A 61,746-nucleotide genomic window follows, 5' to 3' on the forward strand; every position below is an offset into this window, starting at 1 on the left:
GCACGCACGCGGCCGTGTGCCGAAACGGAGTAAAAGGCGCGCGGCGCGGTGCCGGTGCCGGTGCCGTTGCCGTGCACACCGCAGCACCGGGCGCGTAAAAATATTTGTCCAGCGAGTGGGGGCAGTCGGCGCGGCACGGGCGAAAAAAAAAACGTTCACGCGAAGCACTGCACCGAGCAAAAGAGAAAAAAGGGCGCCGCGCCACCCACGCCCATCACCACACACGCACGAGCACGGCGAGTAACCGGGAGATCCCGCGAATCACGTCGCGTCTCACCACTGGCCTCTCGCGGTCGCTCTGGCTCGGTGGATTCTCTCATAATTCAAAGGCCGCAACGCCATTGGCAGCGGCGCGGTGCGTGTGCGTGTGCGTGGTGTTTTGCAATTGGGGGTGAAAAGCCCCGGGGCTTTAAGCCTCGCCTCGCCCACTTTTGTATGGGTTATGACAGGTTTAAGTGGGGAGCGCTCCTATGGACACTGAGATTAGTGGAGCGGAGAGGCCAAGCGGCGACACGGCCCTACACGGCCACCCGCGGCTGAGCCGCTTTGCCTTGTTGCTTCGTGGCCAATGGGCTCGGGAGATTCCTCTCTATCTTCTTCTCCTCCTCCTTGCAACGCCTGCCCAACTGCGCCATGTCCTTTTCTGCGCTTTGTTGTTGCTAATTGCTATCTATCTGTTGCTGCGTGCGTGCAGCCGTGCAGAGGGGCATGGCATCTCATGTGTGATCCACCACAAGCCTCATGTGTAACACACTGAAACTACTTGCTGCCTGTGTTGCTCTCTGTTAAACAAATGAGGAGATTTGTTAGTGGCCTGATTAGACCTGCCTTTCTTTTCCTGTAAAAAAAAAATCTAGCTGTTCTGAATGAGATGTCCTTCTTTCTCTCTTAAAAAAATGGAAAAATAAAAAAGAGATGTCTTTATGAGGTACAGGTGTGCACTTCAAGCACCGATGGCTACCTGCTTTTGTAGGTAGCTGAGCTGAACAAGATGAGTGCTGCTGAAATCTATCTATCTATCTGCAATCTGGTGGTGGTGGTGGCTGTTGTTGGTGAGCTCGGGATGAGGATCAATCTTGCTTTTCTGTATTATTTCCTGCTGTTACAGTAAAAATGCAGGTGCTTTATTTGCGCAGGGAAGCCTAATCTATCGCCAATGATATGGTTGCTTCTGTTACAATAATTGTGCTATCATAAACTAGTCGAAGAAAGCAGATTCTGCATTTACCAGTACAGTTGACCCTACGTGAAAGCTTAACCGAAAGGCAGTAACAATAGACTAGCAGCAACTGTCTGGTCTCAGGAGCAGCTCAACAGGGATAAAGTCTTGATCGTGTTTTGTTTAATTATCTGGGTAGAGTAGTGACTCAAAAGACGTTTGGAATACGACCACTTGAACTTGATGCTAATGTTAGATGGTTGGTACTAGATCGATGCAAAAGGAAGCAACGCCACAAGGGGAGACTAATGAAGAGCTTAATCATTGGAAATTTCTGTTCAGATATGCCAAATGAGGGTTCTAATGACAAGGAAACAGTATCTGAATTCTTTTCCTTAACGTGGGGGCTAAAAGAAGTGGAGAAATACCCCTCCATTTACAACGCTCTCAGGCCTTCGCATTCTGTAAAGTAATGCTAGAGCTAGGAAGGAAATATTTTGTGTTTGTGTGTCTTATCTAAAAGGCATACAGCCACACACACAACCAATAGCTGCATTTTTAGTAGCAAGAAAAGGCACAGGAATTGCTTGGTGCTCTCACTTTCACATGGGGCAGCATCCTCTCTCTTGCTTTTTGAAGTGGCGCTGAAATGATTGTTTAAATTATGCAACACTTTGAAGCCTTTTTGGGGAAGTCACACAAGGATAGGGCAACTGTGTGTCACAGTCTGGTGTAGTCTTAATTGAAGGAAGAAATTCTAAAGAAATATATCCTTCTCGAGAATTTGCCAGATTGGTTGTGCCATTTGAGTATTTGACTCCTTAGTGCTTGTAGGGCTTTACTTCCTTCTCTCTGATCTAAAGGTCATGTAATGGGGTAAGCTGTCAGGGCTAGCCATAAACAAGCGGTCAAATGCTGATGAGTCCTGTCTCACTTATGTTGTTTTGGAACCTCTTTTTGTTGCTCCTCTTCTTCTTCAAGCACTGGACTGCAGGATAATGTTTCAGATAGTTTTCCAATATTCAACCTTTTTTTTTTTTGCCTTTTGTAGTATATAAGTATATTGGTTCTTGAATTTTCTGATGCACGATTCCACTAAAAACCACGCAGCGACTAGTGACGGTCACTACCCAAATTGCAATAACATAGTATCAAAAAAAATTGGTGAGTGAATTAAATATATCATATGGAAGTGCTTCCATAAAAACACTAAAAGAAATACATAGATCCTGAAATTGCAGTAGTTACTACTAGTAGTAGTTAGGTACAAAGCAGCACCAGGAAATCACTTTTTGTGGTTTGAGCATTCTCTCGTAGAAAAGGGCATATGAGCACATTCTAAATTCCGTGTGTGGATTTCAAAAAAAAAAATTCCGTGTGTGTGTATGTATACGCGCACACATACCCACACAAAAAAAATTGTGGCAGTCTGAGAGCCTGAGATGGGATGACTAAGGCATACACCATATCTACTTATTTGCTCCGTTTAATATTATAAAATATTTTGATCCTTCCAATATACATATAAATACTAATAAATTTAGACACATATATAAAACCTATTAATTCATCCACGGATGAATTTAGATATCACCAAAAACATCTTATAATATAAAACAAAGGGAGTACCAACCAGTTTATTTAAGATTAGAACAATTTTACCACATTAAGAAAGTACTAGGAGATAACATATTTTCTAATATAAATTTAGTAAATTTAGTTAATGTGTAACTTGAGTTACCAAAATTTTGAGCGTAAAATTTGGTACTTAAAGATAAGTATGGTAAAATTACCCTGAAATTAAAAACTAATTAAGCTTAGGCTTCACTGTCATGGCATTGCTGTCTCCAAAGTTTATTAACAATATCGACAAATCGTAGAGGGGCTCTACGTGGAAAAGACCTGCCGTTGCAATGTTCATGTCCTTGATCAAAGCATAACTGATAATGCTCGAAGAAAGCTATCGAAATAAAGGCAGCGAAATGCTTTATCCTCCTTGACAAGCTATCTGAAGGAGATTAAAGCAGCAGCTATAGCTTCCTCTTCTCCTTAACGCAGACAACACATGCAGCTGTTGTTTTCTGTAACCTTGTAACTCTCCAGGGAGGCAAGGCAAAGATCTTTACAACGCCCTAACAAAGCCGTGTCTCGTGCCCTGCAACTCTTGAATCCACTTCTTATCAGCATCTCTAATAGCTCATCTAAATTTGGTCATCTATATCTTCATTTGGATGATCATCTAAAACACTTTCATCCTTCATATCTCTTTGTACTCCAGCAGATCATCTATATATGACATCCTCTGTATGTATTTGGAGGATTGGAGAGAGAACATTTAAATATAGAGATTCTTTCTCCTAATATGGATGATATCCAAAAATAGATGATGAGATAGATGTTTTGCTGGAACTCAACTTACTTTTTATCCTCTATTTCTAAGATAGAGGATAGGATGAATGAGCTATTGGGGATGCTCTAACTAGCATTACAATTATCATTGCTACTAAGCAGCAGCAGCAGCTAGAATGGCATGTCCATGAGCATGCTAATTCGTCTTCCAATTTGGAGAAAACTTTCCTGCTACCTAACAAAGTTCATCATATGCTGAGACCCCACACACACACACTCTCTCTCTCTCTCTCAGCTGAATGCAAAGGCTACCGAGGATATCCATCCACAAGCACAAAGGGGAGAGGAGTAGGGGACAGCACAGTCGCACATCGATCGTTTGCTCCATGTGGTAGTCGCTACCATCGATCAGTGCCTAGTAGGCCAACTCTATAGCACGGAGAAATTAGATAAGTTCTAAACCCTAGAGGCTGAGAGGACATGCATGCCACACGTGCTCTGCATGAATCCTCTCCTGTGTTCATCTGGACCCTACAATTCGTTGGTGATCGTGTTAGCGCACACTGCACGTACTCTTAATGCTAAGTTTCTGAAAAGTGAAATTTTATGTATACTAGATTTTAGTTTAAAATTCTAATACCTTAAGTTATCAAGTTTTTACCATAGAAAATGTGATATGTCAAGATAACACTTAGAAAATGACAAAAAAGCTCTTCTTCCGATAAACTTGTTTAGTTGTTAGTTTTTCATCTAACAATTGAAAACTTGTCAACTAACAGTTGAACAAGTTTTTCATGTTTCTAAACAAAGGAAGCAACGGTAACATTTGCTGTAAGAATTAAGATGAGTATCTGTAACTGGAGCAGGGAAGGATCGTTTGTTCTCCTGGAGAACATGAACTGAATGAGGTCAGCGTGCAAGGACGGCCGGGTTTTCGTTTGACCCCAGTAAGTTAACTTACTCCCTCGTTTTCGGTGCACGTGTTTCTGAACTGCTAAACGGTGTATTTTTTTAAAAATTTTCTATAGGAAAGTTGTTTTAAAAATCATATTAATTTATTTTATATTTTTAATAATGAATAATTAATTAATCATGTACTAATCTATTACTACGTTTTCCGTGCTAGGTAAGTTAACTTACCCTCCCTCAAAACGAACATGGCCTTAGTGATCAACTGATCATAGCAAACAGGAGGAACTAAAGGTCCCCTGGCATCTGCCCTGAAGCCAGATGATAAATTGACAATGGTATCAAGCATATGTTGCCATCCTAGCTTAGTGCAAACATACTCTTTGACAGAACACGAAACTGCCTGCATGTTTCCAGCCATCGCTAGCAGCCTCTCGTGTCAATTGCAGATTCCGAGGCAAGAATTTCCTCCCGGAATCATTAGCAGGGGGGGAGAAGGAATCTGAATGTTTTATACAGTGCGTTACTGCTGCTAGATGCCTTATAGTTGTGTTGAAAAATGCCTTTGAAAAATACCATTTCTTTTGCTGATTGGATGCACCAAAACGGGTAGCGCGAGTCTCTCAAACCATCATAGTACAATTATCTTTAGTTAAGTGCAGATGAACCGATATGACAAAGCCCTCTAGCTAGCCCCCACAAACACAAAAGCCAACTAAACAATTTGTATTTAGCCATTTAAAATAAGCAGTTAGCTGCAAAAACATATGATGAACAACTGGGCTTCTGAATAATGGACAGTGACGAACAGGAAAAGCAGACGTCTGGTTGTGCAACTGGATTAGTAGTGCTCAGAAAACGAAGGGTGATACGTATAGTGGTATATGTTCTCTCTCAAACTAATTAACAATAAATAAGGTGGTGTCCAAGTTAGGACTGTCCTTTTCTTCAACAGGTTTCAGACCTGAACAGGGTCGATCGTCTTCAGATTACAGTGTTCTTCCTCGATCCTGAAATAGTGAAATATATATTAAGTCCATGAGAGAAAGGGCGCCGAACCACTCCCGAGTCCACATGCAGAATCAAAAGGTTAGCTATTCAATTCCGCCATTGCAACAGCTTTACAAGAATTCGAAGCAGGCAGGGGCATCAAATGGGCATAAAATCTCTCTTTTCCTGCAGCACTCTAAGGGAATGAGATCTCACTTGAGATCGCTCGTGTTCTTTCCTCAGGTCTCATAGTGCCAACGCCTCCCCCTTTGAACATCTTTATGCAGTTATATGCTTGTAATGGCCGACGAGCTAGCTACCTGTCAGCCTCCACTTTCTTCGTAGATAATGTTAACTAGTGCAATGATATCTCTCGGTAATTATGATGCAGTCCAGTGTTCAGATACCATGCAAAACCATCCTAGAGAAGTAACTCAACATTAGAAATGACAAGGCATCCCCTCAAGGAATCAAATAAGTTTTACTGTCTAATTACACGGTCTGAGTAATGCCCAGAACGTGAGATTAATATCCAACTTCAGAGAAGTTCTGGTAACAATAACTCCACTAGTTTAAATTGGGCCCTATCTTATTGGGCCGTAAGGCAGTGAGGGAATGGAGGTGGTGTGGCCCAGTAAAGTTTGGCAACTAGAACAGGATTATAATAAGTTAGGTCCTTTAACTTACTAACGAATTTGATTTTCGTCCTCCAATCGAAAATCAGATACAACGGGTTCCTTAACTGTTAAAACCGGTGCAAAATAAGTTACAGGACGGTTTGAACGGTGATTTTAATTGACCTGGCGCCTACGTGACTAATTTGACTCGGTCTTCGTTTGGCGTGGCACATAAAACAAAATTTAACAATTTAAAAAATAAAATAAAAATATATGGTGCAAGGATGGTTAGGAGGGTGAGAGGAGGCAGCGCCGACTCACCGTGGAGATAGAGGAGAGCGTGGGACCACTGTTTTTATCTAACTGCTACATGGAGCCCACATTTTTTAAATTTTTTATTTTTTTATATTTTGCTTTTAGTGCCACATCACTGTCACGTAGGACGAGGATTAAATCAAATCAGCCACATACATGTCACAACAGCCAAAACCACCATCTAAACCATCGAGGGATATCGTCTATATTAGTTTTGACAGTTGAGGGACTTGTTATATCTGATATTATTGTACTCGTTGTCAACTTAAAAGATTTTAAATGAACTTATTCCAACGGGATTAACGGGCATGTGGCCTGTTACATTTGGCCCGAAATGTCTTGTTGCGCAGGCGCAACCCACTAGTCGGCGAGCTGAGAGAAAGACTTCTCCATGTTGGCCCGTCCGTGGGCGGTGGTGGCTGTCGGATGACATATGAAGTGAAGACATGGGATTTATGTATCAGCCGTTTAAAATAAGAGAACATTAAGTTATAAGAGATGTCTACGATTGCTATAAACCCCCAAAGAGGCACTGTGAGCAAACCTGCCGGCACCGTGTCGCCAGCGAATGATCACCCAGATATTTTCTTTTATACTTATGTTTATAAATTAAATTTTAAATTTTTAACTTTAAATTTGAAGTTGATTTTGTGGTTTTTTCACTGAAGTTTATTTTTCAGTCTTGCCTCTGAATCGTTAAGAGCACGTATATAAAAAAATATTTATATATTTTTTTCAAATACGTCGTTTTGCTTGTTCATGGAATAAGCGAAAAGACGGGCACCAATGTGTTCGATCGGATCTTGGGGTGTGTTTGGATGGAGTTTTTGGGTGGATAGGATATGACGGTCTATTTTTTGTAGGTGTTTGGTTGGTGGGCGGGAGTGGGATAGGGCGGCCCGGGAAGGAATACTCCCCCAGATGCCGGATGGAGGAATCCGGCCGATTTGGCCGGATTTGGCTGCCCGAGCGAGCAGGCGAGTGGGCGAGGGGGCGAGTTGGCCGACGGTGACGAGCGCGGTGACGAGTTGGCCGGCGACGACGAGCTCAACAAGCTGGTCGCCGCCGATGACGATGGCGACGAGCACACCAGCGACGACGAGTGTGCTAGTGGCTAGGGGGAGGCGGCGACGGCGACGAGCGCCCCAGCGGCCGGGGGAGGAGGCGCGACGCGGCGAACGGCGGGAGGAGGCGACGGCGGGCGAGGGGAGGAGGAGGCGGCGGCGGCCCAAATCTAGCCATTTTTTCCATTTTTTTCTTTTTTCTTCTTTTTTATGTATATTTATAATGGAGAAAGTGAATTGTTGGAAATTTTATGTTTTTGTATTGTGCATTAATTTGATAGGGGTTATACTCACCTACAAATTCATCGTACTCACTCCAACCAAACAAAAGACTGGATCACCAAATTCATCTTTATCCCTATAATCAAACAAAAGACTGTATCGCCATATTTGCTCAACCAAATAAAAAAATGGATCGACATATCTAACAAAATATAGATCACCATATCCGATTCAGTCTTGATCATGAACCAAACGCACCTTGGGTAATCCTGTGAAACGCAAATTGATCCTCGTCTGCACTCTGCATGTGACATATTGGCAGTTTGGCACGTGAGCACGACGTGTGCACACTCCACAGGATCGAACTACCTTTACCCCTTTGCTGTATGCTGTGGCTAGCAGCCATATGGTCGCGCCACCGGACGGAGGAGGAACCTAGTAGAGTATGGAGTACATTTCTACACCGAAGCCAAACCGGAGCAAGAAATTGCAGCCGCGCGCGCCGCAGCAGCGACCAGTGCACGAGCTCGCGCGATGCTCTTCCCGTCGTTGCCGAACTGGGAGGAAAACGGAGAGGCGGAGAGCTTGCTTTCCGATTCGTGGCTAACGCGTCTTGCGCTTGTAATCGTAAGCCTTTCCAATAAGCGTAGGACTTCTGTCATATACTCGTATGAAATTTCCCGCCTTCACATGCATGCAGGTTGACAAAAGAAAGCGGAGTCAACGTGGTGGTTGTTTGGCTAGGGAAAACAAAACAACATAGGTATATTAAAAAATAACTAGCAAGGTAGCCCACGCAGATTGCGCGGCTAGCTTTATTTTGTAGCATTAGGTAAACATGTTTAGGTTTTACTTTCATGTATTTTTGGGATTTGGGAAATTATTTATTTATGTTTATTAAAATGAAAATAACAAAGCAATTATGAAAATAACAAATGGGTGACACAAAAGTAAAAGAGTGGTAGAGTACATGACGCTGCACCTTGCGTAAGCAACAAAGCAATTATGAAATTCCTATGATAAGTATATAGCAGAGTATGAGTGCTCTGTAAAGCTTTAGAATGAGAAAAAAATTAGAATATCTCTTTGTATACAATGTTTTTGGCCAAATCTTCGGCTAGATGGTCCGAATCATCATCGGTCAATACCTTCAGTCCATCCTTACTTGTCACTCTAGAAAATGCCACATATAGTTGGCCATGGCAGAACACTTGCTTAGGCAAGTAGAGACCAGCCTTGTGGAGGGACTGGCCTTGGCTCTTATTTATCGTCATCGCAAAGCAAACTGACACGTGATACTGCCTTCTTTTCATGACAAATGGCCATTTGGAGTCATTGGGTGACATGACTATTCGAGATATGTAAACCTTATCTCCCACATTTGTCCCTGTGATGATCTGTGCCTCTATGTATTTGTTTCCTAGCTGTGTAACTGTCATTCTCGTGCCATTGCACAACCCTGCAGCTTGGTTGATGTTACGAAGAAGCATCACCGGAAGACCTACTTTGAGCTTGAGCTCATGGTTTGGGATACCAGGGAACCTCAAGCTATTTAGAAACTCAGTTGGATACATATCCTCCATGTCACTGTTGTTTGTCATTGTTCTACACACAGTGTCACAACTTAGGTACGTGATCTCGTCGCCCTGTATTTGGCTCATTATGTACTCGTTTATCTCATCAACCGTTTCATTCCTTGGACACAGGATTGCTCTTTTTTCTAGAAATTCTCTCTCACGATAGTTGTCCAGCAAGTTTGGATAGGCACTTCTGACTATTGTTTCTTTTGAATTTTCTCCTTTCTGTAGCAGGAGGCTAGCTGGGATTTTTACCCACTCATCTCCTTCATCTGATGTATTTGCTTCGTCACCTACCTGTAGTATCCACTTTGCAAATTCAGCGACTTCACGCTTCTCTACTGGATCGTTGGACATGCAGCTTAGCCTCATATTTTGTGTTAGCTCGAATACTTGAAAGTGTCTCCAGAGGTATGAGCGCTTGATTTTGAGGCATTCTCTATTTGCTCTCTTCTCCCCTTTGGCACTACCGGTAGGATTTGTCTAAAGTCACCTCCTAGTACCACTGTCATTCCGCCAAATGGTCTGTTGTCGCTGTCGTCATTGTTGAACCATAGTATGTCCCGTAGGCTTTTGTCTAGTGCCTCGAAGCAGTGTTTGTTTGCCATTGGGGCCTCATCCATAGTATCAGCGATGTCTTCTTAATTAGTTCCGCCAAATGGGATCCTTGCTTTATCTCATACGTTGACTCTTCCGTGATGTTTAGTGGAATGTGGAACCTTGAGTGCGTTGTTCTCCCACCTTGTATCAAAAGCGCTGCAATGCCACATGACGCCACCGCAAGCAATATTTTCCCGTCTGATCATAGTTTTGTTGTGAGTGCTTTCCATAAATATGTTTTCCTGGTGCCTCCGTAGCCTTGAACAAATATTTGTTTTCCTAATCCATTGTCGATAGATTCCAGTATCGCGTCGAAAGCATTTCTTTGCTCAGGATTAAGGTTGTTTAGAATTGTATGGTGCTAATCCCTTAGTTGGTCCTTATCATAGTTAAGTTCTTCATTGATGAGTCTGTTTCCAAGTTCATCTAGCTCTGCACCGTTTGGTAGTTCTATGTCAGGGTAGTCCCTTAGTGACTTTCCTGATTGCCTCATCAGTTTCTCTATCTCAATCAAAGCATATGCCTTTTTCTGTGCGGAGCTTAACTGTAGAGTTGGGAAGTTTAGGATGATTCTTCTCTTATGCTGCAGGTCTTTAGAAAGTGCCTCCTAGGTTGACTCCCATAGATTTTTAGGGTTAGTTACTTCACAATGGGACATTATAGTAGTGAATAGTTGGCGCAACTGTGTTCCAGAAGCCCAATTGGTTGCTTCATTTATACACTCGATCCATTCATTGTCGTCATCAAGAAATCCTAATGCCTGGCATGCCGATTTATATGTTTCATGAATGACTCCATCTACTATTCTGATTTCCTCGAATGATTTGCATCCTTTGACAGTGTTGAGAAGCATTCTGAGGTAATATCTCTCTCCACTTGCAGGGTGCGTGTAGTATATTCTTCCGATCGCGTACCCTCTTTTTCTCTTTTCCCAGCTTTTCGTTTTTTGTTTCCATACAAATTTTGAAGGGAACTCTGCGTACGTAAGTTCTCTTGCTTCTTCGTAGTTTTTGTTTGCTTTCATCCATTCGGTAAATTTAGTTTTTTGCACTGAGTTCCTTCTTACTATTTCCGTTAGATCGGTTGAGTCCGGGAATATAACTTGTTGCTCGTTCTTTAAGTGGAACGGCAGCCTCTCTACCGGTGGATCTCGATAGTGCAGTTCGAATTGGAGCAATCGGCAGGATGCTTCTAATGTTGATATGTATCTCATCAAAAGGTATTTCTTGATCTCATCTATGTCGTCTGATGTGCCATTTGACTTTAGTAAGCCTGTTACGTGGTCATTATCTTTATGGATGTACTTGAATAGGTATTTGATTGACCTTGACCTGTTGCACCATTCAACATTTATATGTGCTTGGTACTTGACCAACAGACCTCTGTTGTACGGCACTACATATCTGTTGTCAAGCTTGGTTCCTCCCCTTATTATCGATTTGTTGTTGTTTCGCCTCCTATATATCGGGAAACCATCTTCATCAACTGTTGTCTCTTCATTGAATTTTTTAGGGAAGTGCTTGGTGCATTTTCTATCCATCATACACGGGGATTTTAGATTTGCTTCTCCGCATGGTCCATGCATCATGAAATTTTCAACAGCAGCATGTCCCTCTGGATCTTCCTCCTTGTCTGGTATCTCAGCTGATATAATCTTGTCAATTTGTGATAGCTCTGGGCACTTGCCTTTGTTTTTCAGAAATATTAGTATGTGGGCATGGGGGAGGCCCCTTTTTTGGAACTCCCTTGTGTAGATTACTGCATTTTTGTTATTCACGTTTGTCAGTTCAATTTCATATAGAAATAAAATGCCCGTATTTAGTAAGTAGTAGTTATGTAAATAAGTGAAAAAAAGTTTCTTGTGTTTTATTATGAACATCTGATAGAACATACATGATTTAGTTTCTCCAAAGTATTTTCTTTCTTTTATGTCTGCGAGTAGTTCCTTCAGTTTTATGTTGTACACTCGGTTTGTAATATCAGGTCGATCTTCTGGCTTCTGCCCATGTTCTGCTTCATCTAGCATGTACTGGATTTCTGGCCACTTTGCATTACACGTAAATGTTACAAAGATATCTGGGTATCCAGCCCAACGACATATTGCCATTGCGTCCTGAAAGTTTTGTACCTTGTTTCTTCTACTTCCTGTAAAACTTGAAGGCAATATTATCCTCTTTCCAACTTGCTCTGTTCTAGTGTCGCCCCGCTCAATTGCATCTTGCAGTCCACTGTATAGATCCGTTCTTAGTTTCCCTTGGTTTTTCCTGATCCAATTCAGTCTGTTTTGCTCGATGCATGTGTAGACGTCAACCCAAAATTGTAGCGATAGATGTCCAGATGTTAACAACATCATCGATTGGTCCGGACGTTGTTGGAGGTAGTATGCATAGTATTCCAGCATAGTTATGTATTCTCTGCTATACTCGGCTTCTTCACTTTTGTTATACGGAATTTGAAGCGTAAAACCATCTTCCCCGTATGGAAATAGTATTGGGTATTGCATGGCCATGAATTTTGGATGGATTTCTGATATCCTTTTGGGCCCCATGTCCTTGTATTCAACAATGATGTCGCGTCCTTCGCTCTGTTGAGTTGGATCTTTCACAACTAATGCTGCAACTTCGGACGCTGATGGCTTTTCTCTATCACTTATTAGTTTTAGCGTTACATCATGGTAGTCGTCTTCTTTGAATCTATCCCTTGCAATTCTAAATGATTTTGCCAGGATGTTGTTCTCATCAAGCATAACTTGTAGGTTGGCGACAATGGTAGGGTCAACTGATGTCTTCCTGTCATTGCATCCTGACACACTTATTCTATTAGCCACCTCATTTTCAGTGTCATAGATGTACAATTGTGCAAATCGAGGTTTGTTGCCCTCTTCAGGTAGTAGTGTTCCAATATGATGATAATTTTGACCATGCAATCGGAAAACATAGGGTCCTTTTCCGTTGTTGATGTCTTTGTCCACAATTCCTCCCATAGATGTGAATGCAAACATTGAGTTATAAGACTTGATATTTTCTTGGAAGTTTGTTGATTCACTCCCTTCCCCTGTTAATAGTCTCTTCAGGTACTGGGGAGGTTATTTCAATGGTGGCAGTTTGATTTTCCCTTGTTTACAGCATATTCCAAAAGAAGGCCTTGTGGTTGATTTACTGGAGCTCAGCCTTTCTTCGTACCAAAGCAGTGCATTGCAATGCTCACATATATAATTTGGCTTTCTGAAGTCCCATATCTTGGTGTTGCCGATTGTCGAAGATGCATTGCTATTGGAGGCTTGGACGTTGGTTTGTTGACTTGCCTCGCCATTGTTTAGTCTTTGTCGCTTTGCTTCCATGAGCTGTTGGAGTATTTTCTTTCTATTGAATCTTGCAATTCTTGCATTTATTACCTTGACTGTTTCCTCATCAATTCTATGCCGCTTGATGTCTCTTTTGACTTCAAGTTGTTCCTTCCTTCTCTTTCTAGCCAACCTTGTGATTTCCTTTTGCATGTCTGACATTTTGTTGAGTTATTCTTCAACCTTTAAATACAATAGAGAAAGTAAAAATGATATAATTATTCTAATTGTTTACCTTTTCGATGTTGTTGCGCAACTAAAGGATTATTTGTGAGAAAGTACACATAAAAGATGTTTCCGAAGGAGATATGGAGTAATTTGTAATATACAGTTCTAATTGAAAGCAAACGCAGTTTGTGCGGCTAGCATTGATATAAAATTCTTCACATAATACAATATTTCTTTTAAATTTTATTGTGAAAAAATATGTTACATAGTAGTATAATTTAAATGCTAACCCGATTGAAATTACATGTACGATATTATAATTAATATAGTAATTCATATTTGCATAATACCTTAAACGTCTGTAATTGCGTAGAGTTGTTTATGTCTCTGTTACTCCTGGTTTACACCTGCACAAATATAGTTGATTATGTCACCTGTTTGTTGTGGAAAGCTGATGAGGGGAAATATTAGCTGTTGTTCTTCTATAGTATTTTGTATTTACTTTTTTCAAGTATATCTACGTGTACGATATTCTAATTACTATATAATTCATATTTGCATAATACCTTAAACGCCTGCAGTTGCGTCGAGTTCTTTATGTCTCTGTTACTCCTGGTTTACACCTGCACAAATATATATAGTTGATTATGTCACTTGTCTGTTGTTGATTAATCGTATCATGATTTATGTTAGAAACGGATGCATTAAAATCCTAAGCCACTTATCTAGCCGCAGCCTACCGATGCTGTGTATGTCCAATACCACCTGGTTATGCCCAAGCCTACCGAAGAGGCTTCACGTGATGCTACTATTGTAGTAAACAGTGATTTTGGAAAATAAATACAGTGTCTAGGACTTTTGGTACATTGACACAAATAAGTTAAAGTGTCTAGACTTTTGGTGTGGAGTTCTTTGTCCAAAGTAAAAAGTAGATGCGGGGCCCACAACAGACAAAATATCTACTCTAGTAGTCTAGTTTAGCAAGTCACTGTCTCAACTCTAGTTGAGAGAGTATCCATTCCTCAGATTTTCTTTTCCTTCTCAGATTCTCTAACACTTTCTATAACAACACACAAACTATCTATAAACTCGGTAATTTATAGTCACTGTCGATCTATATGGAAGTCAAGAATAACGTCTATTGTTACCGTCATAGCGGGATAGCTTGGATTTTATAAGGAAAAAAAAGGCTAAACGATGTATCTGCAAATGAAAAAATTAAAAATAAAATTTATATATGTATTTTTACAATGTAAAAGCTAAGACGTCAAATAAACTTTAGTGAAACCCTCAAAATCATCTCAAAATCTAAAGTTAAAAGAATCACATTAACAACCCTCTATTTAATATTTTTCTACCGTACCCTAACCTCTATCATCGTTTTAATAAACATAAGCGAATAGAATATAATACAATCGACTGAGTGATAATACCTGAATATTTTGTTTGGTCGATTGCACTTTTTCGCTGTGATTGTACACGGTTTATTCATCGGTGGGAAGAAATCTATGTAATATATAAGTGTATGTGCATGGAAGTTATACGTGTTACAATCGAATATGATTTCAAGTTGTAATCAGATTAAGTTCATAGGATATGTGAGAGTTGTTTTTATGGAATTAGATCGGAATGCAAGTCGGAATCGATCAAGGTTACGATGGTACAGTACATTACCATATATTACGAAAGAATGTGAGTCCGCAAAAATTGGATAATCCCTCTCTCCCAAACAAACCAATCTTTTGGTTTCCATGCGTAGCGTCTGACCATCCATCTTATTTAAAAAAATTATAAGAATTTGAAAAAAATAGTCATAAGTAAAGTATTATTCATGATTTATTATCTAATAAAAATAAAAATATTAATCATAATTTTTTTAAATAAGATGAATAGTCAAACATTATAGTTAATAAGTGAAAGATTGATTTGTTTTGAGATGGAGGGAGTAGGCGATGTTTACTTCCCAAAATCATTTCCTAGAAACATCTTTTGGACACCTAAATAGAGCATTATAAAAATTAAAACTAATTACCAGTTGTGGGGAAATCATGAGACGAATTTTGAGTCTAATTAGTACATGATTAGCCATAAGTGCTACAATAACCAATATATTCTTATGATGAATTAATTAGACTCAAAAGATTCATTTTGCGGTTTCTAGAAAAAATCTAAAATTTATTTTGTAATTAGATTATATTTAATAATTCAGATGTAACCGTCCAAAAATTTTTTGAACTAAGCGGGACCTAGGTTTCAAGAGACGTGAATTAAAAATTTTCTATAGCCTGTCTGCGGCAGTATTAATAACTGGAGAGGGGATATGACATACCATTGTAATGATGACAGTGATAAAAGTAGAAAATTATTACTCCTTTATCAAACCAAACCAAATCAGTTTTAATATAATGTTTGATTATTTATCTTATTAAAAAATTATGATTTATTTTTATTAGATAATAAAATATGAATAATGTTTAAAATTTTATAAAAATAATTAAACGCTCGACAAAAAAAACACAAAAGTTGGTTTTTTTTTTCTAGGAGTGAGGAAGTCAGTAAAAATTGGTCAAAGTTACAGTGGTAATGTATCTTCAAGGGGCCAACACCTATCCACTCTTCACGTCTCCCACCCAGCCTGGCACGCACCACTCTTCACGTCTGCCGCCTGCCGCCTCTGCCAGGCTCTTTCTTCTTTTTCTTCCAGTGGTGTTCACTCCACAATGGATTGTACGATTTTCGCTAGACATTTCTTGTTGGGGGTTTTCCGGTGTCGATTGGCTCTCGGAGCTTGGATTGTTAGTTAGATGAGATGAGATGAAACTGAGGAGTTCGTCTGGTTGGATTGTTGCAAGATTTCATCTTTCGTGCTTCTGATGGGTTCATCCGTGTCAGTTTCTACCAAGAATCCACATGAAGGCGACTCCGGTTGTTGGGGGGCAGTTCTTTTCTTGGACAGTGTTTCTGAAACTATATTCCCTTACAGCAAGCATTCTGAGTTTGAATTTTGAGGGTTTTCATCTATTTCTTTTCCCCCTACTAAAAAAATATTTCTTTTCCCTGGGAAGTTGTAAATATAGCTTGTATGGTAAAATTGGTGTTTTGTTGCATCGGTGGTTTATTCGTTCTCATTTCTGTTGCCTCGCCATGGTGATAGTAATCGCTGTAGGATTATTTCTCGGTCTTCGGAGAGGGGGGGTCTGGATATTTGGCCCCAATCGATTTCTTTCGGCCATGGGTAAATGTTTTCTGGTTACGCTACTCTTTCATGGTTTATTTGATTTAGTGCTAATGACTTTGATGTGATTCTTGGCACATTTCAGGCGTTGATCTTAGGTCGTCAAAAGTTCTTGAGCTTGGACTGTTGGACTATGGAGTTAAGCATGTATTTTACCCCTCAAGTAATAGAAAATTTCAGTGTCATGATGACTACTAATGGGCTTCAGCTTTCTAGGTGAGATTTTCATATCATAGGTAATTTTTATGTGTGGTCAACTCCAACTATTGATGAGCGGTTATAGCCATTGTCTTTGCTCTATCTCTTCTTCTATTGTCCACCTTTGCTAGATTTTATTGTTAGCCACCGAAAACAATCTTAGGATTATTCTTGTCTCATTCAATTTGTTTTCTCCCATTGATTATTCTATGTAGGAATTCTGATTTGCAACCTAAAGCGAAGTTGTAAATAAAGTGTTTTCGGGAGAAGTTCGGTATTTTCTCTAGCTTGGATGGTGAAATTGGTGTTCTGTTTTTTGTATTTATTTTTGGTCAAGCCATGATCTTATGCTTTGCACTTTGGTTCAACCAAAATCTATGGTTGATTTGGAGGAACTGATATGTATCTTGGATAGCTCACACTGTATATATTATATTCAGTTATATTGTTTATAACATTTATGAGATCTAAAAATAAGATAGGCACAATACATATACATTTATAATATATATTCAGGTAAATATATATAGATTATTCAAACCATATAAAAGTTATTACATGGGTGAGAGGTAAAAAGATACAATATATTTGCAGTAAAAAGATAATTAACCTAGTTATATTTTGGATTTAATTTTTTTGTTCTTTTGGGCGTTGTCTTTGAAGTCTGAACATCTAAATGACCATCTGGAATATGCTTCTTCATATCAGTATCATCTCTCTTCATGTCATCAACTTCTTTTATCAATCTTTTTCGGCCTCTTGTTTGACTGGCAGCAGATATTCGCTTGGTACAATTGTTGGTTACCTCTGGTTTTCCTGCTTCAAGCTCTATCTTTTTTATGTGCTTTGTCCTTTTGATCTGATTTTCTGAAGTGCACTCTTCATCTGAGTCATCTTCCATCACGAAAGATCTTCGTCTTCTATCATTTGCATAATTTAATCGGGCTCCTTGTTTTGATGTAGTTTCATCACTGTCTTCTAATTGAGCATCGATTAGTTGTTGTTTTCCTAAAACACTTGCTTTTCTCTCGCTATGTTTTCTAGCCAATCTTTTTCTGGTCTTATTTCCTGCAAAGGCAACTGGTTTTGGATCTTCTTCTAAGTCGTCTTCAATGGAGTTGTCTTCTATGGTAATATATTTCTTTATTGTCCGACTATCATGTTGAAGTATATTTGGTGAAATTCTCTCATCTTTACTATCATGTTGAAGTATATTTGGTGAAATTGTCTCATCTTTATCTTCATCGCTATCTTCTGCCTCTTGTTTGATATGGACATATAATTTAGATTCTCTTCTCTTAGGTGAATCATTCAGTTTCTCTTCTTGTAAAATTGGAGTGATGTACAAAAGTTTATTCATATGTTTGAAAGATAAGGAATTATATATGGATGAATGCCCCTTTACCTCTGTTTCATTGTCCATCAAATCCTATCAAGCATAACACAATCAGAATAAAGTGATTAAAACAGAACCAATATTTCACTTTAGTATGAGAAAATGTACACTTACCTTAGTTTTATCATTCAAGTATTGCATTTCGAGCTTATCATCAGGCACAAATGTTTTTCTAACCACATAGTTTGACTTGCCTTGAGTCAAATTTTGATTATTGACCTTCAATCTAAATATAAGGGACCTTCCACATAATTGTTGTATAATCTTAGGAACATCTTTACATTTCCCATCCAATGTATTTAGCAAACTTGAGACAGATGTATTCAACAAACTCCGTGCCACATCATCAAATAATGTGCAACTTGCAGTACTTGTGTGATCACTTATAAAAAGTCGAATAAAGTACCTAACGTAACAATGTTGTTAGTTCAGTATGATCAATGCAAAACTATGTTGTTCAAATGAATATGATATGTTTAGTTCTTACCGAGGTTTTGTGATTTCTGGATATATATTGCAATTTTCACAATAATACTTGTCAATCTTTTTTATAACTTTTTTCTGCAATCAAAGCATAACATGTACCACCATGTGATATCTTGTAATTGATCGATTCTAGCCTTTGTTGTACAAACAAAATCCTGCTATAAATCGGAAAAACACGATATTAATTTTTTATGTGATTCACACCATTAAATAAAATAAATATGTTACATTGGAGTAAATAATAAATTTATAAAATGTGCATTATTACCTGATTTTTTGTGTCGTCATGCATCATTTTTGTAATCTCTTGTAGTGTTTGTCTGTTATAGAATATTTGCTCTTCCAATGTACCTTGTGTACTTCTATCAATCTCCATGAGTGTTGGCAAATTTTCTTCAGCTGAGTGCCTATAAAGTAGATAGCAATAATATAGTTAACTTCTTATGTTAGAAAGTAATAAGTGGCTAAAGTTTTCACTTAATCAAGAAATAAGTAGGTAAAATGTTGCAAACCTTGAAATAATTTCCCAGGTTTCAGGTACATTTATATCTGTGTATAATCTTGTGGCACTGCTTGACTTCAAAGATAGGCCTATTTTATACAAAACTGTGTGTTAGTTTTGTACATGATAATAATATATAGAAAAATATCAAAATTACCATTAAATTCTTGAACTACTGTTGATGTAACAACCACAACAGTGTGATTGCCAATCACATCTTCATTCAAAGAATGAGCTAATTGCCCCCATAATGTTATTCTGATTTTAGTGCCACTGTAGATAACATCGTAAAATATTTAGACAAATTATGTTAGAAAGTCTAATGAAGATATATAAAATTAATTGAGAGAAAATACATTGATGTCTCTTACTCGCGAATATCTTTAGATCGTGGGTTTGCAGAGTTCTTCATAGTCATCCTTGATTCTATGGGCTTAATTTTGGTAAGCAGTCCAATGACATCTGAAATTTTAAAGCATTAAGTTTCTGATAATATATTTATAATAGTAAAAAATTATAGGCTTACCTGATAAAATTTTATCTTTATTTACACGGTCAACCAATATTTCCCTTGTAGCAAACTCAAAGTAGTATTCTGGAAATTTCTTCGATACACCTTTAACTTCTTTCACCTTTGTATTGTACATGAAAGTAATTTGAGCTCTTTGTTTGTTGGACAATATTTGATAGAGTCTTGAACCGTGAAATTGCTAAAGGCATAAATTGAATTCTCCTTGATCATTGGTCTAAAAGTGTCAATAGGATTTTTCCAAATAGTAGCATGAATTGCTTCGCCCTATCAAAAACAATACAGATACATTAGTAGTTATAAAATTAAAATGCAATTTACATATATCAAGTAAATACAAAACCAAACCTCTTCATCAACTAAAAGCATATCAAAACTCATAATCTGATTCTTTGCGAAATTTACTGACTCCCACACTCGCATTACTTTTGCTTTGATGTTCCATGTTTGACCTTTTGTTGTCAACTCAGTTATCTTCTTGTATTGCATTGTGATTCCAGATTCTAGAGAGAATCTCTTGCTGACAATTTATTGATGGAATTGCAGACTCCAGAGTCGATGGTGTTGATCCAGCCAAGAAATTCCCAACTCGCTAATTTGTTGATGAAGCAGATCTAGCGTAAATCTGAGATTTCTTTGGCTGTCTAAGATATATATATAGTAGTAATGTGATGCAAATACGAATATGATTGGGTTTCAAAAGATATCTTGTCCAATTGATATTTTATTTTGAGATAGACGTGTAATTGGTAAGTTTTCAGTTATATTTTTATCTCTTATAGAAACCCTAAGATGAGACGTACTTTTCCAAAAACGTGCTTCGATTGACACGTCCCTGATATGATTGATGTGTACCCAATTGTGACATGTACTTGATAAAAGATAAGACTTGATATTTTCCTTGCTGGTATGATTGATCTTTTATTTTTTTTAGGCGTGGTATTTTCCTTGCTTGTCCGATTGATTTTTTTCTTTTATTTTTCTCTGATTAATCTCAGAATTTCTAGGCCGCGAGGAGCAACGTGGAGCCTTCTTTTTCTGTTACTTTATATATATAATAGATTTATAAATAATATATATTCTTATTAATGTAAAAGCTAAGCTAAAAATAAGCAACAACAAACAAAATTCTAAAATTAAAATTTTAAATTTTGATTTATAAGTATAAATGAAGCGAAATTATAAGGTTGAACTTCCAAGGAAAATCGAGCGCACCGGCATCGAGAGTACGTGGAGCTCAAGTGCTCAACGATTTCCATTTCCGCGTGAACAGCCTAAAGTACGACAGAGACGTCTTTTATTTTCAGTGCCCGAGCGTCGTATCTTCGGGCCTTATACGGGGGACAATTAGACTTCTTTAACCAAGTTCCCCGACGTAAACACCGTTTCCATCGTATTAAAATATGTATTTATAAAATAGTTATATAAAAAATTGCTTAAAATCATATTAACCATTTTTTAAGATTTTATAGCTATTAATTAATTAATTAATTATTAATCCGTTTTAAGATTGGATTATAAACAAAAAGAGAACACGCCAACACGGTTTTTGTCTTCTCAGGTCGAACCTCTCCACCGCAACTTCGGCGAAGTCATGTACGAGTAGTCAAGTGCGCGGCGACCCACCAAAAAGAGCACAGCCGCATGAGCGGCGAGCTGACTACGCGCTGGCGACCCACGTAAATTTCTTCTTTTAATTAGTGTCTACTCTACTCCTCCTCTCTGATCACTCTGCTACATTTCTTGAAGACTACCGACACGCCTGCATGGGGGCGGCGCCCGGGAAGGCGGCTCCGGCGGCGGCGGCGGACTACAAGGCTCGGTTCGCCAATGCCGAGCACGTCATACTCCAGTGGAACCGCAGCCCCTTGTCCGACACCGGCATATGGGACGCGGCGGCCGCCTGCACCAACGAGCGCCTCCTCGACGCGGTCGACGAGATCCTCGACCTGGCGGAGGCCCAGCCTTTCCCCGCGTCGTCCGCCGACGCCGCCCGCCTCGACGGCGCCCTCGGCGTCGCCATGTCGCGCATGATGGACGAGTTCCTGCGCCTCAGGGTCTGGAACGCCTTATCCCATGAGCTGCGCTACGCCATCGACAAGCTCTCCGTCGCCGTCTCCGCCAACGCCCTGTGGATTGCCTTCCCCAGCACCGGCGCCAGGAGCAGCTCGGCGAGCACCGTGGGGCGCGCGTCGGGCGGAAGCCCGACGTCGAGTGCCCCTGGTGACGTGGCCGTGCTTTTGGACGGCGAGTTCTTGGATGAGCTCGAGCTGCTCTGCCCGGCGAGCCTACCCGTCCTCGATGAGATCGCGCTCCGGGTAATCCGTGCCGGCTACACGAAGGTGCTCGTCCAGAAATTCAAAAATTCCCCCTGCGATGTTCTGGACAGGTTCTGATTCTCCCAACGTGACTATTTTCCTGCAGTTCAATCTGTGGTTTTTTGGGGGTTTGGCCGATAACTTCTATGACAACTAATCTAAAAATACGATTTTTACTGTGATCATGGAACAGGTTCCTGTCGATCTTTCAGGTGGAGTGCTCGCGGCGGACGACAGAGGCTGTGATCAAGCGGTGGAGCCTGGCGACTAAGCTCGTCGGGAAAGCCCTCGTCGTGATGCAGCGGCAGCTGTACGCGCAGAGCTCTCCCGGCGCCTTCGACGCTCTCAAGGACGAATACTTCCTCGCCATCACGAAGAATCGCGTCTTGAACTTGCTCAAGTTCGCGGACGATTTCACCAGCATCACGTCGCACGAGAAGCTCGTCTACATTCTCGGCATGTACGAGGCTCTGAGCGACGCCGCTCCAGGCCTCCTGCTCATGTTCACCGGGGTGCACAAGGAGCTCGTCTCCGAGAGGACGCAAGAAATCCTCACCAGATTGGCTAGCTCGATCAGGGCCATGGTCGCCAGCCTCTTGGCCAAGGTACGAGACGATGTCTCGACCACGAAGAAGAATAACGCGGCACGCGGCGGCGGCGTCGGCGTCCATCCGCTGACGCGGTACGCCATGGACTGCATCGAGCCGCTGGCGCCGCACCGCGACGCGCTGGACCTGATCCTCGCGAGCGGTGGCGGGGGCGTGACGTCGCTGTCGGATCTCGCGTCGCGCGTGGTAGGGTGCCTGGACCGCGTCCTCCTCCTCGAGGAGAAACCCGTGCTGCCCTGCGGCGGAGGCGGCGACGACGACGGCGCGGCCGTTGTCTCGCGGCACCACCTCTTCGTCGCCAACAACGCCGGCTTCGTGCTGCAGCGCGGCAGGCCACTGCTCGGGAACGAGTGGGCGGCGCAGCGAGAGGACCTCGTGGCACGGCACGTGGCGAGCTACGCCGAGGCTCGCTGGGCGCCGGTTGTGGCTAGCCTGGAAACCGCGGGGAGGAAGCCGGCGAATGCCGCCGCCAAGTTCAGCGCCGCGTTTGACGAAGCGTACGAGAGCCAGGCGCGCTGCGAGGTCCCCGACCCCACGCTCCGCGACGCGTTGCGAAAGGCCGCGTCGGAGACGGTCGTGCCCGCCTACGGCGTGTACCTGAAGAAGCACCCCAAGCTCGAGAAAAAGGTCAGGTACACCGCCGGCGAGCTGGACCAGCGGCTTTCGGAGTTGTTCGAAGGAGAAGCTGCAGAGCGCAACAAATGACAAGTCACAACTCATAGTTGTATGCCACAGATTTTTTTTTGTTTGTTTGTAATAACACATATACTTTCTTCAGCAAAAGAAAAAGAAAAAGGAAATCAATGGCCCTTTATTATTTTCAGCCATTACATTCATACATTTCCATTTAGGATTGTTGCAGGTCCGGACGACCGCCGAGTAAGTTAAATTGATATGATTTGAATAACTAAGAAGTTTATATCTGATTTGGTGGTGGATGAATACTAAACATTAAACAACATAAATGAACCTTCTTCATTGGCATTTCATCGATTTATATTTGGACCAAGCTGCCCATGTGCCACGATCCCCACAGACAGAGGCGGGACCTGTAACCTGTTTTTATGGGCCGATCTAAGGCACGGTGGTCTGGCACATGTATGGTCCAATAGAAATTAGGTCTGGACCATGGGTTATGTTTGGGCCTAGAACACAAGCACATTGGGTGGCACGACACGACACGGTCATTAGGCCGTGCTTGGGCCGACATGGCTCAAAAGAGACACGGAATATTCACATAAGATTGATTTTCTTCCTAGGTCGTGCTTCTAGGATAGGTCGATTTTCTTTCTAGGTCGTTGGTCATGTTACTATGAGTCCATCGATCAATAAATATCATGTTCACGCCAGGTCCATCAACACTTGTCTTACAGACGTTGTCATACACTCACAATGAACGCGACCACTTTGTCGACTGGATTATTCATCTAGTTCAGTGCTTCAGTATGGCATGGCATTAGTGACTTGACGCCCTCGCCCATGGGCCACTACAATACAACATGACGACATGGCAGCAGATCAGACAACCAGTACTTAGCCGTGTTTGGGCCGGCACGACCCAAATAGACCTGACATACTTTTGGGCCGTGACATCACCCTCATGTGCCGACACGACACAACATGGTGAGTAGGTCGTGCTTGAAACTGCATCTAGCTTCTAATCGAGTTTTGAATGATTAATGACAATGCCATTCAAGCTTTTTTGTGCTAATGAGCTTGTGATGTAGCAAGGATAAGTCGGTTCGGTTCAACAAGGATTGCAAGATTAGCCAAATTATCTTTTGTTAACACAATTCCTTTAAAGAGATACCACATAAAAGTCTTAGTCTTAAGGGGCACCTTAAGCTTTCAAATGACCCATTATTAATTAAGGCTAAAACATTGATCTAACAGAAAAAAATGACCATTTTGACGAAAGTTCCATCTAAATGTTATCCTCCTCCGCGAAATTAATATGCACAACTAAAACACACAAATTATGTCAGTTAAACAAATTCCGACCAACCAAAGCTCTCATGGAAGAAACATTAAACATACCTAACACTTTCGATCAAAGAGCTTTTCCTTCTGCCTATAGAATACAGCGAAGAGTATTTGTTCTTTAAGGTAGAATTTCCTAACCACTATATAACCGGTAGTTTGTCTCTGGATGGACAAATGTTTTGTCAGTTTTTTCATTCAAACAAAATATATGTAAAAGTTTCTTAAAATATTTTTAAAAACCAAGTTTAAAGCTGCAATAACTAATACTTAATTAATTACATTACACTCTAATGCCTCACCTTGTTTTGTGTGCTACGAAAAATCCATTCAAACCTCCACTAAAGAGTATTTAGCTTTACCAGGAGTACAATCTTTTATGTTGATGATCTTGTCTGCAATATTATATTATAAATATATTTTTGAAAAATAGCCACCATATTTTCTCTGGTGTAGGTTGATCGATGCAATTATATACAAAATAATACAATTGTATCCATAAAATGAAGTTACAAGGTTGTAGACTACGTTTAATTCTATATTTAAAATGCATTGCATATACATTTAAGCAGTAAGCATAAAATAGAAAAGAAAGCAAGATTTATATATAAAATCTTATTCTATTTTTTCAAATAGTTATATACCAAGTATATTTTTAGTTTTATATAGAAACCATCATTATTTCCAGTTTTGTGCGGGGAATATAGCTTTAGAAATTTTCTGTTCCGGCATTACGCGTGCTTGCCGACGGTCGTTGAGACGTTGACGACAGTGTAATTTTCTATAGACTCCAGTACCATTTGGTAGAGGAGAAGGTGACAACTGACAAAGTGACAAGTGCCCCCATGTATTTTCTATCGCTTTTTTTTCTTTTTCTGTTTATGTTTTTAAATCAAAATTTAAATTGCTAACTTTAAATTTAGAGTTGATTTTGAATTTTTTTATCAAAGTTTATTTTTTAACCTTAGTTTTTAGATCGTTAAAAATATTTATATAAAAAATTTATTCACAAATTATTTTTATTTTTAAATATATCATTTGCAATCACCCCTTTATGCCTTCTTAGACTCGTTTTCCATGACCTGCTAAAAACATATCTTTTAAAAATATTTTATATTTAATTTTATAGTAGTTAATTATATGTTCTGTACCGTTAAATAACTACATAAAGATAATAATTCTTTGATATTTCAACCCGGCCATGTATTCTCCCCGTAGCTTCCATTAAGCGCTCGACGTACCACACAGCACAAAATGTGCCAGTGAGAGCCGGTCTACTTAACTTCTTCCCACTCTGCATCTGCAAACAAGTTTACTGCACGTCTGCACCGGTAGCTGGTCCACGTTTTCATGGGCGCCGCGGCAGGGGCAGGGAAGGCAGTGGGAGACATCGCGGCCGCGTCGTCCAAAACGCAAGCGGAGCGCAGGCTCGCCGTTGCCGAGCAAGCCATACTCGGGTGGCGCCGCGCGTGCTCGCCCGGCGTATGGGACTCGGACGCTACCTGCACCAACGAGAGCCTCCTCTCCGCGGTCGACGAGATCATCCTCCTCGCGGAGATCCACGCGTTCCCCATGGCCTCCGCCGCTCGGCGGAGCATGGAGGGTGCCCTCGGCGTCGCCGTGTCGTGCCTCGTGGGAGAATTCCTTCGCCTCAGGGTCTGGGACGCTTCCCAGATGGAAATCAGGCTGGGCCTTCGGTTCGCCGCCGGGAAGTTCCCGGTTCCTGCGGCGACCAGTGGAGTGTCGCTGTCGCTCGCCTTCCCTACCACCGGAAGCATCAGCACGGCGAGCACCATCGACGAGCTGTATGCGTCAGGCGGGAGCCAGTCCAGCGCGGCTGACGCGGTGACTGTTCTCTTGGACGGCGATTTCTTTGATGAGCTCGATCTGATGCCCCGCAAGCTTGTCTGTCCTCCATCAGATCGCACTCCGGATCATCCGCGGCGGCTTCACCAAAGAACTTCTCCACGCATTCACCAACGCCCCCTGCGATGTTTTAGACAGGTTCTACTTTATCCCAAATTAATCTTGTTTTCTCATCAGGAGCCAAATACAATATATCCATGGTTGATCTGATTCATCTGAACTGTGATTTTGTTTTTCTTGATCATGGAACAGGTTCATGTCGATCCTTCAACTGGAATGCCCATTCGAAATCGACCATGTCAGTTTCGAGGACGCGGAGTGGTGGACAGCAGAGGACATGATCAAGCGGTGGATTTTGACGATTAAGCTCGTCGCGAAGGTCCTCGCTGTTATGCAAAGTCAGCTCAACGCGCAGAGCTGCGGAGCATTCGACAGGTTCAAGAACGATTACTTCATGGCCATGGCGAAGAACAGCATCTTCGTCCTTCTCAGATTCGCGAACGGGTTCACTAGTACGGAAGCACCGGACAAGCTTGTGTACGTCCTGGAAATGTACGAGGCTCTAAGCAATGCTGCTCCCGGACTCCTGCTCCTGTTCACCGAGCAACGCGTGGAGCTCATCTCCAGACAGGTCGAGGTCGTTCTCGCCAAGCTGGCGCGCGCGCTGCGGATCATGGTCGGCGGCCTCATCACCAGGATTCGAACGGCTGATCGTTCCCAGACGACAGGGAGCGCCGCGTGCGGTGTCGGCGTCCATCCGCTGACGCGGTACGCCATGACATGCGTCGAGCTGTTGGCGCCGCACGGCCCCGCGCTGGACGTGATCCTGTCGAACGGCGGCGCCGCCGAGGGCGTGAACTCGCTCGGAGGCCTCGTGGCGGTGCTCGTCACGAGCCTGGAACGAAACCTCGAGGAGATCAGCCCCGAGATATCCAGCGACGACGGCGACGCGGTCGCGGCCTCGCGGCACCTCTTCCTGGCCACCAACGCGAGCTTCGTGGCGAGACGCGCCGTGGACGCCGGCGTGGAGTCTCTGCTCGGGGAAGGGTGGGCCGCGCGGCGTGGGAGCCTGATCTCGCGGTACGTGGCGAGCTACGTCGAGGCTTGCTGGGCCCCGGTGGTGGCTTGCTTGGAAACCTCGGGCTGGAAGCCGGCGAAAGCCGCCGTCGCCAAGTTCATCGCCGCGTTTGACAAAGCGTACGAGAGCCAGATGCGCCGCGAGGTTCCCGACCCCGCGCTCCGCGACGCGTTGCGGAAGGCCGCGTCCGAGGTGGTCGTTCCTGCTTACAGCGTGTACTTGCAGAAGCACCCCGAGCTTGTAAAAAACGTCAGGTACACCGCCGGCGAGCTGGGACAGTTGCTGTCGGAGCTGTTCGAAGGAGAAGCTGCAGAATCCTAACAAATTCTAGTTGTGTTTTTAGTACAGCTTGAAATTCTTTTGTACTACAAATTACCTACATGGCTACATTTGTGTTAGTAATTGTTAAAATTGCCCGATTAAAGCAATTTTACTGCCAGGTACTATATTTTCTAGCATAAAATTTGATACCTCTAACTACTTTATACCTCAAAGTATCAAAATTTTGAGCACACATTTTGGTAACTAGAGGTACTTGCTCGAGGATGATAACATTAATCAGGGCCTCATTATTTGACTTTCTATTAAAAAAAACTAAATAGCATATTTGCAAACGGAAACTTATTTGTGAATAAGAAAATTATATATATGTTTTAGCGATCTAAAATTAAATGTTAAAAAAATTAATAAAAAATATTAAATCAACTCTAAATTAAAGATTAAAATTTAAATTTTAACTTATAAGTATAAGCAGAAGAAAAAGACGAGGGTGCCAGTTGTTAATAGTTCGTGATATTTACAAATTGTTCCTTCTTCTGGCCCACACGCCTCAATGGGCCTTTGTCAGGCCCAGTGATGTTTGTATGCAGCCGGCTTACGTAAGTGGTGCGCACGTCCCGTTCCGGCCCAACAGAATGGGCCGCACGTCCTGCGACGGCAGCTCGCCTATTCCTCCGCGGCGGCGAGCCGGCGACTGCTCCCCGCTCATCCTTGCGAAACGCCGGGCCGGACATGGTTGTTCCGGCGTACAACGTGTACCACACGAAGCGCAGCCAAGCTCGAAGAAACCTTCAGGTACACGGCCGACGAGCTGGAATAGTTGTACATGCATATGAGCTGGAACTTCAGAATATTATGAATTCCTTGCTGGATATTCAGTTCACGCATTCAGGTCATAGCTCGGGATGTGGAATTAACTGGAATGCTGCAGGAGATTTACAACTCGGATACACTTTGATGCGGAAGAAGTCTACAGCTATACAACATTTTGATCTTACAAGGATAAGAAACGAAAGGGCAGGTGAAATGGTGGCTACTGCAAATCGGGCACAAGCACTTGGAATGACAGTTCAGAGTTGCTGCAAAGTTCAAACTCGCAGGTGTCGCCTTCATGCAGATTGTTTTCTCTACTTATGTCAGCCCAGCCAGCGATGAAACCGTTGAATTTTGGAGTGCATTGGTACAGCACAGGCCAGAGTCTCATGCATGGATCCTTGAGTATTAATATCTTCCTCGCTTGTTTCTTCGTTCTTGGAAGAACTGGCAGTCGTCTGGGAAGTTCCTGCAAGTGCATTTTTTTAAGTGTTGTGCATGCTCACATACTATGTTGTTTTTTTATATGACCATCTAATTTGTTGGGTTGTAACTGAACTTTGTAACTGAACTTTGCTGTACTGCCCCTAGAGAGGGCCAATCTAGCTGTTCCTAAATGGCCTTTTCTTTTACTTTGTCCGCAAGGACACTCCTGTACTCTGTGTATTCTGATCTTAATGAAATTTGGATGGTCCACTTGGCCATCCCGGCAAAAAAAAAACTTTGTATATTCAGCATTCAGATTACATTTAGATTAGCATGTCCCGCTTTGGCGATCAATTAATTAGTCATTATATTGCCATTTACCTAAGGTTTGGGCAATTTCAGCAATGTCTGTTAGAGAAATAGAGTTAGTATGCTATATGGGAGAATATTTGAAGACAGTAACAATTAATCCCATAAAGAGTTTTGATGTCCTTTCTATATTTTTAACACAAAAGACTAAGCTACGATAAAAGGGAGCAAGTTCAGTAAAGGCTACTCACAAGCCATGTTTGGTCTGTTGGAGGTACTGTTATGCAGAACTTCTTGTTATTTGCTGCAACTCCAAGAACTACACATGACTTGGTGCTTCCTCTTTCCCGTCCTTTGCTATTATTCCCTGCAGATTGCCTGCCACTCGTCAAATACCCTTTTATATAATCCATTTGTGAATTTAAACATTTGTTAAGAAAATACTCTTAAATCTAGTATAGTATGCGGAATCACCAAAATGGGCACCAGACAACAACTATTACCAAGTTGCAAACTATTTTCTCTGACGTCAGTTATTCCACAAGTCTTTGGAATGCTTGGCATAATTTCTGCAGCAATCTGCCGTGGACCATCTTGAATGATATCTTTCCTCGCAGAAGAATCGGCTGGAACAGGTCCTGAATATTTAATGATCTCTCATTGCTCAATAAGCCTAAGTTTGCTAACATGGAGTAAAACACAACGAAAAGCAATGCATCAGTCATTTGCACATGAAGTTTCGAAGGTACTAACCTTTTTGTGCAACTTGGTTGCCTTCAGATGGCATAATATCTTTATCCTTTTTGCAATCATCTGGAGCTGCATCAATATCAGGGCAAGTGCTATCCTGTCCAGCAGTTTCTGATAACTCGTTACGGGGCAATGCGTTGATGTCTATGCCATGCAATGCAACGCTGCCAGCATCTGCCCTTGTTCTCGGTACATCAGACATCTGTTTATTTTCTAGACATGTTGATGTCTCAGGCATCCCAAAACAGTCACCTGAACCTCGGCCATTGTTAGCTAGCACTTGTGTATTCAGCTCAACGGAAAATGCTTCTGGACTACAAAAATCACTGTCGAATTCGTATATATCAGCTGACAGAAATATATCATCTATACTCACTTCATTAAGATCCATCATAGCCAGAGGTGTTCTTAGTTCTGCATTCTCGAGGATACTTGAGTTTTCACAGTTCCTAGTTTCACCATTCCCATCTTGTAGCCCTAACTCGCAGTAAAGTTGCATTGGCATATCTTGGTGTGCACGTGCTGATTCTTGATCATCGCTCATCACAGTAGCATTGCATTCAATTGCACAGCTATCTGTTTCTCTTGCAGCGACCTTAACAGCTTCATGTGATTCATCAGCAGCCACACCCAGTTCTTTCACTGAAGATTCAGAACATTTCAGTTCAGAACCAGAGTCGATGGAGACATGAACAGGCATGTCAGGTTGGCTCTTCCCCAGATCACATCTCTGCTCGGTTCGTTGCTTCTTTCGACGTTTATCCACACATTTGTTGCTTGCTTTCACCATTTGATTGGCAGAATGGCCCGTTTTTCGCCTGGGCTTCCTCTTCCGGCTCTGCCTGTTGTTCCTTTCGCAGAGATGGATCCTCTCACAGGCCGAGAGAGCAAATATTTGCACGGTGAAGACTGACCTGGCGATCTGCCTGAACACCAGGAACTCGCCGACGCTGATGTCGTGATCGAGCACAAAGTTCTTCCACCCATGACCAAATGACAGAACACCATTTTGCAGACACAGCCGTACTCGCCAGCGAAGTCCATATGTGTCTTCGAGATAAACATTGGAGCCAGTCAGGTCAGAGATTGTCCTGGCAAATGGGAGTGGTATATCCTGCATGTATAGAACATAATATGCACACATTATGTTCTTGCATCAGTGAGTTATTACTACTGCATAAATACTCTACTCATCATGGTCAACCCATTTTCACAGATGACATTTTTTTTCACCAAAACTACTATATTTTTTACAGATATCATCATAGATTCAGTTCATTGCCAAATGCGGCATGTAGTGCTTGCACGGTTGCACCAACTGTCAGTCCTAGGACTTGCCTAAAAACGCACACAAAAGTCTGAATAAACAGCCTAACCTGAATCATGCAAGAAAGACAGAAATTCATACCATATTCTCGGAGAAGTAGCCGACCATGATCTTGAAGAAGGACGGCAGCGTCGGGGTCGGCCTAGACTTCTCGTCGGAGGAAGCCCTGCCATGAACTCGGATGCATCTCTTTGTGCAATCCACGCAAGCTTTCTTCCTCTGGGGGTCATAGACCCTCTTCCTCCTCCTCCTCACCTTCTCGGCTTTCTCCTCATGGCCGTCGCCCTTCTCGTCTTTCTCCTCTCCATGGCTATCAGCAATGCCCTCTTCTTGCTCTACCTTTATCACTCGTATCAGCTCCACCATGCTTGCTAGCTGACGTCTGAAAGTGATCTCAGATTCTCAGTAGAACACACGATGAAACCACCAAGAAGCAGAGAAAACGCAAGAGGCAATGCGGGCTAATTTTCTGAAGAATGGCACGAGAGTGCCCTCTTGGGACGATCAACCGACGCATCAGGAACCATTGCGTCTTGTGATCACTCCCTTATCTCCCAAAATTTCAGCTGCCTGTATATTCAGATATGCAGAAACGGCTCAACCGCTCAAGTCTCAAGCTGCAAGAGGTGGCACCGGGATAACAGAAAAAGAAGAACTGATCTTGGTGATCATTGGACTGAACACTAAAATGATCGACACAAAACGAGACATGCAAATGGAAGGATAAAATCTTTTACTGAACTGTGTTCTCCCACAATGGGGCACGGCAGAGACCAATAAAGGATACATATGCTTGGGTCATTCCATCAATGCTTTTATGTTCATCTCCCAAGACTAGAAAGATGCATTTCCGTAGCCACTTTCTACTGTAAACCGTAGTACCAACATTTCTTTTCTTTTTTTGCACGTACATACCACTACAGTCCATGGTCGCATGACTGCACTTTCTAACGCACATGTTTGGGGCAATGTTACGGTATATTCTACTATATCTAACTACTTTTTTATAATTGTATTAAATATTTTATTCCAAGCTTTCGTAAGGTGTATTTATTAATTTATCTATTTTTAAATGATATATGATACACAAATTTATCGTAAAGTTATATATTTTAGTTTCAATTTTATTCTTATAGAATTTTTTACTATACATACTACTGGTATAGTATAACAAAATCAAAGATATTGGATCTAAAACGATGGACAGTTCACAATCATTCAATAGCACCTTAAAAAATTCCTTAAAGAGATAAAAGACCAACAACGACAAGTAGTAGTCTTACTAAATTCCTATTAGGACATTTAGATTTCATTCCACGGTTTCTAATAGTGTCGCATCATTAAAGCATATTTAATAGTGAATAAAATAAGAGCTCTTAATGCAAAATGTTACTTCACAATTTATATGGTAGCATATCACTTAAATGTTGTATCTAAGTGATTAATATGAGTTGATTAAATATATAGAAATGAAATAAATTACTCTTAGTAAAAGTTTCAATTCAATTCCATTGTCTACGTAACAAATGTACACCAAATTTCATTCCTATAATACTTAATTCATCTTTCTCATCGTAAATGTTGCGGCACATCACCATTTTGGTATATGTTGTGTGTTATTTAATGAGTTTGGAACCCGCATAAAGCCCCAATAAAACTGGTCTTAGAAACCAACTTTTAAATACGTTATTAGTCATGACCATCATAATTTAAACCCCAATGAGTAGAATCATGCATACGCTTTCCATCTTCTCGTTTTTTTTTCTTTTCGAAAGATCGCAACACCGAACAATTCCCATGGCGGCATCCAGCCCTCTCCAGCCTCCACCCGGCGCATCGGGAAGTGATACCCTGGATGCTCTTCTTTGGCCTCCATACTGACGAGTGATTCCTACACGCGCCTACACTTGCATGCATGCAGCAACCTCGCCATCACACTGACAGGTGGGCCCGATGGAAGCGGTCCAACTGGCCAGTGACTCGGGTCCGAGGCCAGATGCCAGCCGGTCTGTCTCTGTCTTCTCCGGTGATCGGCGACGACAAGCGTGGGTCCCAGCGTCCCAGGTGACCGTGAACCTCAGCCTTCCTCGTTGTCATCACCGTCTGACAAACTGTCTGGCTGTTCTTGGCCTGTACTCTCTTGTAAAAAAATCAATTCTCTTATTTCCGTCTCTAATGTTTGACCATCCGTCTTATTTAAAAAACTTTTAAAAAATTAAAAAAAAAATAGTCACACGCAAAGTACTATTTATAATTTATCATCTAATAAAAATAAAAATATCAATTGTAAAAAAATTAAATAAGACGAAGAGTCAAAAATTATAGGTAAAAAGTGAAAAATTGGCTTATTTTAGGACGGAGGGAGTAGTTATCTGGAGCATCTAATTTATCTCTAGTTAATATAATTAATTTATATAATATTTGTTTAGAAAACATTAATATATGTTCTTACATATTATACATATATGATGTCTTTGGAGTTGCTATCCCCTCTCTATAAGCTGTATTACGAGTGCATTTTCTCCACTGAAGATTGTGCTGGAAAATTGGAAATCGAAGCAAACTTTCGGGTATATTTTTTATCCATGGGCTGGCCGGTCTCTTGTAACCGGGCTCTATCGTGATATGGGCCGAAGCCCGTGAACCCACTAGGGCTGCGTTCGTCCCAATGTTAGATAACTTATCTTTCTCGTTTTTCGCGCGCACGTTTCTTGAACTGCTAAACGGTGTATTTTGCAAAAAAATTTTATAGAAAATTTATTTTAAAAAATTATATTAATCTATTTTATATTTTTAATAATTAATTAATCATGTACTAATACTATGTTTTTCGCGCAGGCCAAAGTTATCTCACCAACGTTTCAAACGAACGCGGCCTACGTATCACTAGCAGTAGCAGAGCAGGAATTTCTCCTCGAAATATAAGAGGAGACGGATCGCGCGCTTTGTTAGCTGTAATGCAATTATGGATTTTATATTATTGTGGATATGGGTTTTAAACTCCTAACTAATGTGTTTTTGGTAAAAATTCTTATACGTAAAACTTTCTAACTTAACCTTCCTAAAATAAGACTTGTACTTTATATTAGTTAATTTTATTGTTTATATTCCTAAATCACATAAGATTATTGTTCGGTCTTTTTATGAAAAATGTCAGAAGATATTTACAAATAAAAAATAATTTATAAATTATATATATATATATTCTTAGCGATCTAAAAACAAAACTGAAAAAATAAACAATGGTGAAAAAATCTCAAAATCTACTCTAAATTTTTGGCTTATAAATATAATAAAAAGAAAAAGATAGGGCCGAAGAAAACAGAAATAAAATTATTTATCTTGTACACCCGACTATGAATTCGTAGCGTCGCGTACTCGTGTTGCCGCTGCACTGCTGCATCACATGATTCACATCAGCGAGCCCTACGGTGCCTCGTGTGGTGAAGAAGTTGCCGCCGCCGGCGGGAGCTGGTTGCGCGGACGACCGTGTCGCCCATGGCCGGTGGCCGGCGGCCGGCCGGCCGGCCGGCCGGCCATCCATCTCAACGCATGCACGTTTAGTCCAAAATCAAGAAGAAAATTCGTAGCGGTGTTGCTGGTAAGGGCTAAATGACACTACGGGAGAGAAGGAGGAAAAAAAAAAAGAAAGACAAGACTAGACACACGCACAGTGACACATATAGCTTGCTCTCCAACTTTTCGAACAACTTTTGGACCAGATGAGAACGCCGGTTAAACGATCAACACAGCAATTAGTCCAAAGCAATTTAGGTGCATGCACCACAATTCACAAGCTAATCAAATTAACAACCCATTAACTTTTTGACGGCTACAAAAAATAAAAATGACGTCGAATTTGGTCGCACGTTAAAAAAAAAAAAACTCTAGCAGCGGCGGCTGCTGATTCGCCAAACCGCCTCCCGTCTCCGGGGCGTCCGCATGCCGGCCGCTGAATCATCGATCATCATCAGAGACACACACACACTACTGCTGCTAGTGGCCGCGACTTTTGCCTAGTGCGATCGGGTGTTAGCTACAAAAGGGTCCTTCCCAAAGTACATGGACCCCTGTTTGTACAACTTGTTCAGGGTTTCATGGCCAATTTGTCAAATGCATTTTGGAGTTTAAAAAGATTGTTTAGACCTCTATTTTTTTTTAAAAAAAACAGCAGCTACTGTACTCCAGTTCTTACAAAATCATCTTCATCCATAATTCCTATACTCCAAATAAGATCGTTTTTAATTCAGGTACATGTATTCATTCGTTTTTACTAACATAAAATTAAACAGTTTTATGTGAAATGATCGTATTCCAAACAGAAAGTTCGCCCCAGGCAGGCAGGGCTTGTACTTATCAGTTTGGGTGCTTGCTGAAGAATGTCCTCCCGGCGCATCAATCAATTTTTTTGGGCTGGGGGGCCAGCAAGCAACCCAAGATATTATGCATAGATGTCGTACCGGAGGCTTGTGATTAACGTACGTCTCACCTAACGTAATCCATCATCGTCTCTATCTTAAAGAATCTAAAGCCAAAGCCACACGGTTTCTTCCTTCCTCCTGAAAGCTTGTTCGTTCGCGGATGTCGGAGCAGCGAGGCAGCAGCAGCAGCAAATGGTCCAACAATCCAATTTGGCCATCAGCGCATGATAGTCCAAGGGAAAAAAAGGACGTATAATAGGGGGCGAAACCAGGCATGGGGCGGCTTAGATTTAAGCCCCATACCTAGCTAAAAATTACACTAGAAGTGTATTAAATTTTAATTAAGATTTATCTAAACAATTTATACTTATTTAAGCTCAAGTTCTAGGTTTAGGAAACCTCCGGTTCCGCCCTGCATATAATCATCGCCACGGCGCCCGTGCTGTCTGCGCCGATTGCTGCACCGCGAATTTGTCAAACGGCAAGATTGCTGTTTACTAATCAGGGCGATTGATCGGGCGTGCTTTGTTTATTAACGGAGCAAACTACCTAATGCGTGCATTAGGTGAAGCTAATCTTTTTAGTTGGTACGTCTATTTCGGCCATTGACTGAATCCTGAACAACTGCAAAAACTGTTCTGATTAAGCAGATATATATCTCTAAGTTGATCTACTTGTGAAATCATAGTTAAACGGCAACGGTTGTAGATTAAATATGCTATGCAAGGGACTTTGCTTCACTGAAGATCGTAAGCATCAGTATTTAATACTATCAGAGAGGGGACATATATGCATCAGGGTGAAATCAGATCAAAGATTGCAAATGGTTTGAATACCAACTAGAGCAAATCTTTGCTTTGTTCATAGCAAAAAATAAAATAAAATAAAATAAAATAAACTTTGGTTGTTATGGAGGTTAACTCAGATTGCTCACCTAATAGTAACAACTAACAACTTCAGGAGGTGTAATAACCCATACTTTTACTTTCAATAACCACTAATAAAGCTAGTTTTACAAATAATACGCTATAACCACGATTTTGTCACATATGAGCATTTCGAAAGCAAGGGAAAAAAGGTATACACTTCTTTACTTGCTTTCATGTTGTAACAAACTAACAACCCCCATTAACCACGCATCAGTGTTCCACCACGATGGAAAAAGAGGAGGCATACGTGTCACGTTTTAACACCACGGCTAAATGGCTTATCGGCTCGCCGACGTCAACACTTGCCACGGCCATCAACATCCAACGGAAAACCATCACTACCAGGTTCATTCATCACACGAAAAACCACACAAAATAAAAGACCAAAACGAGAGGCCGTGTACCACTCCAACGCACCGTCCACTCCAAGCATGGCAGCCACAGCCATGCCACAAATTCTTCTTTGCTTGGCCCAGGCCACAACCACAACCACAACCACCAACGCCCGCGCTAATCAACGTAGATTATTCTAGAGGAAGCGTGCACTGAGGTCGTGTTCGTTTGCTCTTTTTTTTTAAAAAAAAAAATTTTGTGTGCGCGCGCTTCTTAACCGGTAAACGTTGTAATATATAAGTTTACACTCATATTTTAAAATAGATTTTTTTAATATCGCAACCATTAATTTTTTAACTAACTATAAAAATCAAATAATCTGTTATATTTCATCTTTTTATCTTTGATCCACAACCTAAATTAATCAAACCACCTTTTTATGAAATAAGATTCTTTAGGTTAGGCTGCGTTCGGCGTGAGGTATTATTAAACGGCGTAAAAAACATGATGATAGATCAGGGTATAATTAATAATTAATTATAAAAATTAAAAAATGAATTAATCTAAATTTTTAAAACAACTTTTCTGTAGAAATTTTTTTAAAAACTCACCATTTAATGGTTAAAAAACACACATACGAAAAACGAGAAGAATATAGATTGAGTGGCAAACGAACACAGCCTACGACATATATGAGCTTCGTGTATAGATTATTTGAACCCCCGGTTGACCGATCAGGGAAGCGTCGTCCATCGATCAAGCACACGCCAGCAACTCTGGAAGAGAGTTGTGAATTGTGATGCTGCTGCCCACTCGCACGCACCGTTGCGCCGCGGCGGCGGGCGAGGGACGAGACGAGACGAGTCGAGGCTGACGCAACCCATCCGTTGCGACGACTGGGTTATCACGCTGGTTGCGATCCTTATCGCGATCGCCCACCGAAACCCCAGCTCAGCTCGGATCGGTTGGTTGCTCGCTCCGCCTTCGAAGGTTCCAGACGCGGGCGCGGCGCCGGCTGCTTCTCCTCCTTATCCGCAGCTCGTTGTTTTTGGCAGCGAAAACCTGCGCGAGTTTTCACCGGAGCGGCGCAGGTATTGCTGGTGCAGTGGAGCTACCCTGCCTACGAGACGGGGATCCCAATGCCTGAGGCGATTGTTTTTAGGTTGTTTAGATTGAAAAAAATTTTAGGAGAAGTGCCACATCAAATATTTGATCAGATGTTAGAAGGAGTTTTGGACACGACTGAAAAAACGAATTTTAGGGCTAGCTTGAAAACCACGAGACGAATCTTTTGAGCCTAATTAATCTATCATTAGCACATATTGGTTACTGTAGCACTTATGGTAAACCATAGACTAATTAGGCTCAAAAGATTCGTCTCAAGATTTCTTCCGTAACAGTACAATTAGTCTTTTGATTCATCTATATTTAATGTTTTATTTACGTGTTCCCTAAACAAGGCTGTGTTGTCAGTTTCAAAATACTAGCACTGCCTCCGTTTTTTTTATTACATGACGTTTGACGCGTGATTACTTGACTCGTTCGATTTTTATAGAGAAAATATGAAAAAAAATATAATACATACCTAAAGTTCTTTAATTATAAAATAAATTATTTAAAAATAGCAATTATTTATTTTTTTAATAATATAAATGATCTAATATAATTCTAAATATCAACGACATCAGATATTATTTTCTCCTTATTTTAATGGATAACGTTGTTAATTTTTTTTAATAAGTTTGATCATTATTCAAAACCTTAAATAATTATTACTTTTTTATGATTGAATTTATTACTTAAATGTATAGCTTTCTTTTTTCGCATTTAGATACAATTTTTAAATAAGACAATGGTTAAACACATGAAAAAAAATCAATGATGTTATCTTTTAAAGATAGAAATGATACAAAATAGAGGGGTAATATTATATAACCTCCGAATTAATATTCTGAACACGCCTTTCTGTGCGGCCTGTCTACAGAGCGTGAGAGTTCAGACGGTCAGAGTTTTGCTTAAGAACCATCGACGATATGAAGATATAGAATGCAAATATGCAATACCATATTAGCAGTGGTCTTGGAGAAGAGAATTCTCCAAGGAAACAGCTCCCCAATTGTTTCCTCAACACGCCATATACAAAGTTCTTATTCGGTTGGAATACACAGCTTTCAGAATTGCACAATCATGTGTAGATAGTAACGGTTGAAAATTTGACAGCTGATCAGCAGTATCCACAGGTTCTCATTTTTTTCTATCACGAGAAAAAGGTGTCTCTGTTTGAATTTGGAAAACTCTGGGCTCAAGATTTCAAACTAATGTAGCACTAGTACCCTATCTAACCCTTGTTTGTTGCAGCTGTGACCGATGCGATATGGTCTTCTTTGATCTGCGATCACGCCATAACCCAGCACATAATTTATTCCAACGGCTAATGAAACAGACGTGAGATCATAGCTTGCCTCATCGAAAGTATTTTCTTTATCCTTTCTTTGATTCCAAGTCACAGTCAGCCACACGGTCGGCAGCTGGACTAATGTTAAGACCAATTGTGAAGCCCATGCCAGTTCATTTTCAACAAAAAAAAGGATTATGATGACCTTGTAATTACCTTATCCAGAGTGCAAAATACAAACGCACAACTATAGAATTAGAGCTTTTTCACCATCTTTAAAAAGACATCTCAGGATATCATATTTTTTTATGTAAAAAATTTAGTACATTAAGATACGAGACTAAAATTTTACACTATTTTTTTTACCTCCATATACTTTTTAAGGAAGGTAAAAAACCACAATAGAAATCCAGTGAGAGAGTTTTTGAACTTGTGAAGGACAGGGGCCAGAAATCCAGGGTAAAAGGAATCTGGAATGATAAAGTTAGGAACATTTAAATTTTTTGATAAAGTTTGATAGCAGTATAGTACATTGAACAAAGCCCTCATCCTCAGGCTCAGCTGACCACTTGATCATCAACCCTGATCTCCCTCTCCAAGGACAGAAAGAAACACTACAAATTTGAAGCTAAAACAGAACAACTATAATCATAAACACACTGACAGTGGGCCCTTGTTCTTGTCTGCCCCCACTCTAAACTGAGTTTTTCTCTAGATGCTAAATTGGGTTGGTAAACAAATCACGGTTCTAATGACTTTTGTGATGCTAGAGAGATATTATCATAGATTCCTCCTTGCCTTTGCTGTAGTGGGGATCTGTGGGGTCAACCGTGCTGCCATGGCATGATGCAGACCAAGCAGATCTTTTCTTTTTCTCCATCATACTTTTGCCTCTAACACGTTTGTATATACAACATGATACTAGTACAAAAGCAAAACGTTTAGATTAATGTGGGTGCAAACTGGCATTAACGAAAATTTGTTTAGTCACAATGTTTAAGAAACACTAACTAAGGTTTTTTTTAACACACTAATTTTACAAAAATATCCCAGGAAACCGTTCAATTCCACCAATTCTTTTTTAAAAAAATTCCTCCAAACCACCTAAGTTATTTACATTTTTTAATAATGTTTCTTGGAATTTCAAGGATGCGATAAGGATATGGTGCGATATACTAAACTTGTGAACAATATTTTTCGAAATTTATCTCCTCTTATCAGCTGAAAATGACACCTCCAAAATTCTTGAATATAATTGTATCCCCAATGACTGTAACATAATGGACATCTCTTTCCCCTGCCTCAATGAATCACAATGAAAATGAAAAGTGGGTCCCACATGAGACGGGTGGTGGGTCCCAGTGGGCTGGTAGTGGATAGGCCAGGCATCCACCGAGGCCCCTTCTTTCCTGAATGTCATCCCAAGGCCTCATTATCGCCGTCCATCATCAATCTATCCACTCCTTTATTTTTCCCATCTCATCCATTATTTAGCACATTTTTTCTAGACTATTTTTAAAATTTTCACAAATGTTATTTTGGACTTACAAGAATCTTAACTGAAGAATCATAAGCATCATCATGTAGTTTTTTTTTAACATCATCTGAAAATATATTCCAAACAGAAAAAAGAGATGAATAGAGAACTGGCTAATAATAAGCTCACAGCCTAATTCTTTATTTCTTGCCTTATTTGCAGAGGTTCTCTCTTCCTTTGTGTCCTTCCTTTTTTTTATTCTCAAGATTTTATCTTCTTCTCTCAAGCGACCAAAACCAAGAAACAAAGCTAGCCATTGCAAACTGCTCACAAACATCTCCTGCTTCTCTTGTTATAAAACCAAGGGGACCAGAAACCACAGGACAAAAGACTCCCCTTCCCAGCTTCCCCAAAGCTACTTTCCCATAAGCTTCTTTCTTGTTGGCCTTCTTCTTGCTCTTGCTTGCTTGCCTTGTTGCTTGTTGCTTCTTGAGCTACTCTCCTCCTTGCACAAGTCTGTGTTTTGTGCTGCAGACTTCAGCATAAGGGTGAAGCAAAGGATTCTGATTGTGTCTAACCAGGGTTCCTGAGAAGCCATGTTTCATGGTGGCAGGCCTTTGTCCCTCAGGGGCTCTCTCAAGGCGCTTGAAGCTGATATCCACCATGCCAACACCCTGTAATCTCCTCTTTCCCTATTCTTTTCGTCTTTTTATTGGTTCTTGGTGTTCTCTTTTGGTGCCTGATTATGCTAGAAAAGTTGTAGGAAAAAGGAAAGGTGACCTTTTTATTTCTGATTTTGGGGTGTTTTTCTTTTTCTTTTAAAAATTTGTGGGGATAGTTCGTTGATGTTCTTGAGTGATAATCGATTATTCCTTTGTGTTTCAGGGCGCATGCTATACACAGGGCCTATGGAGGTGCTTGTGTGCAGATGAGGCTGTCTTACAGCTCCATGGCTCCAATCATCCTCAACCTCATCCAGTGGATGGATTGCAGTTGCTCCCTTTCATACACCCTCCCTAGTTACCTAGGTCTCCTTGAGGTTCTTGTGTACAAGGTATCAAATTCTTGATCCCTACAGGCTTTGCAATTTACGAATTGGGGGAAATTTTGGAGAATTTAATAATTCATGGTAATGGTGCTCATAATCTCACATGACCACTGTTCTGCCTTCAGGTATATGTTGATGAGGATGCCTCTATATCCACCAACATTGAGAGGAGGGCAAGCCTCAAGGAATTCTATGGTGTGCACCCATGTCCTTGACCTTCAAGTTCCAATTTTGAGTTCTTATTGCCCTCTTGGAGTGATTGTATAATCTAACTTCGTGACCATGGAATGCAGCTGTAATATATCCATTCTTGCAACAACTTGAGGGGAACTTGATGGAGAAAGATTGCAAGGAGAAAGGATGGTCCAAAGAGGCCTCCGGCGGCGGCCGGAAGCTTTACGCCGATGATGAGGACGACGAGAGGGAAGATGAGTGCGGCATTTGCCTGGAGGCTTGCACCAAGATGGTCCTTCCAAACTGCAACCATGCCATGTGCATCAACTGTTATCGAGACTGGTAATTGCTCTCTCTTCCCCTTGCTTATCCGTTTGAGATATATTTAAGTAGTCTAAGCCAGGATATTTATCAATTAGGCCCCATGTCACATGCCACCATAAAAGATTGCAAGTTGATTTGAAGTTTGAACATTGCATTTCCACTGTGCTTGGTGCTGTTTGTGGGCTGCTCCTACTCATTTGTTGTTGGTAACAGTAGATAGATGGTAGTTCAACTGTTCAACAACCCAACATAGTTTTGATGTGCACAATCTTGAGTTTTCAACCTGCATTTAGTGTAGTTAAAGCTACATTCTTCCCAAATGCTGAAAAAAATATGTTTATATTCCGTTCTTCACTGTACCCGTGGGAATTTTTCCTTTTAATTAGTGTCATAGTTGCTTGGAACCTGCAGTTCCTTCTATTTGTCAACCAGAAAGAATTTCACATGAGCATAATGCATCGATAAGACTTGAGAGAATTATTTCTGTTATCCTTTTAATTGAATACTTTTCTGTCAGAGTTTAATCAACAAATTATGGTACTTCATGACATTGTTAAATGCCCCACGCATTGTCATTTAAAAAAGGCAGTTCTCACTAGTTCTATGACTAGGAGACAACTAGGAGAGCTTAGCCATAAATTAAAATAAAGATCGTATTGGTGCTGACTTCGGAGATTGCAAAACCAAATTTAAAGGGATAATTGGAAGGGGCATGGATTACTTTACACGTTGATTGTAATTCCTAAATCTTGTTCTCTTAGCTGGAAGATCTTACTTATGTCTGAAGATATATGGAAGATAAGCCTTGGAGCCATCCTGCGTGCCATAGATTAACAAGTATATAGTATGCCATATGCCTCCATAATGATAAATCAACCGGCGGCTTGTTAGAATCTGCTTCAGAATATATATACTAGTTTATTGCAGATACATTTGGTACTAACTGGCATTGCTTCAGAATAGATATACTAGTTTATTGCAGATACATTTGGTAAGTGGGCCACTGACTATCCCTAATCCTATTAGCTCCAGCCTTCCAGGTGATTACAATCCTAGCAAGCAGAGTATTATTAATCATGTAACCACTATTACTGGAGATGCATTTTTTTGTCCTATCTTTTATTGGATCATGACTTGTTTCCTGCCAAGCTAAATTTGATTGTCATGTGCACACCTGCTCATTAGTTATGGGTTCCAAGCTCTGTTTGAGCCTAGTCAGGCATCATCCTATATTTGTTCATTCCCTTCTGCTGCAAATGCCATTGGACTGCGACATTTAACAATTCACATCATGGTTTCAGGTATACAAGATCCCAGTCATGCCCGTTCTGCCGCGGGAGCCTGAAGAGGGTCCGATCAAGAGACCTTTGGGTGCTCACCAGAGACGACGACGTGATCGACACCGTGACCCTGGAGAAGGAGAACGTGAGGCACTTCCACAGCTTCATCGACAGCTTGCCACTCATAGTACCTGACAACCTCTTGTTGGTCTACTACGATTACCTAGTCTGACTGAAGCTCACCTCTGCTTCTGAAAGAGATCGAGATTCAGAGTTCAGTGTGTGTTCCGGCAGCCGACCATCCTCTGCAGATCGAGTCTGGCTAGCGAAATGCCGTCCAGCGGCGAAGACGAGATGACAACCGTTGCTCCTTATTAGGGCTGGCTCTGCGTAATTCGCATTGTTTGTTGTAATAAGTGTATATACAGAATTAAAAAGAGATATTGGGAAGATGGCTTCTCAGGTTTAACAACTTGTTTGGCAGTTCTGCTCTGGCAAATTGCCAACTGATTCAGAAAGAAGGAACGGGTGCTGGGTGCTTATTTTCCTGCACCAAATGTCAAATTATTTGCGTTTATCCAATATTTAGGTATATTAAGCATCCATTGCATGTACATATTGACAAGTCTTATTCAGATCAACCGATCACATCACAGTTATGGGTCGTTCGGCTTGTGCACTAGGACCATTCCGTTGTCATTTTCAAAGCCACAAATAAGTGTCTCACCTGCAACACAAGCAAGAGGAAAGCAGGAGAATAGCTCCATGAGGATTACTTTGATTCCCTGCGTCTTCTTTTCTCAAAGATTTACATGTTAATATATTAGAATGAACGAAGTTGAGTATCATTTTAACGAAGAAGTTTAGAAAACATTGAAAATAAAACAGTAGGAATCGCATGTAAGATACAAACATAAGGCGAAGATAGCCGAAAATGTTACCGATGTCATTTTCGTTGCATAAAAAAATATTGTAGGAATCAAGGTGACATGCAAATTATAGAGATAAAGCTAGCCAAAAATATTAGTGGGATCATTATTGTATAGAATGATGCACCGATGAATGAAAATATTTTTTTAATAGTGAATTTATGAATTTCATCGAGTAGGTTGACTGCGATGAAAAGGGCTAACTCCACCCCACAGTAGAAGGAAGATTCTGGAAGAGAGAGATACAAGAAAAAGTTTTTCATGAGGTTGTCCCTCGTTAGAAATTCTCCAAAATTCACAGAAATCAAATCATTCTATATGAATTTTATAGGAATCTCTAATGCCCCTTCCTTTGTAACATATGAAATATTTTCAAAAGTTTCCATGCTTAAAAAATCCTTTATTTTCCTTTGCTCCAAAGAGCCCTCAATTCTGAGCACGACAAAACCCAATATGGGCACTGACAGCCTCAGGTAGTCAGGCCTTTGGTGGTCACTCTTTCAATCATTTTCTACACAGCCGCAGCAAAATCGCATGCTTATCATTTTCTACACAGCCGCACGGCCAGTACATTCGGCTTCAGCAGTTCAGCAACCCTGGATAACTGTCAATCATTCCCACAACGTTTCGTAGGTGTTCGGATTGGAGGATTTTGTTAAACAACTCTGAAGAGCTGCATTAGAAAAATCATATTTGGGAGCCTGTGAATGGAGGGAGGAAAAAGAAACAAGAGCTAAAAGCTCACCAAAAGTTTGATTTGTAAGATCCAAAGCAATATCCATATTTCCGTCGTTTATACATGATTGGAAGATCCATCGATATCTCCATAATTCTGTCATATACATGATCTGCAAGATCCAACGCAATCTCCATATTTCTATCACATACAGAAACTTAATAAAAATCAATTCTTGATTCTCAGTGTTTACATGCGCCAATCTGTGATTCAGTGTTTACATTCATCAAATCATCTATGTTAAAAGTTGATATAGTATTCAAGTATTGTCTCAAAGTTGAGAATTGCTCGTTGCGACGAGCACAGCTCATTTTGTAGTTCCAACACCAAACCGCAAATATTCTTAAGTACCAAAGAACCGCAAGAACTGAGACACAGCAAACCGACTTAAAACAGGTAAAATGTTTAATTAACATAGTAGTACAGCAGAACAATAAAAAGAGAAAAGATAGCATGGAATAAAACGCCCGCTGCTCCAATTTACCATTCGCAGCATTTGGATTACAGGAATACCAAAAAACTACTACCGGTGACAGGTATTATTAAAAGCACAGGTTCAGATTATTACGACAAAAGTTTTCGATACCCGTAAGATTGGACGCTCGATAGCCAAACCACACTCGGAACCCTAAATACTCATAGTGAGGATGTCCAATCGGATCTTCAGCCACCACCAGAAGCAGGCAGATCAGTACTTGTAGTCCTTGACGTGGAGGCTCTCAGAGGCACCCTCGCCGAGCACAGCATCACCCTTGTATGTACCAAGAGTAGCCTCAGAGTTGGCCTTGCACCTGGTAATGAAGGCCTTCTGCGCCTTCTCCAGGTTCTCAACCTTGCCACCCCAGGCCTTGAGCGTGCTCTGTTGGAGTGCACGGCCGAAGGAGAAGGACAGAGACCACGGCTTCTTGGTGTCGAGCCTGTTCATGGCGTTCAGGTTCAGGGTCGCCTCCTCCTCGCTCTGTCCACCAGAGAGGAAGACAATGGCAGGCACGGCAGCAGGGACGGTCCTCTGGAGGGCGCGGACGGTGTACTCGGCGATGACCGTAGGGCTAACCTTCTTTGATTCAGATCCTGGGGTGACCATGTTGGGCTTCAGGAGGGAACCCTCGAGGAGGACATGGTGCTCGTTGAGTGCCTTGTAGCACGCAGCAAGGACCTGCTCTGTGACCTGGGCGCAGCGGTCAATGTCATGAGGGCCATCCACAAGGATCTCAGGCTCAACAATCGGCACCAGCCCGTTCTCCTGGCAGACGATGGCATAGCGAGCCAGACCCTGAGCATTCAGGTCAATGGCAAGCTGCGATGGCTCGTTCGGACCAATCTTGAGGACAGCACGCCACTTGGCAAAGCGGGCGCCAGCCTCGTAGTACTTGGCGCAACGCTTGCCAAGGTCGTCGTGGCCCTGGGTGGTGGTCTCTTTGTTGGTGCCAGCAACCTCGACGGTACCCTTGTCAACCTTGATGCCTGGGAGGACACCGCCCTCCTTGAGGACATCGACGAAGGGCGTGCCGTCCTTGGTCTTCTGGTACAGGGTCTCCTCAAAGAGGATCACACCGCTGAGGTACTGGAGGGCACCAGGGGTGGTGAAGAGCAGCTCACGGAGAGAGCGGCGGTTCTCCTCAATGTTCTCGACATTGATGCTGGCAAAGCGCTTGCCGATGGTGCCGGTGGACTCATCTGCAGCAAGGATACCCTTGCCAGGGGTGCCAATGTAGGCAGCGTTCTTGATGAGCTCGTCTGCAAGACAACAGAGATGCTTAGAGCACAGTGCAGGCGCAGCTTTACCCTAATTATACCAATTTTCTGATGAACCTACGCTCAATGCACCTAAACAATTAACCAAAGGAATTCTAGTGAAAAACATGCATGTCATCTAGAATTTCAGACCCTTTTATCATAAACTGCACCAGCATAAAACTACATCTGCATAAGTTGAAATGTCACCCAGAATTAGAGACCACTTTAACATAAACCGCACCGGTATAAAGCTATTGCATCTGCATAAAGCATCTGGCAGATACAAAATAAGCAACTTGATGGAAAAGAGTGAGGGTCATGACTAGATAAGCATCAGGAAAGCGTATATTGTTTAACAAAAAATAGATCGACTAATATATTAGCCACTTTAAGTAACTAGAACGAAAAATAAATCTATGAGTCGCACGACCAAAGAGAATTATGGACATGATAATCGAGGAACAGCAACAGCGCTAATCACTTAGCCCCGTGAGATGAACGCTTTAAGAGCACTTAGACCAGTCACCTAATTATACCTCATATTGCTAAACGCATGATCCAACTCACGGATCCTTAAACCCTTCGACAAAGCAGCCAAACCCCCGAAAACTAAGCAGATGCAACAACACCAACCATAACCTGGGTAGATCTAGTAAATTCCTCAAATCCTATCTCTTGTTTGCGAGCACCGCCACTGGATCTAGTGATACCCAAAACCAAACAGCAGGCAGATTATAGATCTACACATGCAGCGAAATTTAAGAAAAGAAAGAAAGATTGAAAAAACAACAACAGCAACAACAAGAAAGCACGAACAGATCGAGAGAGAAGCAGGGGGGAAGGGCGGAAGGGGAGATGGGGCGCACGTACCCTTGTACTTGCCGCAGTAGGCCGACATGGCTGCGGAGAGTTCGAGAAGACGCGAGAGAGACTTTGAGTGAGGAGGACTGGTGGTTTGGCTGTGGATGAAGGGAGTGGAGACGAGGAGACGGCTTATAAAGAGAGGAGGAGGAGGAGGAGCAGGAGGAGAGAGAGAGATGCGATCTGGTGTGCGGCGCCGCACCGCACCGCACCGCGCGACGGCGAGATCGAGCCCGAACCATGTGCTGCTGCCTACGTATTGGTGTGGCCCCTGGTTTCCTCTGTATTTGCGTGCAAATCCTTTGCCCAGCGAAGGCCGGTGCACGGAGACATTTGATGTTTTTTTTGTTGGGTCACGCTGCGTGCGTAGCACTCCGTACAAAACTGTGACTTCGGCCCTGTTTAGAGGCATTTAAAATGCCAAATAGAAAATGCAAAAGTTTTGGTGGCAAAAGTTTTGGCATTGTATTTTTGTAAGTTGGTGTTTAGAGACATATAAAGTTGTCATTTTTTGGTAAAAGTGAGAGGTGATCCGTGTCTCTATACATTTTTGGTGAAATTTGCTACTCTGGACTGACAAACGTTAAATGCAAAGTTGTCATTTTCTTACCCTAGTGTTTAGATTATTTCGTCAAAAAATACTTTAAAATAACAAAAACTTTGTTATTTTAAAGGATCTAGACATGGCCTTCGTGTATCTCGAGTTTTTAAAGAGACTTTTGCTATGCGTTTCAAGTATGTGTACTACTAGAAAAGGTGTTTTTTTCCTAACGTTCGCAGGGAGCGGTGCGAAAAAAAGAAGCTCCAACCAGCTCGACTGCTCGCCCGAACCCGACTGCGCACTCACGGGGTCGCGCACGACGCCTTCTCACCCAACCGGGCCACCCACCACGAGAAAAGCACCAACCCACCCCTGTGGTGACCCAAACCAGACGCGATGCGACGCCCCCGACCCCGAGCAGTCCACTCTTTTGTCCAGCACACACCGACGCGTGGGTCCCCGCATCCCCTGCGTCGTACACCCGTCACGCGCGCCGCCGCCACCGCACGGGAGAGAGAGGGCAGAAAGCGGTTTCCTTGTCGCGGCCCCGCGCCGCGCGTCGCGGTTTTGGACCCCGCCCCACGCGTCCGGCCCTCGCGCAGCTGCGGCCTCGGGTGGCGTGGAGCGAGAAAACCCGTCGGTTCGCAAGCGGTTTCCGGAGTCGGGCGTCCGCGAGACGGGGGCACGAGACGGGGAGCGCGATAGCGACCCAAAACCTGGCACGCTCCCGTTCCGGAGGCGCCGCGGTTCGGTTGCGCGGCGCCCCCCGCGCCTCGGTTTTCCTGTCGTCCCGTCACCCCTGCCACCACCACCACCACCACAACCCATCTGTGCGGGTGACGGCGCGCGTGGCGGCCTACACCCTCTGCTCCTTGCGACCTCGTGAGCGCCCGTTTGCTTTCGACGATTCGACGTGGTGTGCAACGCGGGGTGCTCCGCGCTTTTGGGGTTCGGAAGAAACGCCGATACGAGCGGGACAAACATAATTCGCCGTCATGAGTAGACAAAAAAGTCGAAACGGAAATCGCCGTCGCCGGAGCACCTCATCCCGGTGTGGTGCGCGACCCGGTGGATATGCTTGGAATTGCGTGCGCTAGGCCAGTGCTAGTAGTGGAGGCCGTTGCCGCATCGCCACGTACGCTATTCGCTGGACGCCAGATGCTGCAGCATCTAGCGTGGTTCTGCCTGCGGCTGGTGGTGCACATGCTCGCGTGACGTCGTCACGCATCAACCCAAGCCATCACGATCGAAACCTACCTTTTCCGTCCGGGCACAGACGAACAAGATAATAGACGGGAACGTGAAAGGCGAAAGGCCGAGGGTGCACGAGACAGCAGCAGTAGGTCAGTGGCGGTAATTTTGCATATCTCGCGCCGGCACCGGTCACGATCGGCGGCCGCGTCGGCCACGAAATCAAATGGATGCTTCGACAAGTTGGGTGTAGAACAACAACAGCTTGGAATAATAGTCTGGTGTCTCCGGCAACGGAGTCCGACAGGGACCTGGAAGCTGAAAACGCCATGAACAATGGGCAATCGTGATGCGAACAGGCGTTTCTGAATTCTGATCAGTGTGAGTGGCGACGTGCGCCGAAGCGCGACCTGGAGGAGTACGAGATCAAGTGTCATTTTGCTTCCGATCGTTTCTTTTTTACACTTGAGACGCTGAGTCGAGAATCTTGCAATTATTTAGCTCGTTTACGTAAGGGAAGCCAGTTCAACTAGTCGTTTGACGACTTTATTCTATCTTCGGTAGCCAACTGAAACCAAAGTCTCCAATATTGAAATCAGAATTTGGATCATTCTCAGTTGACACTATTAGTAGAGAGCAAATTCACGAAGGCGGCCGCTCACATATAGTACCTTCTTATACTCTACTTCCAAAGTTCCAATGGCTGTACATGTGTCAACTGCACTGCAGGAAAGTTCTAAAGCTGTCTCTTTATCTTAATTTGTATAAGCATCTCTCCACTGAATTAAATACTGACCATTATTTTGCATACGCTGTCAGGCTACAAAGTATATAACCTAATTATGTTATCTTTTTTTTTTATCAAATTGGCATCAGAATAAGTTGATGCAACCTCATCCACCAAGGACGACAACTAACAGCCAGAATCCATTTGATCAAACTGCACCTGCTTCCATTCTCTGAACAAATGGGTAAAGAACAATGCTGATAAAAGCAGGACCAACAACGGAACCAATATGAAGCATTTCACTTCTTCGATCAGATGTTACATATCTATACTGTTACAGGAACTATGAGGTGCAAACCTTTGATATGACACTGCTTGAACACCAAATTCAATATGAATGAGCCTAGCAATCAATAGACAATCAAAGAAGAAAAGAAAGAAGATGGAGACCAAAAAGGAGTGTACAACAAGAAGGCCTGAATTGAGGCCTAAATTTCTGGTTTGCCTTCCTAGACATCGTACTTCTTTGGCTGGTGCCATTGCGCTAAAGTTCTAGACAAATAACCAAGCAATGAGGTTTTAGAAGGGTATGTCCTCTTGCCATACAGATGCTTCCCTCCAAGATCAGTATACTTCAATTTGTTCTCTCTGTCGATCTGCACAACCATCACAATTTTAGATTAATTGTATAGAGGATCTCAAACAGGTCACTTTACCAGGTGAATTTCTTAAAAGATTGCAAAGAAAATGGTTTGTCATCAAAGGAAAAATGTATATTGTGTACCTTGTTTATTTTCCCATCTTTCAGGTGGTACCTAATACCAGACCAATTGATTGATTGGGAGAAATGAGACCTGAATGCAGAAATAGGGTAGAGGAAGTTGTCCACCAAAACAGCTATGAAGACCTAAATTGAAAGTTCAACCAACAAAAGTTACAAACCATGATATCATGAAAACAGGATCATTGAATAAGTTCGTGCTTTGGAAGGGAAACTCACAAGTCCCCAGTTATAAGAACCAAGAGAGACTTTTGGCCCTTGAGGAGACAACATGTTGCACAGTTGAATTTCCACCTTTGTTAAATTCCACATTGAAACAAGTTCTGTGAGAGTGCATATTAACAAGCAGCACACCAGTTTCAGACCTGAACACACATAAGAGTTAGTTGAGAGACTGCAGGGAGATGAATGCACATTTGATATAATAGAAATGAATATGCAGCAGCTTTAGTAGATCTTGGAGTGAAAGGCATGCACTGACCACAAGATGACTTCGATGCATCCTTTACAATTTCACTGTACGGTGCTCTCAGAGCAGCCACAACATGTACCAAAGCCATAATATATGGCCAAACAAACCCCCATGACAAATAGCAGTGTGATGCAAATAGTGCACGGTTCATCATCCAATTAACCTTTGATACATACGATTCAAGAACAAAAGTTTGTTTCCTTAGGTAATTCCAGTATCTGCATAAGATAGAGCATGTCCATGTAAGAGGAGGTATTAGTCAGTATGCTGATTTGGTTGCCTACACATAAGATACATATGGTTACAACGTGAAATTTGCAGTACCTCGAGAAACTAAGGTCACTTGCAAGTGGGTGTGGAAACACAGCAACAGGTGGTGAAGATATGAGCCTTTTATGCTGCCCTGTAAAGGATACACGCTGTTATAATAATTGGGTTGCTCGGTTGAATATAACAGAACACGAGATGTGGTCCCCAAGTTTTCCCCCACTTTGTTATGCCCTTGGGAATGATAGCAACAAGCAGCCCTGACCATCTTATATATAGGGTGAGAAAGTCCATTCTTTTATGAGGTGAGCAATATGAGACTGAACACGATATGATAGTGGGCCTCATTGGCCAAATTCCCTAACAAGTTGGTTTATGTAAAGTGACCGTTAAGCCTATCAGATAAACACATTCAACCCATTTATAGAAAAAATGCAATGTGGAGTGTGGCCAAAATGCTATGTCGAGAATGGCAAAAAAATTAATAAGAAAAATAAAGAACTTTTGCATGATACATTAAAGAATAGAAACAAGGTGTTTCCTCCGGTTTTTAATAGATGGTGCCATTGACTTCTTTGGCACATGTTTGACCATCCATCTTATTCAAAAAATTTGTGCATATATGTAAAAATTTAAGTCATGCTTAAAGTAAATTTAATGATAAATCACAAGTCATAACAAAACAAAATATAATTACGTATTTTTTAAAACAAGACAAATGGTCAAACATAAGTTCAAAAGTCAACAGTGTCATCTATTAAAAATCATAGAGAGTACAAAATTATATTTCAAAAAATAACAATAAAATTTCGAAACCATACAACAAAAGAACCATAATGGGAAGATATAATACCAGCTATTGCAGCAAGGGTCATATCATCTGAGTAACCGCCATCTCTTAATCCACTGACGACACCATATAAGTCTTGCCGAAAATCATCAGCATGCATCTAAGATACACTTGTCTTAACAACATAGTACAAGAGCAAGTCCAAAATTTATACAAAACAAGGTAATCCCCAAGAGAGAAGAAAAGAAAATTTCAGCATACCATCATACAGCCACCCCACAAAAAGAAAGTCTTCCCACCAGTTGCAAATCCAATTGAACAAGGCTGCAATATGGTCTTATCAGTAAATTGCAGAGAGATAAAACAGAACAATAAAAATAAAAAGATAGAAAACTAAATAGCTAGCTTGTGAAAACAGAAAACTAAAGACTAGATTGACAGAATTACAAACTCTTTACAGAGAAACTTAATATAGCCAGCCAAATCACCATCAGAATGGGAAACCACAACAGTCAGATATTACTACAGCAATTCCTTGAGTGCATTTTTTTGAAGCCATTTTTATGTTAAAAAAGTGACGATTTTTTTTTGTAAATAAGTTTTTTATTGCAAAAGACGGTATAACTTGTACTATACACCCAAGAATTAACAATTTTACCTGCAGAAATACTTTGTTGGATATAAATTAGACCTGAACTTTCTTGTACTTAACCTTGTCTAAATGAAAAACTTTGCAGGACAGCCTAATTTAACAAGAAACCAACATACCATATGATACTCATATATGCAGTAGCTTCCCAAGCTGCCAGAAGGTAAGTCAAGGGGGTACCCGGTTTGGATGAATATCTGGTAGATACAGGTAATATAGCGAGTTAAGTTTGAGAGATAGATGCGAGAAAGATATTCAGTTAAGGAGGGAAGCAGGGAGAGAGGGATTCACAACAAGCAAACCTCAGGATTTTTCTCCATTTCTTTTGTGAGTGCTCCAATTGTCCCAGGGTGCAGTCTCACATCATCATCCAGAAACAAAACATATTTGCTGTCCTTATGCATCTTTTCGACACCAATCTGTATCAATGCATCAGTAGAAGTCCAATACCCTGTCAACTCATCATACTTGGTTGGCAAACTGACAATAAAATAAAAAAATGGTACCATAGCAACTGCTGAAAACTTAGAGCTTATGGTTCCGAGTCCCATATTCAATTTGAGAACACATATGTGCAAGGCATAGCACTTAAAGTTTATTGACTCCCCAGGTTCTTTAGTTAATAAATGTGTGAGAAACTATTAATTTATTTTCAGTTGCTTCCAGATCTCAGTTACGGATAACATGCAAGTTCGGGCGTTTAGAATGACCTAAATAAGATCCAGCTTTGCATAGTGCAAAAGGATAACAGAATATGCATCAAGGGCAAGAAAGAAGTGATTACATACTAACTGATTATGAATTTTCTGGCTACATGTTGTTGAGAACCCAGCTACAACCACCTTTGCCTCCAACTTGTCCTGAAATCATATGAACTAACAGGATTACAACAGATAAAGAGAGCTATGGACAGATGAGATTGCATTACTTGGAGAATAAGAACATTAGTTATTACTTGTGAGGTTTTCTGCTTACCTTGTATTCTGCTATCAAACGTGAAACAGCATGATAAGCTGGATCATCTTTGCTTTCTACTACAAACAAGAATTCCAGTGGACCCCCATAAAGAGATGTGATCTGTATTTTTATTTTGTTAACAAAACATAGTATTTAACATTACAAACAGCAAATGTCATAGCTATATTGTAGTCATTCCATACCTGAGTTCTCCAATTTTGCAAATTATGCTCACCAAAGCCCTTCAATGGCATGATTACAGAGACCCTAGGTAATTTCTCTTGAACTGAGTGCTCAAGCTCACCGATGTCATCACAAAGAAATGCAAAACTATTTCCATCTACAATTCTGCGCCTCATCCTCCGTATTTCCTTTTTTCTAGTAAGAAAAAAACAGACAACGGACTATAATGAGTTACACTGGATTTATCGCCATGCCAAAAAAAAAATCTGAATACAAAATGGATGTATTGAAGGTCCACGCTACCTAACAAATGCAGCAACAGCCCACCCTAGACCAAGAGTTAGACAGATGAGGCACCCCTGTATAAATCACAGAAAATTGCATTAGAAACAAGCAATCTACAGTACACAATGTACAAGTAAGAGTTAAGCACTAGAAAGATAAATTAAGATACCAGGTTGTCAGCTTCAGAATAAAATCTAAACTTTAATATACACTACAAGCACAAGATATACCACGCCATATCCGTGTGATCATGCCACGTGAACCGAAGAAATGACAACTAATCTAGAAATGGTAGCCATTTATGCATACAACACGAGTAGGACATACTGAGATCGTCATGGCTTGTCGGAACGAAACCGACAAATTGGCAAAGCATACGCCGATGTGTGATGCAATGTAAATACTTGCTGGCTTGAGACGCAGAAACTAAACTCGCCAACTCGTCATATCCATATTACAACAATACGATAGCACACACAAGTTGTTTCTCACTATGAAGCCTCCTCCCTAAGCTCCATCCACACAAGCCTTCACCGCATACAGTCGCCGGTAGAACCTCACCCCAAGTTCCAATTGGTGCGCAGAACGAACCTCTCCGCACAAAATCACTCCCTTCCCCGCCCCAAAAAATAGGCCACCGCTAGTAACAGACAGCTCGAAATTTCGGCGCCCTCCCGCAGCTCCCGGAAGGCGATCCGTACCGCAATGCGGAGCGGAGAAGGAGGGGCGCGCTCACCTGGATCTGGATGAAGACGGCGACGGGGCCGCAGAAGGCGCGGATCGCGGCGGCGAGCACCGCGTCGGCGGCGGCCTCCATTGCCGCCATTCCGCCGCGCGGGGTGCGGGGTGCGTCCCCTCCCTCGCGCCGGGGGCGGGGGACGGGTGCCCCTCCCGAAGCTTCTAGACGCTTCCGGAGCGAGAGGGCCGCGTGCGGGAACGGCGTCTCCTCTCTCGCTGGATCTCCTGAGCGGTAAGAAGGGAAACCGAAGGGAGGAAAGAGGAAGCTAGGGTCCCGTCGCTTCAGAAATTTGTATGTGCGGCTGAGGCTGTGAGATTTGGGCCTGGCTGGTCTTTGTGATTTAGGGCTCTGGCCCTCCTTCCCAAAATGCTTCTGGCCCCAGCTCCCCGTTTTTGAATTGCAGCTGCTACGCGTACACGGACACGGTTGTCTCTGCACGCTACTCCATGATTTGCAGCACACTAAGGCCCCTTTGATTCAAAGTAAATTCATAGAGAATTTCATTTCTATATGATTTTTTTCTGCAAAGCATTTTGAATCAAAGGAAGAACCCTACGAAATCCTATGGAATGTCTCTTCTCGTACAAGTTTTAGAGGAAATTTAACAAGAGGTAGAACCTCATGGAAAAAATCATTTGAATATCAAATTCCTGTGTTTTTCTTATGGTCCAATCAAACGATCATTTCTACGATTTTTTTTAATTTTGCAATCCTCTATTTTACACTTATATTTCTGTTAGAATCCTACGTTTTTTCTATTACTCCGTTTTTTCATTCATGTGATTCAAAGGGGCCTAGATGCTTTGTTTATTTGATCTTAGGCTGGTGAGCAAATGGAGAATAAATAGAGTAATTAAAAATAAATTATGGGTGAACGTTTTATTGATGGTTTAAAATTCAATATTGAAAATAGACTGTAATTAAAAAAACTAAAAGTGTCTTATAAATTGAAATTTAATATTTGGTTGTGGTCGATGAGCTAGCGAGGAAATAAAGAGAGACAGTTCACCGTTTCTTTCATGTTATATATTTCATAGTTTTCTTAAAGTATCTGAGAATTATGTTGCTTTTGTTCTATGGTAACCATCGTTGATGTATCTTAGTATGTCGTATATAGTTACAAGCACCGTGGTTGTTTGGAATTTATATGCATCTAACGAGAGTTTATGGATATCAAGAGTTATTTTAAAAATACTTTCAATAAAAATTATGGGATATTCTCATGTTAAAGAACATTGCATCATGTAATAGTATAGCAGATTTACGTTCTCTACCATTATGATAGTGACATTACCATCACTGACATATGTGTCTCATCTTCTCATAGATCCTCATCCTCTCATAGATCCCCATGTTGGTGAAATGGTTGAGAATCTCGGTCCAATAGTAGCATAACAGGGCACAACATAAATGACTTTTAAGTATGTACATGATTCGTGTGATGAAAGAAAAAAAAACATATAATCACAACTTATTGGATAGCATAAAGTTAATGAGTTCTAGACAGTATCCAAGCGTAAAATTTGAAGACATTTTTTTAAAAAAAAATAGATCGGTTCATAAGTGAAATATAAAGAAACATAACTGTTTGACTCTAGTGAATGGGAGTGCCATGTATTTACATAAGCATCAAAATGACGGATTCACATCCTAGAAAGTATTATTACTAACATTAACACGTGGATCTAGAAGAGAGTAAGACTTAGTATATGTCAATGACTATAATGGTGTGAATATAATGACTGGACTGTTTAGTTCCAAAAATTTTTTGTGTTTAACCATCACGTTGAATCTTCAGACATATGTATATAGCACTAAATATAGTTAAAAAATAACTAATTGTAAGTTTGGAAGGAATTTGCGAGATAGATCTTTTGGGCCTAATTAGTCCATGATTAGCCATAACTGCTACAGTAGCTCACATGTGCTAATAACGTATTAATTAGGCTTAAAAAATCGTCTCGTGATTTCTTGACGCCTATGTAATTAGTTTTTTAATTAGTCATTGAAATAGTCCTCCGACATCCGATCAAACACATCCGACTCAAAATTTTTCGCAAACTAGCCCGGAATACACGACCCCGGAATTACCAGGTCAAACCTGTAAAAAGGGCCCCGTTCGGCAAACCGCGTGTCAGCCTGCCGTGTGCACGTAACAAAGAGGCATCAGTCGACGAAAGCAAAGCAAATCTGCCCCTCCACAGCACTCTGGGCCGGGACGGGACAGACAGGGAGATGCCAGTAGATGCGCGTCTGCCTGCACCGCGCCGCGTGCACGTCGTCTCGCGCTGGCCAATCCTCTCATTGAAAAAAAAAAAGCCGAAAGTTATATTATAAATAAAAAATAATTTATAAATAAAAAATTTTATATGTATATTCTTAGCGATTTAAAAACCAAGAATAAACAATAAACTTTGATTAAAAAAATACAAATCAACTTTAAATTAAAGTTAAAAATTTAAATTCTGACTTATGCTTTGAACTATAAACATATAAACATAAGTATAGAAGCAGAAATAAAAAGACATGGACGTCGTAAACTCATAATCTCATCCCTCCCCTCCGTCGATCGATCTCATTGTGAAACCGTCCAAACCTCTTCCTCGCAACCACAAGCAAATAGTCTATATCCAATTTCGCCGTCAAACACAGCCTGTTATCGCGTTGTCTTTGCCTGCTGCTACCTCCCCCACACAGCTCCTCAATTCCCTCTTCCCTTCAGATTTCAGAGATCGCGCACATGCTTACCAGTTTGCACGTAGTGCAGTGTCGTTCAGGTGAAATTCAATCTGTCGGGACCTCCTCGGAACGCAGAAATTTTATGTTCGATTTCTCCGGTTTTCCTTTGAGAATCCTCCTGACCGAAGAGGCCCTTGACGGCTTAAGTTTTACAGGAATTTGTGCTGCGGGAGCGTATGTGGTATAGTGATTTCGAAATCATTTCCTCCGGCAGAGCAGCACGGCTGTCTGCTGGTCGTTCTGTGTATTATGAAAATGTCCAAAACTTATCTTGGAATTGGCATGGAGCCCGTTCTCTGTACATGATCAAACATGCAATGCCGTTGCGTTACAAGCCACTCATTCATTTTTTGTCAAATGATGAATTATTTGGGGCCTGTACAAGTCAATGTTACTGTCGGTCTCAGAAATTTTAAAAAAGTTTATGTTACTATCAAGTGCAATCAGTATAGCATATCATAAATTAATACATCTTGGACACTATGAGTATGTTCGATTGGAATATCCGCTATAAAAATCCTCTTAACATAATAGTGACAGAATTCTGAAGAGCTACGTGAGAGACCTGGAGAAATCAAGAAAACGGTCACTTCACCAACCAGCTTACAAGATCTGATCAAGCAGGATAGCATAACTGTTCAGGAGCAAACGCTAGAGACTTGCTTGTAAGAAAAGAACAAACAACTCCAGCTCCAATTCAGGAGCAAGAGAGATCAAAGCCCAACGAGTCTTTAAACTAATCTCAGATCGGATTGGCAGACAAACAGAGAGGGATTAATCAAGTAATTAATAACAAAGATGCACTGATCTGCTGCACACATCACGTGCAATGTATGCATTAGTAGAAAATTGAAATGGCGCATGTTAAGGTATCGTATGGGACTCTTTGAGTCCTGGAAAAGAACATGGCAGGTGGAGGCTTATATATCATGCCAGCGTCCTTGAATCATGCTGCCATGATTGACCTGACTTGCGAAAATAATTATCATCTGATCAGATCGACAAACGGGATCAATCATGCTGCGTTTCGACGATCTGCACGAAGGCTGTATGGAAAATGACAGTCGATGTTCCATAAAATGAAAAGAGAAAAGGAAGACACGGATGCTTCGTAGGAGTATATATAAATAATAAATTGATTGCTGAATCATGAGTTTATTTGTGTCCCTATGTGTGTGTGTTCGCTTCAGCCCGTTAAAGACAGCATATTGTCACAAGCCACAAGGCAGAGATCATGAGTAACACTTGCATTTGTAAGATCATTGTTAAGAATTATTAACACTATTTTATTTTTACTAATAAATTGATTGCAGCTGTAACACAAGGCAGAGATCATTATTAATATTTTTATTTTTATTAATGCTAAAAATTTTGTTTGGTTGGTTTTTCCTACCATTCACCCTCTTGGATAGGGTTGGTTTTTATATCGATCCTACAGCTTTATCTAAAAGAGATTTTTTTCAGGGATATGCAAAAAAATGGCGTATCCGAGAAATAAAAAAATGAGACCATGAGTGATACGGCTAGCAGATTCTTTTTCGGAGAGCTTATTATTTTGGCAGTTTCTATAGGAATGCCATAATAATTCTTAACAATTGAATACCAATGAACCTATGTTGCACATTGGCTTCTTTTGGTGGAATTTGCTTTCAAGTCCTAAATTTGACATAGGTGCTTATATTTTGTAGCTATTTTTTTTAGGGTAGGCTTGTCGATAACGAAATGTCCGTGGTAACTTTGTCAATTTCAAAACACGGCAATCTCGTTGTCAGAGCCTCAGAGGTGCTCAAGAGGTATGTGGGTAACTGCATTTGTACATGTTTCGAGGGGAAAAAAAAAGACAATGAACCCGATGTCAATTTGTGGCGTACTAAATGTTGTGCTGGCTAGCTGTTTTTTTGAGTTAGATCTACATTGCTGTCATGATCTGTATATGGAAAGACCGTAGGGACCCCCAGCGTACAGAGGAGTAAAGCATCCTGCCCAACTCATGAGCTAGGGATTTTGCCTGTACATGCATGTGCATGTGAGCTTTGTTGGCGACGCCGCAAGTGGTGATAAGTTCTTTCTCCATTATATGTATTATTTTGTTAGAATGAACCACACGATGCTCATCACCACACCAGCCATTCTTGATGCTCCAGTGGCCATTAACCAGCTATGACCGAACCAGATTCTGCGGCAGAAAGGAGACCTGCTTTAGTTGAAGAACCTTTCCAGAACTGGCCTCCTCCATGTCAAGAGGACAGGATGGTCTTGGTTACTTTCAGTCATCTCAGTGAAAAATCTGCACGTAGAGACAACCAAGACAACTCTTGGTTACTTTCAGACATCTCAGTGAAAAATCTGCACATAGAGACAACCAAGACAACTCTGCATATGTTGCGCTTGATGGATGGATGGTAAAAGAAGATAACACTGCATATGTTGAATCTGGAAGTATTCGTGATGTGTGACCTGATGTTTACATGCCAGGTTTCGTTGCACATCGGTTGCAGCTGTATGCAGATTTTGGTGCCAGAATGATATACCAAATGAAACCGAGGTGTAGGCATTAGCTGCGGTCCAGCGCTTGCGGTCCATAAGAGCCTTGGGCTCTTTTAGCCTTTTCAAATACTCCCAATAGTTTTTTTATTTAACATTGTTAATTTTTAAATTTATTTTGACCATTTATTTTATTTTAAATTATTTTTAATTATATAATATTATAAGTCAAGTTTAAAGCGTCAATAGTTATAAATTAAATCATAAAAAATAATTTATAATTATATAAATTTTAAATAAGATGAATGTTTAAATATAAACTTAAAAGTTAACGGCGTCAAAAAAAAGATCGAAGGGATTAACTAAGGATCAGTAAATTATTTATTAAATTCCCTTTGTACCATTTTTTTATGTTTGTGTTGATTAACTTTGTGATCATGGCAGCATATTTACATGCTTCGCGATTACAATCAACCTTTCAACTATGAATTCATAAAACCCATTTATCTCCCATTAGACGTTCACGTGCAAAAAAAAACCCACAGAATCTAATCTTATTACTGAAACTATGATAATCCCTTTTTTTAATGGGTTAATTAGATCTATACCATTATAAATTTCATGATTTTAAAAAATATTATTACTATTTACGAAATTATGTACGTGCCACCGAAATTTTATCAAATTGTAGCTATGCCACTGCCGTCGCTTTTCCATCCACTTTCCGTGTTATTCCTTCTTCCATCTGCTACTGCTAGCACGACGACCTCGCACGAAGAGGATGAGAGCCTCGGCGGTGGGCTACAGGGAAAGGAGCGAGGAAGCGGTTTTCACGTCGTACTGCGGGAACTTCCCGGCGAGGAAGCGGGCGGGCCGCGCCACGG

At 41.4% G+C, this 61,746-nt stretch overlaps 5 protein-coding genes, 1 long non-coding RNA gene and 1 pseudogene across 7 annotated transcripts; 4 read left to right on the forward strand and 3 right to left on the reverse strand.

The window, feature by feature from the left end:
* Positions 1 to 15,992: 15,992 nt before the first annotated feature.
* Positions 15,993 to 20,561, forward strand: LOC107304934. Its single transcript, XR_001550988.2, has 3 exons — positions 15,993 to 16,548; positions 16,634 to 16,764; positions 20,206 to 20,561. It is a non-coding gene; the product is annotated as an uncharacterized LOC107304934 (long non-coding RNA).
* Positions 20,562 to 21,405: 844 nt separating this feature from the next.
* Positions 21,406 to 23,389, forward strand: LOC102714787 (exocyst complex component EXO70A1-like). Its single transcript, XM_006645126.3, has 2 exons — positions 21,406 to 22,048; positions 22,171 to 23,389. The coding sequence occupies exons 1-2, from the start codon at positions 21,426 to 21,428 to the stop codon at positions 23,288 to 23,290; spliced, it is 1,743 nt and encodes a 580-aa protein (XP_006645189.2). The 5' UTR covers positions 21,406 to 21,425; the 3' UTR covers positions 23,291 to 23,389.
* Positions 23,390 to 25,915: 2,526 nt separating this feature from the next.
* Positions 25,916 to 28,746, forward strand: LOC102699560 (annotated as a pseudogene).
* Positions 28,695 to 31,779, reverse strand: LOC102699837 (B3 domain-containing protein Os01g0905400-like). Its single transcript, XM_006646517.2, has 5 exons — positions 31,495 to 31,779; positions 30,090 to 31,200; positions 29,828 to 29,962; positions 29,588 to 29,703; positions 28,695 to 29,070 (listed from the first exon to the last, which is right to left on the reverse strand). Exons 1-5 carry the CDS (start codon positions 31,777 to 31,779, stop codon positions 28,822 to 28,824), a joined length of 1,896 nt encoding a protein of 631 aa, XP_006646580.1. The 3' UTR covers positions 28,695 to 28,821.
* A 9,566-nt stretch (positions 31,780 to 41,345) lies between these two features.
* On the forward strand, positions 41,346 to 44,367 carry LOC102715070 (E3 ubiquitin-protein ligase AIRP2-like). The gene is made up of 5 exons (XM_006645127.3): positions 41,346 to 41,644; positions 41,854 to 42,022; positions 42,142 to 42,211; positions 42,310 to 42,532; positions 43,816 to 44,367. Exons 1-5 carry the CDS (start codon positions 41,565 to 41,567, stop codon positions 44,024 to 44,026), a joined length of 753 nt encoding a protein of 250 aa, XP_006645190.1. The 5' UTR covers positions 41,346 to 41,564; the 3' UTR covers positions 44,027 to 44,367.
* A 1,479-nt stretch (positions 44,368 to 45,846) lies between these two features.
* Positions 45,847 to 48,174, reverse strand: LOC102715352 (fructose-bisphosphate aldolase 3, cytoplasmic). The gene is made up of 2 exons (XM_006645128.2): positions 48,067 to 48,174; positions 45,847 to 47,196 (listed from the first exon to the last, which is right to left on the reverse strand). The coding sequence occupies exons 1-2, from the start codon at positions 48,092 to 48,094 to the stop codon at positions 46,148 to 46,150; spliced, it is 1,077 nt and encodes a 358-aa protein (XP_006645191.1). The 5' UTR covers positions 48,095 to 48,174; the 3' UTR covers positions 45,847 to 46,147.
* Positions 48,175 to 50,797: 2,623 nt separating this feature from the next.
* LOC102715626 lies at positions 50,798 to 55,897 on the reverse strand. 2 transcript variants are annotated; one of them, XM_006645129.3, is made up of 14 exons: positions 55,637 to 55,897; positions 54,919 to 54,974; positions 54,636 to 54,810; positions 54,451 to 54,552; positions 54,264 to 54,335; positions 53,778 to 53,894; positions 53,595 to 53,672; positions 53,088 to 53,150; positions 52,890 to 52,986; positions 52,094 to 52,172; positions 51,779 to 51,987; positions 51,517 to 51,662; positions 51,301 to 51,423; positions 50,798 to 51,172 (listed from the first exon to the last, which is right to left on the reverse strand). In XM_006645129.3, exons 1-14 carry the CDS (start codon positions 55,724 to 55,726, stop codon positions 51,026 to 51,028), a joined length of 1,554 nt encoding a protein of 517 aa, XP_006645192.2. In that variant the 5' UTR covers positions 55,727 to 55,897; the 3' UTR covers positions 50,798 to 51,025. The 2 variants fall into 2 exon arrangements, with proteins under 2 accessions (XP_006645192.2, XP_015688328.1); XM_015832842.1 differs by lacking the exon at positions 55,637 to 55,897 and adding an exon at positions 55,228 to 55,254.
* Between the last annotated feature and the right edge of the window lie 5,849 nt (positions 55,898 to 61,746).

This window comes from Oryza brachyantha, chromosome 1 (assembly GCF_000231095.2).
Source record: "Oryza brachyantha chromosome 1, ObraRS2, whole genome shotgun sequence".
In the NCBI taxonomy this organism is placed as follows: domain Eukaryota; kingdom Viridiplantae; phylum Streptophyta; class Magnoliopsida; order Poales; family Poaceae; genus Oryza; species Oryza brachyantha.

What these genes read in the sequence shown, in the direction of transcription:
- LOC102714787 (XM_006645126.3), top strand. Translation starts at nt 21,426, where the DNA reads ATGGGGGCGGCGCCCGGGAAGGCGGCTCCGGCGGCGGCGGCGGACTAC. An exon ending in CCCTGCGATGTTCTGGACAG is followed by an intron (nt 22,049 to 22,170) that starts GTTCTGATTCTC and finishes ATCATGGAACAG; the next exon opens with GTTCCTGTCGATCTTTCAGG.
- LOC102699837 (XM_006646517.2), bottom strand. Translation starts at nt 31,779, where the DNA reads ATGGTGGAGCTGATACGAGTGATAAAGGTAGAGCAAGAAGAGGGCATT. An exon ending in GCTACTTCTCCGAGAATATG is followed by an intron (nt 31,201 to 31,494) that starts GTATGAATTTCT and finishes CTATACATGCAG; the next exon opens with GATATACCACTCCCATTTGC. An exon ending in CAACCAAGTTGCACAAAAAG is followed by an intron (nt 29,963 to 30,089) that starts GTTAGTACCTTC and finishes GACCTGTTCCAG; the next exon opens with CCGATTCTTCTGCGAGGAAA.
- LOC102715070 (XM_006645127.3), top strand. Translation starts at nt 41,565, where the DNA reads ATGTTTCATGGTGGCAGGCCTTTGTCCCTCAGGGGCTCTCTCAAGGCG. An exon ending in TTGAGGTTCTTGTGTACAAG is followed by an intron (nt 42,023 to 42,141) that starts GTATCAAATTCT and finishes TTCTGCCTTCAG; the next exon opens with GTATATGTTGATGAGGATGC. An exon ending in AAGCCTCAAGGAATTCTATG is followed by an intron (nt 42,212 to 42,309) that starts GTGTGCACCCAT and finishes CATGGAATGCAG; the next exon opens with CTGTAATATATCCATTCTTG.
- LOC102715352 (XM_006645128.2), bottom strand. Translation starts at nt 48,094, where the DNA reads ATGTCGGCCTACTGCGGCAAGTACAAGG. An exon ending in CTACTGCGGCAAGTACAAGG is followed by an intron (nt 47,197 to 48,066) that starts GTACGTGCGCCC and finishes GTTGTCTTGCAG; the next exon opens with ACGAGCTCATCAAGAACGCT.
- LOC102715626 (XM_006645129.3), bottom strand. Translation starts at nt 55,726, where the DNA reads ATGGCGGCAATGGAGGCCGCCGCCGACGCGGTGCTCGCCGCCGCGATC. An exon ending in GCTGTTGCTGCATTTGTTAG is followed by an intron (nt 54,811 to 54,918) that starts GTAGCGTGGACC and finishes TTTTCTTACTAG; the next exon opens with AAAAAAGGAAATACGGAGGA. An exon ending in GACCCTTGCTGCAATAGCTG is followed by an intron (nt 52,173 to 52,889) that starts GTATTATATCTT and finishes TATCCTTTACAG; the next exon opens with GGCAGCATAAAAGGCTCATA.